The sequence below is a fragment of the Impatiens glandulifera genome, chromosome 1, assembly GCF_907164915.1.
Source record: "Impatiens glandulifera chromosome 1, dImpGla2.1, whole genome shotgun sequence".
Classification (NCBI taxonomy): domain Eukaryota; kingdom Viridiplantae; phylum Streptophyta; class Magnoliopsida; order Ericales; family Balsaminaceae; genus Impatiens; species Impatiens glandulifera.
In genome coordinates this window covers 69,657,709-69,729,797 of record NC_061862.1, presented here as the reverse complement: position 1 = coordinate 69,729,797, position 72,089 = coordinate 69,657,709, and the positions used below count along the sequence as shown (strand labels likewise).

Here is a 72,089-nt window from a genome sequence, read left to right as displayed (position 1 = left end):
TCTTTGGAAGTCGGTAATGGTAAGTGTTAATATCTTATTTTATTAACTTTCAATCTCTAATACATAATAATAATTAATCTCGTGTCTTTACAGAATCGTTTTGAAGTAGTGTCGGAACCTATTAAATATTATCAGAAATAGATAATGGAACATGTTAAGGTGGTTTGGGATATGTACCGATGTGATATCAACCGGAATCATGTTAAAGCTCATGATGAGAATATAGCAGCTATTAGAGCACACAAACCGAATGAATATACGGAAGATGATTGGAATTACATTTTGAATCGTCACTTTCTCCGAGACAATTTCCGGGTGAATCTTTAAATTCTAAACTTTATACATACTTATTTATAATGTAAGTATTAATTGGTGTTTTCAAAAATAGGTAAGAAGTGAGCAGAATTCACAAAATAGGAAGAATCTTCGAATGACACATCATGCGGAGAGTGTGTCATTCTCTTAGGTGGCAGCAAAAATGGTAAGTGTATTTCTTCAAGAGTAATTATAATATGTTAACTATATTTTGATAATTAACAATATTAACATTTAATCTTCATAGGAGAGGACAACGGGTATAGTGCCATCACACGTTGACCTTTTTTACGAGACACATTGTAAAAAAGGAACAGGTGATGACTCTACTCGTGTGGTGGATCCCCATATACAAGAAAAAATTGTAAGTGTACTTCAAATTTCACTTTTACTGATGTTATAATTAACTTATCAACTTTTGTTTTCTTTTTGTAAGATGCGATGTGTCAGACGCTCGAAAGAATTCCCGATATGACCGATTATGAGTTGACAGATAACGTTTTTGGATAACAAGGACACATGATGGTTATTAGAATGGTATCTGATGTGAGGTCCACCTAGTTTAGAGGAGTTTTGTAGTGGAAGTCAATTTCAATAGAGGGAGCAAGAGTTTGAGAAGTTGCGCACTGAATTATAAGAGGAGACTTTGAAAAGAGAACAACTGGATGTTGTAGTTCTTGAGTTAAAAAGAGATGCACTTGAGACAAAAAGAGAAACACTTTAGACAAAAAGATAAGCACAAGAGACAAACAGACAAGCTTTTGAGGCACAAAGACAAATGGAAATACAAATGGAAAGACAAAGAGAAGAATTTCAGAATTAGTTGGCGACATTTATGGCGAGATATCATCCACTTCCACCTCCGGATCAATCTGGTATATGATGCTTTTATCTTTTTATACTTTGACCGGCATTTGGGATAATTGAGATTTTGGTTTATTAGATGATTGTATTTTTGAGTGAATTGAGATAGATTTATTGGATAATTGTATTTTTTGATTATTGGTATTTTGGTATATGAAATTCAGTATTTCTAATTTGTGTATGATTTATGTCTAAAATTGTTTACTTTAAAATAGGTAATATTCGGTTTATAATCGTTTTATTTTAAAAAAAACTTATTATAGCCGAGAGTAATATGCTTACCGCTTATGCTCTTGGTAAATAATTAAAGTTAGCTTCGAGAGCATTATAAAGGCTCTCGTTAATATGTTAAATTCATCTCTGAGAGCATTAACGCTGCTCTCGGTAACAGTTTAAAGTTATCGCCGAGAGCCGTTCATTGCTCTCGGTTATAATTTATCTCCGAAAACTTTATATGTTTTCGTAAATGTTCTTTTTTTTCACCGATAGTTTTATCACCGAGATGTTGCGAGAGCATTAATCACTATTGGTGAATTATTTCACCGAAGGCAAATTACCTTTTTTCGAAAGTTTTTGTCCTCCTTAAAAAAAACAATTTTTTTACTAGTGTATTATTTGTCATTTTTTTAAAATTTAAAGATATGTAATTGTTATTTGAGATATTAGTTTTGAGATTTTTTTTTTACATTTCCAAAACTATAAATACAACTTGTTTTGATTTTTTTTTTAAATTGTGAAGAAAAATTATAAAATATAATTGAATGTTCTTAAATAAAATAAGTTCTTATAGTTGATTTATAATTATTTATTCCATTGTCTCCAATTTTGTAACTCTAACTCTATAATAAAAAAAAAACACATCTACTTGAGGAGTTTAAATCAAATTATGTTGTTTTATACATGCAAATTGAGTTTGCAACATATTCTATTACAAAATAAGTTACATATTATCAATAATAATTTTATTAGAAATTTAGTTGCACTTTAAAATAAAGAATATAATTTTCCAATTTTATGATAAGTTATCATTTATTTTTATTACAATTAAAATTTTATAAAAGTTAGTAAAAACGTTTTAATATATATATATATATATATATATTATTTAAAATAACAACATTATTATTTTGGCCCAATCACCATATGACTCCAACTTGAGTCAATTTTACCATATTTGGACTTCTAACATGTCAGAGGGGGAAATTTGAGCAAATAACCCTAAAAAGAGGCCTAAATGCGTTTGTTGAGAGTGACTAATTTAAATAGCGCTGGTGACCCTCTTTTTTTTCTGACGAAAATGCCCCTATTGCGTCACGCATCCTCCAGTTGCGTGACGCACCCGAGTGCATTGTGAAAAGTCCACAATGCCCTTACTATATAATTAGAAAATTTCAGTTCTTCCCATTTTTTTTCATTTCTTTCTTCCCTGTTCTCTCTCTTCACCTCCTCTTCTCCCCTTCTCCTCCTTCTCTCTAAAAAGACCATGACCCCCGATGTCGGAATCCCAACGAAGGAAGGATGTCCGCTGCTACTGGTATGCTTACTTCTTCCTTTATTTCTTTCTTTGAACGCATTGTTTGTTAGGGTTTAGGGTTTAGGGATTGATTAGGTAAATGTCACCGACGGGGAAATCCGGGTGCGTCACGCAGGTGCGACGCACCTGAGTGACGCACCCCAAACCATTTATAGTTAATACTTGCATTTCATTGTTACGGTGTCTCTCGATTGTTAGTAGCAACCATCTGAATATGTTATTTCTTTTTTGTGTTAACAGTTCAAATATGCTGGGTTGATGAAATGCCCTGTTGAAATACCCAATTTATTCTTTGAAGAAATGAGGGTAACTGATTTTAGAGTGTTGAAGGCTTGAAGCATGTTAGTTTATTCTTGAATATGAAATCTTCCTTAAATTGGATCTATATAGCTATCTGGTATCAATCCAAGCTGTGTGGCCCATAAAAGCCAGATTTTGTAGTTTAGGATTGTAAAGAATGGTTATTTTAGCACATAAAGTAAAGTTGGCCATGTGATAATATACACTAGTAAAAAATGTGTTATTAGTGGCGAAATTTAACGGCGGTATATAAAACCGTAGTTAATGCCTTACATGTAACTGTGGTATATAAAACCGCAGTTAATATCTTACTTTTAACTGCGGTATATAAAACCGTAGTTAATAGTCTTATATTTAACTACGGTATATAAAAACCGCAGTTAAAAGTCTTAACTTTAACTGCGGTATATAAAACCGCAGTTAAAAGTTTTACTTTTAACTGCAGTATATAAAACTGTAGTTAAAAGTCTTACATTTAACTACGATATATAAAATCGCAGTTAATAGTTTTATTTTTAACTACGGTATATAAAAACTGTAGTTAAAAATCTTAAATTTAACTGCGGTATATAAAACCGCAGTTAAAAGTCTTACCTTTAACTGCGTTATTATATACCGTAATTAAAAGTTTTACATTGTATATAAAATCATGGTTAAACGTTTTATTAAGATTATCAAATATAAAAAAAATTATTAATAAATTTTAATTTGTATTATTTTAGAAATTAATTGGAATACAAGAGACTTCTTAATTTTTATTATTTTAAAAATTAATTAGGATATAGGTAGGTAAAATTTGTGTAGATAAAATTATAAAAATTAAATAATAAAGTATTTATCATCAATCAAATAATGTATAATAAATATTATTATTAATATTATATATATGGAATTTTTATTAAGTTATTAAAAATATATATTACTAATATTATTTATAAATATTTTATATTATTAAAAATGTATATAAGTTATTTATTAGTGTGAGTAAATTATTTTAATGATTATATAAATATAAAATTAATATAATTGAGTTAAATCTTGAATAAAGAATTTGTTATAGAGTTGTTCAATTTTTTTTTTATAATTGTATTGGTACGTTTTATTTTTTTAGAATATGTATTATATATAATACGAATTAAGTAAATATACTAAAATCTTAAAATTTGGAGATACTTTATGTATATATAATTTATTTACTAATAATTATTCTAAAATCAAATTTTAAAATAACCTTTCAAATAAAATATATTTATAATATATATATATATAAACATATTATTTGTGCTTAATAATATATATAAATTATTTACTATTATATATAAAATCGTAATCATACGTGTATAAATTATATAAAGTATAAGGTGTATAAAAATATAAATTATAATTAAGTATAAATAATATAGGTTTTGATAAGTTGTACAAATTATATAGAGTATAAGGTGTATAAAAATATAAATTATAATTAAGTATAAATAATATAGGGTAGTATAAATTATATAGGTTAATGATGTTTGTAGGCTATGATAATTACATCGGCCCACATTCTTCGGGCCCCAAATTTTTAATTTTTAGTATATATAATATTATTAATTATATATTATTATCTATTTTACCGTATAATAATATATTCTTTTATATTTATTTTCTTATAATAGGGTTAACTTTTTCTCTATATATTATATATAATAATAATGCACGTTTTTTCTCTTCATATTATATAATAATATTTTATTTATTAATCTTTTTATATTATATATAATATAATAATATATTAATTTTTTCCCTCTCCATATTATATTTAATATAATAATATCTTAATTTTTTCTCTCTCTAATTTGTAAACCATTTTTTATTTTCTTTATCCTTAATATTAGTAGGCCCCATTTTCTATTTACTTCGATATTTTTATTTTATTTATTGTACCTCTTTTATATCATTAATCCTAAATATATTGTTTATATTAAAGTTGTTTTTTCATATTTAATATTTTTTAATTTATTTTATCATAAATTCAACCATAACTTAAAACTAAGTTTTGAGGTTACATTTTAATATTCTTAAATTTATTTATTTGTTCTTATTCTTATGTTTATCCTTATAATCTCTTCTCATTTTAAAATATTTATCAAAAAATTTCATTATAGAAATAACATACATAATATTATTAAATGAGATTTTGAAATCACCAAAAACACCTCAATACTTACTTAGATTTTTTTTTCATGTTTTGAAATCAATGATCTAGTTATATATATATATAGTTGTATATTTAATATGTTTTTGATAAAATATACAACTATTATATTTATTTTAATTTTAGGGTCAAAACAAAAATATAATTTTCATTATTATTATAATTATATATTTATTTATATTATAAATAATATTATTTATTATTATAAATTACTGTACAGTTATTATTTAATTTTAATTTTAATTAAAATCTAAAATTTTAATTATAATATAAATGGTAAATTATATTTATTTAATTGAAATATTATTAATAATTGTAATAAAATAAACTTAAAATAAAATTTATATATAAAATAAAAAATATATTCTTTATAATATAAGTAAATATAGAAAATAATAATTAATAAAATTATCGTTATAAAATAAATAAACATTTTCTAATTAAAATATTAAATTATTTAAAAATATATATTGAAAATGATTATATATAATAATAACAGTAAAACTAAATAAAATATATATTATATATTATATAATAATAAGTTATATATAAAAGTAGTTGAAAATAAATTTTAACTTATAATATACATGATTTTAAAATGATTTTATAATTATAATAATGTATTTTTAAATAATAATAAAATATTATATTTGTATAGTTGATATTAATGTAACAAATCACCTTATAGGATATTTGTTATATATAAATATTAACTTATAAATAAGACTTTTATTATTAATTAAATTCTTATTTTATAAATTAATTAGTGATAAATTAGTCTTTTAATTATTATGAGTTAAAAAACGATTTTTGTATTTAATTATTAGAGAAAATTATGATAAAAAACAACTCTTTATATTATTGATAATTATATATCTAATAAATGAATATAAAATAGTAATATAATAAAACTTATATATTAAGGAGGTAATTTATTTATTTTATTCTTTTTGGAAATAAATCCACTTTTGAAGTATAAAATATAAATAATTTTATAAAAGTAAGTTAAAAATAAATTTTATCAACTAAGTAAATGTAGATTTTTGTATGAACTTATTTTTATAAATTAATTAGTTATTTATTAAACTACTATTTTATTATTGACATATTTATTTAGTATGAAATTTTATTTAAAATAATTTTTTTAGTATTATTTATAAATTTTTTTATTAAAATATATCAAACTAACTTAACTTAATATTTGATACACTCATATAAAGAGTTTATCTAAATCTAACAAATATAATATGTTCATATTTAAATATAATACATGATAATTCCTAAATTGGACAAATATTAATATTTTATATTTTATAAAAATAATATTATGAATTTAATAATTTAAAGTTAACTAGATTTACAAAATTTTAAATTATAACTCGATAATGTATTTATAATTCTTTTATCATGCATGATTTATTAAAACAATTACTAATGTCTAATGCCTTAAGTTAGAAATTTATTGTTAGATTTGTAAATGTATATAAAATTTGTAACTATATATCAATTTTAATATTATATATTATTTTATAAAAATTATAGTTATACATGGATAAAATAAAATTATATCTCTAAATTTTAATATTAAATTAAAAAAATTAAATACAGTACAATTTATTAATTTATTTAAAGTAATAAAAAACTAATTATTATTATAATAAATATATTGATCTAATATATATATATATATATATTAATATTTATATATATATATATATAATTTTATAAAATTCAAATATCAATTTTAATTTCATAATATACATGATTTTAAGAATATAATCAATAGATAAATAATGACTTTTTAGTTTGCATGATATAAATTAAAACTTGTATACAAAATTATAAAGGTTTAAACAAAATGATAAAGACTTTGATAAGTAATAAAGAATCTAAAAATTAATCATGATAATTTTTAAGAAATGTATTATATATAAATATGACCTAAAAAATGTAATATTTTAATATGAATTAACTTTTTTTAATTAATTAGTAATGAATTAATATATTCATTATTTTTTTAATATTAACTAATTTTTTAAATTAATTATTAAATGAATTAGTCTACTCATATTAAAAGATGCAACTAATTTATTTAAAGTTAAATAATATATATAATAAAATAAAATATATTTGTATATTTAAGTTATATATAATGAAGTGTGAGTTAAAGAAATAATATATTAAAAAAGTGTGAATAATTATTAATAAATTTAACTAATACATCAAAAAAATATTTATAAATATATATATATATATATATATATATAAATATTTATAAATATATTATATATATATATATATATATATATATATATATATATATATATATATATATATATATATATATATATATATAACGTGTATATATAAATCTTAATTAGAAAAAATGAATTATTAGATAATTATTAATAAATTTGTGAAATAAAATTAAAATAATTGAGATTTCTTTAAATGAAATATATATATATATATATATAATCAAAATTTTAATTATATATTTAAAATGTATAGTTATATGTTATATCGACTCATTTTTAATATTTAGTCAAAAAAAAGTTAAATATATATTTTTTTATTAATTTAATTAAAACAAATCAAATGATATAAAATTTATAATTATTTATTTTTATGGTTAAAGAAAGAGGTTTTCTCTCTCTATTTCCATGTTCTCCATTACTTATTCATCTTACCTCCCTCACCTTCCATTACTTATTCATCTTACCTCCCTCACCTTTCATCCTTCCATTACATCGTCACCTTACCTCCCTAACCTCCTCATTCTATTACTTCTTCACCCTCCTCATTCCATTACTTCTTCATTCCATTACTTCTTCACTGTAACTTCCTCCCCCCTCACATCCTTCTACTATGCTTATTTTCAAACCTCTCATACTTGCATATTTTGAAAGATTAGATTAAATAATTATATATACTCAATTTGATAAAAATGTTGATTCAAATTGGGATTATATATACTCAATTTCAAATATGTGAGATGAAAAAGATGTTGAATCAAATTGTCAAGGCCAAGAACTCCAAATCAATAAGGTATGATTTCTTTTATGATGATTCTTTAATTTTTTTATTAATATAATAATTGAAGTAAAATAAATGAATGTTCTTTTATGATGGATCACATAATGAGAAGATATATTGAGATTTTATGTATAAAATAATAATTTATTTCAAGTTTAAAATGATGTTTATTTTATGATGTAATGTTCTTAATATTTAGAATGTGTATAAACTTAAAAACTTATGCGCATTATTAGAAATTTGATATTATTTGGTTGTGAAATTATAATAATTTGATATTATTTGGTTGTAAAATTATCTATATCTATTATGTTTATGAAATGATTAAATTTATTAAAAATTTATGTTTATATATAGATTGAATGATTATTTTTTTTATAAAACTTATTTAAACTAGTTATAATTGTTAAATTATAATTAGTTATTAATTTATAAAATTTTATATGAATGCTTCACAGGTTTGATAAGGTTGATTTTGAAGAGTTAAAGATTTGAGAAGGTTGATTTTGAAGAATTGAGCTTAAAGATTTGAAGATTTGAAGATTTGAGAATGTTGATTTTGAAGAGTTGAGCAGCTGTTCAACCCAACCCAAAAAAAGGACCAAAAAGAAGGAAGATAAATTGTTATAAAGTTTAGAAATAATAATTTTATTGTAATAATATTTTGATGTAATTATACTTTTCCACTCATATAAATTATTTTGTGTTATTTATATAATATAAATATTTTGTAGAATGGTTTTATTTGTTTTTCAAAATTATAAGTTTTAATGTTTGTTTTCTAGATTATTGCACTAATTACAACAATTAAAAGTTTTAGTTTTTCTGTTAAAATCATTAATTAATAAAGACGGGAAAAATACCAGTTAATAATTTTTAACTGCGGTTTTATAAACCGCAGTTAAAAACTATTAACTAAGAGCGGTAAAGTTACCGTAGTTAATAGTACTTTAACTACGGTTTATAAAACTGCAGTTAAAGACTATTTACTACGGTAATTTTACCGCAGTCAACCGTAGTTAAAAGTTCCGTCGTTAAAAAAATGTTAGTTAATAAGGGCGGTAAAATTATCGCAGTTGGAGATTATTAACTACGGTAAGTTTACCGCCCTTATTGACAAACATATCTTTAACTACGGTTTTTAAAACCGTAGTTAGAAATTATTAACTACAGTTTATTAAACCGCCGTTGTAAACTATTAACTGCGGTATTTTTCCCGCCCTTATTAATTATTATGTTTTTAACGGCGGAACTTTTAACGGCGGTTGACTACGGTATTTAAACCGTAGTTAATAGGCTTTAACTACGGGAAATTATCTTTTAACGGCGGTTAAAACCGCCTTTAAATATTACTTTTTTACTAGTGATATAGAGAAGTGAACGACTCATCTGGAGGTTGCAGTCGTTCATAATAGGATGAATTAGACAATGTAGTAGATTGATTAGCTTCTATTTTTAATTTGATGACATAGTTTGTCACATATTTCTCCATTGTCGGTTGAAAACTCAGGATAGAGAGATTGATGGGTTAAATGAGCAATTGGAAGAGGGTGCAAAATGTGTTGAACACTTGCAAGTTCATCTATTGGAGGAGAGAAATAAAAGGTCTCATGTAGAAAGAGAGAACGTGAGATTGCAGAGCCAGATCGACATGTTAATCATCTTGGTGCAGGAAAATGACGATGAAGAACCCTAGTTTCTGGATCTGATCGATCTCTTTTATGATCAACAAAGATCAGATGATATGTGTCTTTATACTGTCTTTTATAAATTGTTTCTTATTTGTTTGTAAATCAAATATGTTGGGAACTTTATATGTAATTACATTGGTTTGTAAATTAGACATTACTCAATAATTGTCACCCTATGTTGGGAACTTTATAAATATTTGAAATTTGATTTATACTGAATTTTCGAAATTTTCGCGGACTGAACCATGAAAAAATCAAGTCGAGTTTGGTTTGAAATAGGTAAAATCGAGTCAGGTTAGAATCGTTAACCCTGCCATATATTGTTGATGATCCCCCTCTGCCTATTAAGGTTGATTGTTTCAATTCTGCTACTCATTATTGTACTGAATTCTGCTTATATCAGTTTTAGTGTTTGTGCCTTTTATGTTGAAATGAGATATTCTACTATAGATTTTAACTTCAAATAATAACAATCTTGGAACTCTGTTACAATTTATTTGTAAAGCATTACATTACCTCAAATCACAACTTCTGGTTCACAAATCACAATTTATTTGTAACTATCCAGACTTGTTTAACCCTCTATAACTTGAAACTAAACCATTGAATTATTTTGTTCAAAATTCAAAGATTTACCTCAATCACACTTCTCTTATCAAATAACAAATAAAAAAAAAGATAAATAAATTAATGCTTGAACCAACTTAAATGAAGAATAATCTATAACAAAGGTGTTGTATATATACACAGTATAGAGTTTACAGCAAAACTCAAATTGGCACAAAAGAAGATATCCTTCCAACACAACTTCGCAGAAGCACTTCAGATTTTTCTCAACCTCTTCTTCCAACAAGCTAGCTTTGCGGTTTCTTTTGTGTTTTTTTCCAGAATGCGAGCTTTGAGTTGAGTCTACTTCCAAGACCACATCTGGTAGGATAATATTCACTAAGACAGGCTATATACTATGAACACGAGGCTGACAGAAAGTAGACTCCTACAAGTTAGGCCATACAAAGAAGATTAAGACTAGTTTTGCATAAAAGGAAGAATAAAGAGAAATCTAATTACGAGCATCACCTTCAAGCAGTTAGAAATAGAGGACAAATGTTCAACTGTAAAAAAGTTTCCAGCTGTATATGGATGAGGAAGAAGTTTCCCAAAGACATTGCTTTCAACCAAGGTTGCAGTAATCGGTAATCGGACATTAATCGACACACACGGATAAATGATTAATTGGATTAATCGGGATTAATCGAAATTAATCGAATTAATCGTTTTTAGCCTAAACTCATTATTTTTTAAGAATAATACTAAATTAGTAAATTTCATTCATAAAATCACACCCAAATTCATACAGAGTCACGTTGGAAGCCGTTGATGATGCTTCGACACCAGTATTATCCATGAAAACTGAAAATTAATGAAAAATCTATTAAACAAACACCAATTATCCATATACAAACACCAATTATCCATTAAACAACTTAATAAGCACACACATGAAGAACTTCCAAGAAGCAAGTCTCTTAGGTAACAACTAACATATATGGTAAGACAGACGTATATGGTATATTCCACTAATTTCTTAAATGTAAATCACAGACACATCAAAATAAGGAAGAATGAACAAATTGGTATATTCCACCAAATCAAAAGATCACTCCATGTCAGTTAATCAAGTGCATCAAAGTCTCACATATAATAAAATAGCATTTGTTTTCTTACATATTTTGGCTATTCAAATCACAAATGTCAAGATGAAAAATGGGGCACCTGTGACTAGGAAAGCAACATATTATTTCTTGGCGGTCGAGCTGAATGCACACGCTAGTGCAAATAAGAAAACAAAACTGTTTCAGGAACTTTCAGATGCAACAAAGCAAAATTCAACCATGAAAATGGAAGAGGCTAAGTTGCTAGAGTAGAATTCTACTATAGGTTTACCGTTTACCAGTTGATGTCTTTGAGGAAAATATTCAGGTAACCCATTATCTAAATCAGCTCGACTCCTTCGGAAAACAAAACTCACCTGCGATTGATCTCGGTTTCCAGTTGATGCTTTTGAAGCAGAACCTAGTTGATTCAGGTTTACCAGTTGATGCCTTTGAAGCAGATCCCTCACCTGCGATTGATCTCGGTTGCAAGCGGAAATTGATGCGGCGGAGATGAATCTGTCCGATTAGATCAGCCGGATAAGATGGTGGCGGCGAGGCGGAGAAATGGCTGAGCCGAGAGAATGAAGGTGACGGTTAGTGGATTCCTCTCAGTCGGCGAGTCGCAGACGCTGCGGTGAAATGGTAGAGTAACCTAAAGAGTGGGTTTTCAAGAGATTGATGATTTGAAATAAGCCCTTCAAGTAAGGGATTATTTTGAAATAAGCCCTTAAACTATCGGGTCAAACCCAATTTAATCGGGTTGACCGTTGACCAGACCGTTGACCGATTTTTAGAAAAAACGAAACGTTTTTTTCGATTTCCGATTAATCGCGGATTAATCGTGGATTAATCCCGTTTTTTGCATCCTTGCTTTCAACTGATATTTTCTCTCTCATTTTAAGAGCTAGAAGCAATGCATCGGGATTTCCAGCTTCAATTGCACCATTAAACCAATCACCAAGACCTGGTGCTTCAAGAATCTCATTAAAGACAGACTCTACAGGTACCTGTAAACACCACCCAATTAACATATCATATAAATGAGTGAACACCTCAGATAAATAAGTGTACTCATGTCGAAGAAATTTACCTTGTTAATTAGTTCCAGAATTATTGAGACAGCAGGCTCTTGAAGGTACCTCTTCTTGGATGCAAGGCCAACTAGAGAACCAATGAATCTAACAATTTGCGTTGAGTTCTGGTCAGTTCTCCAATCTTCAGATAACCTTTTGGATCGTGCAATAGCACCATAAGCAAATAATCGACCCAAAAGATTATCTCACATGTCCTATATTGGCCACCATCATCCAGTTAAATATTCAATGAAAATGAACATTATTCCATTTGGCAAAAAAATATAAAAAAATTGAGGCTTTCATTTGTAACCTGTTCTTTCATTGAAGAAGTGGTCAGTAGGGTATCTACTATAAGATTCAGCAATGCATCAATTTTGATGTTTGGGATAGAACCAACTAGGACAGATAAACCCAATGCAAAACCTTGCATAGGACACTGTAAACGGGATAGATTAGTTAAAGAAACATCATTAACATGAAAGCACCAATAATACAGAATTTGAAGTCAGCAAATGTAAGGTAATATACCTCCGTTTGAACATCCTGCAACTCTCGTACAATCGATTCAACAGCAGTTTTCCTTAAACTTGCATCAGATGAACTCAAGTCATTAATAACCCTAACATGAAAGTCTGGAAGACCATTGCTAGTGGGGAGAGTGTTATTAGATCTTTCGGTATCGTCAACTTTGTTAACCAATTGATTCTTCGTCAACTTTCATTTGTAATCCTGCGTGACGCATCCAACCAACCAACCTGCATTCAACGAATCAGGGCGAATAAATGACGTTCTGTAAAGGAAATCAAAACAAATAATCATATGTATAGGAAATCAACACAAACAATCATATGTAAACGAAATAAACACAATATATAAACGAATATAGTGGAAATTTTTGTTTCGGCCGTCGTCGTTCGCCGTTGGAGCCGCAGTTCGCCATTGGAAGTTCTTCACAGCTCTAGGCCATTGAATATAGTGGAATGGTCGACGGTGCCTCTTCGATTGGTTCTTCGGCGATGAAAAAGAAGAGAAAGTCTTCTCTGCCACCATTAGGGTTCACGACGGAGAAGACATGGATGAGAGAGAAAATGAATCGAAAATGAAAAAAAAATTATGATTTTATAGGGTTTATGGTGCGTCACGCAACTGGAGGATACGTGACGCAGAGGTATAAATGTCATTAAAAAAAATGGGGGTCACCAGCGCTATTTAAATTAGTGACTCTCACCAAACGCATTTAGACCTCTTTTTAGGGTCATTTGCTCAAATTTCCTGTCATATGAGATTCAAACTTACATTTATTTAATCATAATCAAATGAAGTTTTTCACTTAACTGAATCAAACTTGTTTGTTTGTTGGATCTACGTGGCATTTATTTTATATATTGTTAAACATTCTTTCTTTTTAACACATAATATTAATAATATAAAAAAAAAATACATTCTTTCTACCTTCTTCTAAGTTCTAAACCAGCCTAATTGTATTAAGAAAAGACTAAAGACATTTAATAATTTATTTATATTTTGTTTAACAAATTTAATACCAAATGATCATAATTTTTAGAGCATCTCCATCGGTAGGTACAAATCTGATGTGGACAAAATTTGTTCTTGGGTACACTAATGGGGAAATGGGTACAAATCAGGAGAGAGAAAATTTAGTAGCAAAGTTTTGCTACTGGGTACAAATGAGAAAAAGTCAAAAAAAAAAAAAAAAAAAAAAGTGGTCCCCATTCCCACTTTTTTATAAAAAAAAAAATAAACATTTAAAAATTTTAAAAAATAAAGCGTTTTATTTAATTTTTTATTTAACAAAATATGATTTAGTAGTCTATTTTTTTCAAGTATTATTGTGATGATAATTTCCTAAATTATTTTTAAAAATTATTAATTTTTTTTTAATTTTTTAATATAATTTATAAATATTAGTTTGATTAATTTAAACAAATTAATATAATAAAAAATAAAACAAGATTACTTGAATTATTGAATTAAAAAATATTGTATGAATTAGATGATGTGGATGATGGTACACAATTGTACCTATGGTAAAAAGATGGGATGCTCTTACACCATTATCCATTACCTTCTTGGCCGTCGCGCTGTCTTCCATGTCTTCCATTTCCATTGGTGGCGTTCCATCCACCGACCGGTGCCTACAACTGCGTTTGTTTTCTTCCATCATAAATTCTCCGAAACTGCCTTTGAATCTCGCATATTCCTCGTCTCGTTTCCTCTCCGTTAGGAGGGAGGGAGAAAACTGGACAAGGGGACGTTCTGAAGCTCCTCGTTTTCTCCCCCTCTAAATAAATATGGCCCTCACCCTGAATGTATCCAACAACAATCCAATCCTCTTGTTCAATCCCGACCCTAATCCATAATTTCTCTTACGATCTCATTTATAAGCTTCAACTCTATCTATGTCCGAGGTTCTATACATGATGGGTCGGACAGCGACTCTCGCACCCATAGCTTCCATATGATTGAACTTATATATTATATTTTGCAGGTTAATTAATTGTAGATGCTAAACTAGGAAGAGAGTTTAAACTGAATGAATCCCTAATGCCAGCAAGTTGCAACAGACAGACAGGATAATGGGAAATCATCAGTTAAAAATCAATAGGTCTGTCTCTCTCTTACCCATTTCTTCTCGGCCACAATTCTCTCCTCTTCCATTCACATTTCTCAGCAACAAAAACAATAAGCAAAAAATATATGTAATGAAACTCTCAATTGATCAAAAGAAAACACAAGAAGAATACTAAATTGCAAACATGAATTACTTGAGCAGAAGTGTAGTGAAAAAGCCTGTTTAGTCAAATAAATGTAAGTTCACATTTATAAGTATGATAAAAATGACCAAGTTCGAATATCATATAGGATAATTGGGCCATATTATTTTTATTCTCTTCATAATAATAATAACAATGGTGTTACTTTAAAATTGTAATATTAATATTTTATAAAATGTTGCACTATATTGAACAATAAAACATTATTTTTAGTGACTATTTCAGTGATAATCCATTTGAAGTGTTTGAATACATTTTATCAATATTAATAAGTGAAAAAAGATGTTATAATGTTTTTACTATTTATTAGCTTGTATTTTAAGCTAAATATTTTTAAATTTTTATTACTTCTATTTAAGTTGCAAGTTGCCTTTTGTTTGTAGTGTATATTTATGATTTTTTTTTTCTAATATTTTGTTTGGTCTGTATTATCTAAAAAATATATAATTAATTATATTATTTTAAATAATAAATATAAATAAGATATATATATTTAAGTTTCTGTTTTTATTTTTAGATAAATGCGTTTATGTATAAGAAGGAAAATGATATATATAAATTTATTTATTATTATTATTATAAACTCTTATACAAATTATTAATTTAATATTAAATGAAATTATATTAATTTTTTTTTAAAAAAATTAGAAAAACAAAATAAAAAATGGAAGAAAATGAAAAAAATATTTGATTAGAGAAAAAAATTGAGAGTATAACATAAGTAAGTGTTTAAACTCAAAATGTGTTTTTTATGAGTTAATTTATTAGTTAGAGAGTAATCAAATTTTGGTGGGTAATTGGCCCTTTTTCATTTACTAGTGAATAGTGATACAATTCATAACATCAAACTGAAAAGAGAAAGAGAAAATAAAGAGTTATAAAACCTTCTAAAGGTGAATACAAACAAGCCCTTAACTTACTCTTGGCCTCAATCACATTCTTAATAAGATCAAAGGCTGAATCTTTAGCAAAATCTCATTTCAAAAAGCATCATCTTCTGGATGGGAAGACTAACTAAGAAGAATAATAACCACCAATTGATTCCATATGAAGCTTTAAACCATCTTTCATAAACCATGGTTTGTCAAAAATAATACAAATCTATTTCCTTAACAATGACAAAGACAGACCTTGCAGAGAACTATGTGATGGTGGGTATATATCACTTGAGAATTCCAAGCATCTTATCAACTCTTTCAGTTGTTGACACATCATAAACACTTCATCTGCTTCATTTTTCTTCACCCATTCTTCCATCAACCTTCAAAAATTGAAATGATTAACTAAAATCATATTATACAAGACTTCATTTTATTTCAATATTTAAATTTCACATGTCATGCATCAATGTATATAGCTTATTAACTGGAAATGACAAGAATTGAAGAAGAACACAATGAAGAAGGAGCAGGCCTTATAAGAATAAGACTCCAACCCACGGTCAGACCTTTGATCTCTTACTCTTAGACAAGACTATTTCTCTAGGGAGATTATCGATTTATAAGAGCCTATTTTTTAGTGGATCTAAATCAAATTACATTTGAGCTAGTTTCTGATTCAGCTTTACACCTTTTTACCATATAAAAATGTATATGTTTCACCGAAATTTGTGATCATAATCCAACCACAATATTATTTGCCAAATGAATTGTGATCCCATTCAATCACATATCCTATACCACTTGAGAAAAAAACTTTCAACTTCAACTATTGCAATTTTTCAATGGGATCGCAATCTTGACAAAAATACCATTTTCCAAATAGTCTAGTCATGTTCTTTAACAAAAATTAATATCATGCAGTTGCAAAATCATTCTTAGCAGGATAAATATTGAAAATCATCATATGATGGTACCTACTTCAGATCAAAACAAAACACAATTTTCACCAACCTTAGCTGGGATTCAGAACCACCGCTATAGTCTTGAAAAAGCACCTTAATTGCAGGCATCATATCAAGTTTTCCAATTGATTCACAATAACTCCCGAAATCCGTGCAATCACCAGTAGCATACCATATATTAGGATTAAATAGAATCAATTGCAGTACTATGGGCATTGTTTGCAGATTCCTGATCACAGTTCGAAATGATAATTCATCCTTAGCACTTTCGAGCAACTGGTTTGTAAACATTCTTTGTAATGTATACTTCCTGTCCAACAAATGAAAAATATTAGTTTAATCATAAAGCAACTTTCAATAAATAAACCATGACTCACTTACCCAAACAAATCTTTTGATCTATTGACAGACTGACAAGTTGATACGGAACACTTGAACAACCGAATACCACCATCAATTGATACTTGGCGATAATCGTCACTACATGGGAATGCTCCGAGAAATGAAGAACAGTTAGGGCAAGAAAATTCTTTCCATTGTACGTTCTTTGTGATGTTGGATGATCTAAGCATGAAAATATTTCCAATAAAACCGTTTAGGAAAGATTTCTGATCAACTAGGAGGTTAACTGTTTCTTTACTTTTTTGTACAATTGAAATGTTTGTCATTTCAGAATGACAACAGGATGTTGAACACAACTCTAATCCACTTTCACTAAAACCATTTACATGTCCTGTCAAATCTTCATTTACATGATTAATGTGGTTCACAAGATCAGGATCTTGTGTTTCTTCTTGGCTCTCATCATCATCCCCGGTAGGAAATGTGCAGCCAACAAAGTCGTGAACATTGAGAACCACAAATGCGGAATGACATAGGCATTTGCCTTCAGTGCAACTATATGAACTTGCATATTTAGTAATCAGTTTCTCACCAATTCCTCCAAATGAACAACAACAGCCTCCAAACCAATTGTCTGCAACTTCACTCCAGTCGCTCGATGGCATCTCAACAAAGAATCTGATTTGGGAAAACTGGGTTAGTTCAGAAGGATTCATGAGTATAAATATTTAAGATTATTTTCTATAGTAACACACCAAAGTGTAATGCATTCAAAATTTCAAATAGACTTTTCCTAACAGTTTTCAGCTTTGGAACTCGATATTAACAGAAAACAACACTAGATACTGTTAATTCTTAAGCTCAGGTTTGTGAAGGCTCATTTGTAGTTTCGGTATATTCTTAGTTATTCTATGGACAGAACCATTTAGAAAACTCATTGAGTAGAACTTATCCTGCTTGAGCTGATAAAATTGACGATAATATTGCATAAACAAGAAACAGATCTTGAATTGATCATTAACATAAAAATAAAAAAGAGTGGTAAGACGATTTCTTACTTGATGGACTTCGTCAAAACAGTTGAGCAATTTCTGCAGTGAAATGTCACTCCTCCTTCGACAGAAGATAAATCTTTAAAGTCAGAACCCATCAACAATTGACCAAAACAATCCGATGGAACATTTTCGCGAGGAGACTCGCCATCCTCTAACGTCAATCCATACTCGAATTTGGTAAGAATTGGGTCATCAACGGGAAGGAGCAGAACAAGCCTAACCTCAATGTGGTCGTCCATTGCCTTGACATGAAACGGATATTCGGTGTCAATAAGAACTTTAGGAATGGGAACTGAATACTTAATCGAAACTTCATCGCCTTCGAACCAGCACACTGTCAGTAGGGATTGTTCAAGTAACAAGTCGACCTTCAAGTTCTTGAACTGAAGACAGGATTCGCCTTCAAGATTGAAGAGGAAAAGCTTGAGTGATGGGACATGAGATTGAGCTTCCCAAGTGAATCGCCATGTTCTAGGGTTTTTACCGGTGTCGAGCTCCGACGCCATTTTCTCCCTCCCTCTCTCTATCTCTCTGTTTTGGCGGCAATATTAGAAGGTTGACTGGGCCGGGCCGTTATGGGCCAAGTATTATTCTTAAAATCCTGAGGCGCAGTGAATAAGAGCAATTTGTTTAACCAATATGTTCAAATATTTGGCATCTTAAGCCCATACTGAACACGGGCTAAGGCAGCTCATCCCATGGCAAACTCTATATAATAAAAAAATATAAATTATTTAGTTAAATTTATTAATTATTTTAATATAAAAATATATATTATAATAGTTTAGGATAAAAAATAAGTTTTTTTTATTTAGTTAAAGGTTCAAATTTCACTAAAAATAATTTTTTTGTCAGTCAAATTCTTTTAGGTGTGTTTGATGAGAGAATTGGAATTGGAATTGACATTTAAATCCCAATTTTAATTTTACGAGAATTGGCATTGAATTAAAATTCAATTTCTATCTTTGGAAAAATTATAAAATTATAATTTAATTCCAATTCTTATGTTTGAAAAAAATGATAGAATTTTAATTCAATTCCAATTCCTATGTTTGTAAAATAAAATATCGGTTCAAAATGTTAACTTCTTAAATATGTTTTTACGTTTTTTTTGTATGTTTAATACGTTTTTGACATATTTAACACATTTAACACGTTTAACGCGCTTTTTTATATGTTTAACACGTTTTTGACATGTTTAACACGTTTTTAGTACGTTTAAACACGTTTTCACACTTAAAACACATTTTCACACGTTTAACATGTTTTCACATTTTTTATATGTTTAACACGTTTTTGACATTTTTAATACGTTTAACACGTTTTGACAAGTTTAACACGTTTTTGGCACGTTTAACATGTTTAACACGTTTTTCACACGTTTAACATGTTTTTCACGTTTTTAGCACGTTAAACACGTTTTTCACACGTTTTACATATTTTTGACATGTTTAACACATTTTTTTTCACATTTATGACATGTTTAACAAGTTTTTCATTTTTTGACCCGTTTAACATGTTTTCCACACGTTTAACACGTTTCATGTTTTTGGCACATTTAACACGTTTCATGTTTTTGGCACATTTAACACGTTTCATGTTTTTGGCACATTTAACACGTTCTTCACACGTTTTTCATGTTTAACACATTTTCACACGTTTTTCACATTTTGGGCACATTCAACACGTTTTTTACATTTTAAATATTTTTAACAGGTTTTTCACATGTTTTGATAAGATTAACACGTTTTTGGCACATTTAGTACGTTTTGACATGTTTTTCACATGTTTGACATGTTTAACACATTTTTGGCACGTTTTACATATTTTTGGCATGTTTAACAATTTTTAATATGTTTAACACGTTTTTCGTACGTTTAACACGTTTTTGATACATCTAATACATTTTAAAAAGTTTAACACATTTTGGCACGTTTTTCATGTTTTTGACATGTTTAACACATTTTTGGCATATTTAACACATTTTAAACATGTCACAAATGTGTTAAACATGCCAAAACATATTAAACATGTCAAAATGTGGTAAATGTGCCAAAATTTATCAAACGTGTTAAACGTGCCAAAAATGTGTTAAACATACCAAAATGTGTTAAACGTCCAAAAACGTGAAAACGTGTCAAAACGTGTTTAACATGCCGAAAATATGATAAACGTGTTTAATATGTTAAAAATGTGTTAAACATGTAAAAACGTAAAAACATGTTAAACATATCAAAAAAGTGTTAAACGTGCCAAATAAGTGAAAAAATTGTTAAACGTGTCAAAAACGTGTTAAACGTGTTAAAATTGTGTCAAACGTGTCAAAAACGTAAAAAAAACATGTGAAACGTGTCAACAACGTGTTTAATGTGTTAAAAACGTTTTAAACGTGTTAAAAACATGAAAACGTGTCAAAAACGTGTTAAACGTGCTAAATATGTGAAAAACTTGTTAATCATGCCAAAACGTGTTAAACGTGTCAAATATGAGTTAAACGTGTCAAAAACGTAAAAAATGTGTCAAACATGTTAAAAACGTGTTAAACGTGCCAAAAACATGATAAACGTGTTTAATGTGTTACAAACGTATTAAATGTGTCAAAACGTGAAACGTGTTAAATGTGTCAAAACGTGAAACGTGTTAAATGTGTCAAAACGTGAAAACGTGTTAAACGTGTCAAATATGTGAAAACTTGTTAAACGTGCTAAAACGTGCAAAATGTGCCAAAATGTGAAAAACATGTTAAACATGTGAAAAACGTGTTAAACATGTTTAAAATGTGAAAATCGTGTTAAATGTGTGAAAAAACGTGTTAAATGTGTCAAGGACGTGTTAAAACGTGTTAAGTATGTCAACAACGTGTTAAACGTGCCAAAAACGTGTTAAACATGCCAAAAACGTGTTAAACGTGCCAAAAATGTAAAAACATGTTAAACGTGTGAAAAACGTGTTAAATGTGTTAAACATGTTTAATGTGTGAAAAACGTGTTAAAAATGTCAAAAACGTGAAAAACATGTTAATTTGAAATTACAATTCCGACCTAAAAAAAATGGAATTGATAACTATAAAATTACGCTATAATGAATTTCATTGGAATTCTAATTCCAATTCTTAATAACAAAGAAAACTGGGAAATAGTGGGTAAAGATGTAAGCGAAGGGGTTTTGGAATTCTTCCAAAATAGGAAAATGTTGAAGCAATGGAACGTCACAATGTTGAATTTGATTCCTAAGAATTTAATTCCGGAAAAAATTCAGGACTTTCGTCCTATTTCATGTTGCAATGTTATTTATAAAATTATTTCAAAAATTATTTCGCAACGTTTAAAAACAGTTATTGATAAACTTGTAGGATTAGGGCAATCAACATTTATTCTCAAACGCTCTATTTCCCATAACATCCTACTCATACAGAGCTTATTGAATGGATATGGAAAAAAAAACATATCGCCACGTGTGGCTTTCAAAATTGACATTAAAAAAGCTTTTGACTCGATCAGATGGGGATCAATCCACGAATTCCTCCTTGCTGCAGGTTTTCCAATTATTTTCATTGATTGGATTATGCAATGTGTTTCCACTCCTCACTTTGTTGTGAGCGTGAATGGTATTCATGGAGGCTTTTTCAAGGGTGAAAGGGGAGTAAGGCAAGGAGACCATATATCTCCTTACTTATTCGTCTTAATAATGGAAATTCTTGACTGCATTTTAAAAATGCTTCTAAGAAGTCATCATTTCAAATTTCACCCGTACTGCAAAGAAGAAGCAATAACCCATATATGTTTTGCAGATGATCTATTTTTTGTGGCTTATGCGGATGTTGAATCTGTTAGTATAATCAAAGAAGCTCTAACAATCTTTTCGAGTATTACAGGTCTATACATCAATGAGGACAAAAGTCAGGCTTTCTATGGAGGGGTTAATGAAGAAAGGAAAGAAAACATTTTCAATATTATGGGAATCAAGGAAGGTGAACTACTAGTGAAATACCTTGGAGTACCCCTGTCATCAAAACAACTCCGATACAATCACTTTAGACAACTGGTAGAAAAGGTTAGAAATTCTGTTTTGGGTTGGGCTACGAAAAAACTGTCTTATGCAGGTAGAATCGAGCTCGTTAAAAGAGTCATTTTTGGAATTATTGGCTACTGGGCACAACAGATAGTCATCCTAAAGAAAGTAATGGCTGAACTCGATAGAATCATGAGAGACTACATATGGGGAAAATAAGGCAGAGGAGGAAAAAAAGTCAAATGGGAGGATGTTTGCACTCCCATAGAAGAAGGAGGACTAGGAATAAAAAGTTGTGTTGAATGGAACAAAGCCCTCACCATCAAGAGCTTATGGGAGTTGGAGCAAAAAGCGGACTCCCTATGGGTCAAATGGGTGCATACAAGATTTATGAAAGAAGAGCAGAGTATCTGGACACTAAGCATCAACGAAAGAATGGCATGGTCATTGAAGAAAATCCTAAAAACAAGAAAAGATGCCTTTCAAATGGTGAAAACCACAATTGGAAATGGAAGAGGGGTACTATTCTGGCATGATCCTTGGCTGGATAATATTCCCATTATATTCAAAGAAGAAATGCAAGGAAACAGAGTTAAAAGAGAATACATCAAGTACTCATTTAAAGACGTATATGAAGGTAGATGTGATTCACTTTTGAGGCGTATTCCAGAAGGTGATAGAATCCTAAACCTAATGAGGCAGAAGCAACTCAATGAAAATAATGATGAAATAAGCTGGAAAACAGAAAGCAATGAGAAGTTTATTACATGAAAGGCATGGGAAATTGTTAGAACAAGAGGACAGGAGGTAGATTGGCATAATGTGGTATGGTCTCCAAAGATTATTCCTCGTCACCAATTTATTCTCTGGCTGGTATATAGGAAAATGTTGACAACAAAAGACAGAATTCGAAAATATATAAACATTCCTGATATCAACTGTGTCCTATGTTCGGGAGTTGAGGAAAGCATAAACCATTTATTTGGGGAATGCTCTTTTGTAATACAAATCTGGAGGATGTATGCTGCAAACATGAACATCATCAACTTTCCAAGAATATGGGAAGAAATCCAAGAGTGGATGAAGAATAAAGCAAAAGGAAGATCCTTCTATGTAAGTATGTTGAAATGCTACTTTGGAGCAGTAATCTACAATATCTGGAAAGAAAGAAATTCAAGAACTCACAGTGGAAGAAGTAGAACCGCTGAAGATATTTGGAGAGATATAACTTCAGATGGAAATGCACTCATTCAATCCTGGAGAGGAATCGAAAGGAATGAAGAGAATAGAAAGCTCTGTCATATATGTGATATTTCGTTTGAGAAGGTCACAAGTAGAATAAAAGTAAAAACGCTGTAGGCGCTAATTGATTGTTGTTATTGTCTGTAATTCAATTATTGTTTCATTGTCAAATCTAGAAATTGTCTAGATCTGATTTTAAACTTTTGTATTTTTTTTTCTCTCTTTTGGGTTTTTTTTAATGAAATGGCACTAAGCTGTTTCCCCCCCTCAAAAAAAAAAAAAAAAAAAAAAATTATTAACGTTATTAACATAAACATAATCTTATTAGAAGGCATATGAATTATACTCTCACACCTTCTGGCTTATTATGAAGATGGAAGAAAAATGTAAAGTAACAACAACTTAGAAAAAATTATAGCAATGTAAATTATTCTCGAAAAGGTCATTTAGAAGGGGCAGATAAGGAAATCGTTATTGCTTGAATCAGAATGACGTGAATTTGGGTGTTGAATAAGAATTGGTCTGGTTGTGAGTTTGATTTTATTTTATCACAATTGTTTTTATTATTATTATTATAATATTTTTTTAAATTATTTTCGGATAACTTATAACGTTATAACTTGTACTAAACTGTTTTTTTTACAAGATTTACAATTTGGTTGCTAACATCGTAATAATATAAATTAATGAAATATGCTTGATCATGGTTTAACTGTAATAAAAGTTTAAATTATACATCATGATTTTGAATGTTACATATATTTTATTTTGAAGTTATTTTATTAATTTGCTTTAAAATGAAAATATCTATATAAAAAAATGTAACTACAATAAAATAAATTGAAGTGTCCCATATATCTTTTCATGTCCCCTCTTTTAGAAAATAGTGTATTTTCAATGTTTTTATAATATATTATATTTATGATTGAAATATGAAACTCCGTAATAATAATAATAGTTTGTGTGATGTACTACTAAGTTATGAGGCTTCACATATTTTTTATTATAACAATCATAATAAAAATATAAATATAAAGGAAATGAATTGTTGATGTGCCTAAAAAAAATCTCATTTTACAATTAATTAAATATTAATATCTTTTTAATCATTTCTTCAATAACCCAATCTTTTATAATCTCAAAACAAACAATAATTAATAAGATTTGATAAACATGTGATCAAATAGTAGTCAAATTATCCAATTATTAGTCAAAGAGTGGGTAACACTAACACCAAAGTTTACAAGTTGTAATTAAATACTAAATTCAATAATGGCCCATCAATTTTTTCCCTTAATGTCTACATCACAAAGTGTGTTGTACACAAGTTCACGCAGAAATGGTTAATCTAACTAATAATAATAATATATCTTGTATAGTAATGCAACACTTATATATATAAAATGAAGATTGAGAGAATGCAATATCTTAAAAAAAATTCATAATGGTCTAAACTTTGATAAAAAGAGGGGCACTAGACCTAATGGGGGATGCCCTCAACTAAGCATATTAAGATTTGTGTTGATTTGGAGTAAAATATTATGATGATGGAGAAGAATTTGTTACTTTTCTTCTTGGAAAAAGAAAAATATAATTAATAGAGTAAAACCACAAATTTATTTAGTTGAGTTAGTTGGATTATATACTCTGTCATCATATTTATACAAACAATTTTAATTCTTTTACTTGGTATAAAATGTTTAAATTGTGGCAAATCAATTTATTTATTTTATTTTAAATAACAAATAAAATTTGAGTTGGACACCCACCAAAATCTTGAACCTACAAAAGGGCCCATATATTTATTTAATTGTATTTTATGTGACCTAATTCATTGTATCACAATTGACAAACCTAAAAAAAGTAGGTTAAAACCTAAAGACCAGCTTATTTTGACCTACATTACATCATCTTTTATTATTTTGGAATCCTTTGTAACACAATAATGTTTGTATGTCATTGCAAAGGATGGTTGCAAACTTTAAATATTTGTTTGTATAGTTTTGTTTGACATTCCATACAAACACCCTCGACTCCTCTCCAATTGCTTTTCGTTGGGCCGCCCTCAGAGATAATATTGAGGAAATTGAGATGCATGTGGTCACTGAATATATGCAAGTAAACGAGTGATGACGAGTAAGAAGTTGTCAAAAAAAGAGGCTAAACATGATAAAACTTGACTAACTCGGTGATAAAGTGTACAATTTATGTCTGTTATAAGTTTGACCCTTCATGATCATTTAAACAAAATAAGATCAGGTTCAAGATGATGACGATGCCAGGCTAAACGGGTCAAAGTCATTCCTCATTAAACCCTCCATGGAAAAACACTTACAAATTAAAACAGGGAGTGATGTCTTTCAGCTCGACTAGGATGTCCTTGTCTTTTTTTTTTTTACAGAAACGCAAACAAACCAACAAAGACGACTTCGGACATTGAGAAAATAATATAAGATCAAAAACAAAACACAACTTAAAAAAAGATGCAAGAGGTCCCAAACCCGATCCTTATACCCCTAATTTACTTTTTTAAGAAAATAAAAAGATATGTGGAGAAAAGCAAAATCTCAACCGACACAAAAAAAATGAAAAATACAAAACTACATCAGTTATGATAACTAGCAAATTAAAAAGGTGTTCAAAACTGAATCATAATAAGTACATCTTAAACTTTTTTTATTAGGGTTTAAATGATCTTAATGCTTTTAAAATAAGTTTGGTTATTGATAACTGAAACCTATCAAACTTAATTTTTGTTATTATTTTGTTTCTACGTATTTTTATAAAATATAATTGTTTTGAATATAAAGAATGAAACCCGTCGCTAGAGGAGAATATTATATAAAGTATTGTCCCTAAAAGAGTATGTTATATAAAATACCGTCGCTAAATAAATAATATTTTGTAGACGCCGCTAAAACGTTAGTTAATAAGTGTTTACAAATATAATTCCGGCACTTAATTATGCGTCGATAATATGGCCGATAATAGTAACATATAAATGGCATTTGGTAAATCCCTTGCGCCGGGAAAGTTATATATTTTCTGAGTTCATTTGACTTACTATACATTAACGATTATAATATACAGACAAATTACTTAGCCAAATGTCTACCTAGTTTAATTAAATGTGTTGTTTTTGTTAATTAATGGGGTTCATTGTTTTAACTTTTAAGTGCTGACCGAGATCTTTTAGACTGACTAATGACAATTAAAACATAATTAATTAGCATTTAATCTAATCTCAGATCCAAATGTTACGTCATTTCCCAATTCACTTTATGCTCATCACTACTATACCCTTTTTTTACTAACTTTTTTCATTAGGATCCATGATCGAAAGCAATAAAGAGTATTTAAGTCTATAAATACTTTGTTTTAGTTTGAAGTATATCGGTTAGAGAACCCGCCTATAGGCTGATTATATGATCATAAATGTTAGTGATTCTTCTTTTCTTTATCTTATTATGAAATGTTATCGGATTAACTTAGACAAATTGTGCTAACATATTTTGTATTGGTTCTTGTATGTTTTTCTTAAAAGGGTAAGGATCATTTAATTAATTAGGGAAATGTGAAAGTCTATTTAAACTTACATTATAACCCTAAATCACTAAACACTGTCAATCCTTAACCCTAAACCCTGTCGAAAGAAATAAACTACTCAATCCATCAAGGAAATGCATGAACATTACAATAAACTAAGAAGAGTTCCCTTGACAACAATATTGTGAGCTTGTGTGTTTGTGGTGTCTCTCCTTTTGCTTTTATCCAAATAAAGAACATGATTTTTGGACAAGTGAAGTTACTGGTCATGTTATAGTTAATATATGACCCGGTTATGAAAACTATTTGGGTCACGATGTGCTTGACCCGTTTTAAAGTGAAACTTAATTCGAACCGGGTTAGGAACTTGGGACCATTGGGTCCTAGAAACCCGATCGATCAATATATACCATCATTAACTAATTTCTGACATCGGGATCGGGTGGTGGTCAAATGAGTGTACATATAGAATAAATCATGTCCTTAAACACATAATTAATTAGTTAAACGCGTACTTAGGAATCTTAAAAGCATGATCATGCAACATTACAACGTGTGTTGTCAGGCCCTTTGTGCTGACTTTTAGAACAAGATTTCTATTCTTTAATTATTGAATCTATTTATTAATGCTTAATTAAACACAATCTAGTTGGGAACATGTGATTGTTGATGTAAGTGATAAAATTATAATTAGTTTATATATGTGTGATTTTGTTTCTTAGTTACATTTAATTATCATGAGATTCATTAATGTATTTTTCTTATAACAACCAAACCATATCAGTCCGTGATTAATGATATATTTTGTTTTTAGTTATTTCATTTGGACTTTTTGTACCGGAGAATTAGGATTTGCCATTTATTCTTACATTTTTAGGCTTGTCTCCATTATTTTAATGCTCATTCTAAATTAATATTATTTCACTTATTGTTCACTAGGCTAATCATTGAAATAGAATAGGACCACTAAAACATTATATCAATTAAATATGAAAAAATATATTTGATAGATTAGGCATGGTTCGGATTTAGGTTTTTTAAAATCTAGAGGGAGAAAAAAATAATGATTGTTGATTATTATTTTTTGTTAAAAAACTTAAAAGTATTGATATATATAAATAAATAATAATTTAAAATAGAGGGTATTTTAATATTTTGGTTAATGAAATGAGTGATGTGATTGTTGAGAATTGATTAATTAGAAAATTAATTTTGTTTTAGTTTTTTAAAAATCCAGAGTGAACAAAACGTCGACGCAATTAATACCCGGTCAAAATAGACCCTTAGATATAAAGAGTTCAAATAATACAAATTTATATATTATATTATTCAAATATATAGTTGTATCAAGTTGATTTTCACTCCAAATATATTTATTAAAGTTGCTATATATGGATAAATTTGACAGATATATCAATTTGATATTTTCGTCATTCATTTAATATGAAAATTTGTTTGAAATTATTAATATGTTGTTTTTTTTATAATTAATTTTTGTTTGATTAATAATAAATATATTAAAATTAATTAGTTCACAAAAATGTTGATGTATATAATTCAAATATTTAAAAAATATTAAACCGATCCAATATCTGATATATTTAATCCATTGGAAATATAAGATCTTGATAAAATATAATCGACAAATCAGGTAGCTCAGTGGTAAAAGTCGAATTAAGATACCAAAATATCACGGGTGTATGACTACGAGGTATCTTGTTAGTTCTTCTTAATTAAAAATAATAATAATTTAAAAAAACAAAATGAAAATGAGTGGAATGAAAAAACACGTTACTAGCTAGCTAGGTGATGCATACATATGACAAACTCTACAATCAACATTGAGTTCAATAATTGAATTAGGTGTATACTATTTATTATAAAATTGAATTCTAGAAAATATTAATGTTGAGTTCATGACCATGTCGTTTTCATGAGATGATTGGTCATGGATTTCACATTACATTACATCATATATATGATAAGATAACCACAAATATATATCTATCTATATCTATAATAAAAGATAAACATCAATATTAAGATATTATATTACAAACAAAATAATTCTCTTTACAATGTTTAATATAATTAATAATTTTTTTTGCATACTAAAATTATATTATTAAAAAAATCTTAATATCTCCTGTACATTATTAAATTTATAGAAATAAAAGAAAATATATCAAAAGTTAGAAAAAAAATTTAATCTAAAATTTTTTCATGGTTATAATATTTATGCAACTACTGTTTTATTTGATTAATTTGAACTTTTTAATGTTACTCTAGTTTTTTATTTGAGAATCGGGATAAATGTATGAAAAACACAAATTAAGTTTTTTTATCTCGTGTTTTCGATGTACTAATATCGTTGTAATACTAAGCTTTTAATAGTTTGACCAATTTATGTTTATCTTCCAATATTCTTATGATGATTAAATTTGAAAGCCAAGGTTGTGTTATGTTTCTAGTAGGGTATGGTTTAGGGTTGTTTTCTTTGTATAGTAGATTGGTGGGGGACAAATGATGTTTGAGGTTTTATTATTCTTAGACTAAGAGGATTAATTATGTTTTTGGTGGGTATAGTTAGATCATTTGATTTTTTTTTTCTTGCTATCATAATTTATTTCCTCTATGACTAGTACATGTATGGCTTTGACCTTTATTTTTCTTCTTCTAAGGAATGCATTATGAATAATGAATAATCTCAAAAACACAATTAAAAGAGTTGATCTACATTAGTGGTTTTACTTTTGAATGATGACAATTGTCTTATATATGGACGAATAATATATTATACTTTTCTAAAAATAATAATGTTTTCAAATAATGTATATATATTTTTTTATAATATTTTCGGCTCAATAATTATTTGTAACTTAAACTTGGATCACTTTTGTTATCTATGGCTCAAATTTTGAACTGAGATAATCTCTTAACTTTAAATTTTTTAATTTTTTTCCTAACAAACATTTTATCTACATATATTCCAATGTCACATATTTTTGTCACTTAACTATTTAATGCCAAATTTTTTGTTAATTAAAAAAAATCACTAAACCTTTTTTTCTTTCTTTCTTCCTTTACCAACAATAGTACTCTTCAGAAAAATGTCTACATGATAAAAAATAAATATTAAATTTCTCAAATTACACTATTCAAATGACCCAAGATTCAACCCTAATTAGTAATTGGGTCTAACCTTTTTCGGAGTGAATTATGAAAACAGTTATAAAAGTTGATTAGTTTAAGTGGTAATAGTTTTAGTGAAGAAGTTAAAGATTTCGAGTTTAATTTTTATTAATGTCTTAAATAATTAAGTGAACATACTAATTTACTTAAATTAAAAAATAATAACAATCACAATTATAATTATTATTATTATTATTATTTCACATTTGTCCTGTTTTTGACTCTTATTGTTTGTCATGACTTTTCAAGTTTTGTTAAACGGCCTTTAATAAAAATGACTCTTTAGGAACAAATTAATTAATTAAAAAAGAAAAAGAACATAAAAAATATACCACACAACATATAAATATAAAATTATTAATAATAATCATGCATGATAGTAGTACATTGAATCTCTCCCTCCTTTCACTAATACATATTAATCTTAATTATTATAATAATATAATAAAGGCTTAATTAAAGCCCCACTTATTTTGATTAACATGATTAACTAAAACCAACCAATTAATTATTAACTATGGTTTAATTAATTACTCGATCCACATTAATCCTGCATCTAGGGCAAAACCCTAATATGATATGTTCACGTAAATCAATTCCACATATTAAAGAAATCATCACCGTTCATCATCATCATCATCTGCTCATCTAAATCAACCATATCATTATTACTATTTCCAATAATCCGTTTTAGCGAGATCAACCAGTGAGTCAACTCGGTAACTTGGGCTTGTAAAACCGAGTTCTCCGCCTCCACCTTCAAACACATCTGCCTCGTAACGTTCAAGTTCGTTAGCACGCAAGCATTCTCCTTGTTGAGTCGACTCACTTGATCCATTAACTCGTCCAGATGTTGTTGTTTCCTCATCCTTGATCTCTTCGCTGATTCACGATTTGAGATCTTCCTCTTTTTCTGCCTTAGTTGATCCTCGTCCGAACCGGAGACAGATATGTGTGCCGAAGATCCAGAAGAAGCCATATTCGATGTATATATATATTATATATGCGTAAATATTAAATATATATGTATTACGGAGCTAGGAGAGATACGACCTTACTTGAACAGAATTTGAGTTCACGAGAAATTGTAGAACCAATAAAGAAAGACGACGGAGAGGGATTGGACAAGATGAGTTCTTCGACGGAGCGTGGAGTTGATGATGAACCCCGACAAGAGGACTTCACTTAAAACTAGATACATGAATTAGTATGACGATTGATCAAGAACAAAATACATAGCAAGAAGCAATAATAGTGTAAGAGGAGAGAAGAGGGGAGGTGAATAGATGTTGGTTGATGGGAATATATAGGAGATTTGAAGCATATGGTGGGAATATAAAAATTGGAGGAAAATAGTGTAAGAGATGATAAAGTTGAAGGGCTTATTTGAATAATAAAGAAGGTGGGGTGCATGGGAGCTGATCTAGAGATTGGTTAGTGCACTGTGCACAATAGTGTAATTGTACAAATATAATAATAATTCATGCAAAAAAAAGGATATTGGAATATAATTTTATTATTTTTACTTTATTTTTATTATTAAAATATTTGATTGTTTGGTTGTGAATTTGGAAAAGTATGAAAAGATTGATTTAATGAATTTAATTATTTGATTATATGCTCAGTTTTTGTCATGAATAATCAATCATGTGTGTGTGTTTGTTTTTGATCAATTTTATGTTGGGCAACTCTCTCAATAGTCTTGTTCCATTTTTTTAAATATTTTTTTTAATAAATATTTAAAGGTAGTTAATATATAATATAAAAATTATTTAAAAATAAATAAATTATAAATTAAATGGTTTGATTGAGAAGAAGATAAATGAAATTTTGTTGGGGGTATTTCTGGAGTTTAAATAAACTATTGGTGAGATGAATGATTTTCATATATATTATATATATGCATGATTGAGTTGAGTGATTTTTTTTTTTTTTTTAATTTGGTCCTTGTTTGGAATTATTAGGAGATTTTTCTTTATTTACTGTATTTGTATGTTTTTATTGTTTAGTATTATTTTTTTTAGTGTGAAATTATTTTATACAAGTTTAAGATTCTTTCTTTTTAAATTTAATTAACTTTTTACAACTTATATTATAATTTGAATATTATTGATTTTTTTGGGTTTGAAGGCAACTATATATATATATATATTATAAAATTAGTTTATTTAAATGTAAAAAATGGCTCATTTAAATATCGTGTTATTTTTTACAGCTTATAATTAACTAAACTATGTAAATCTAAAAAAGTAAAAATTAAACAAACAAATCCTAACCCCTGATTACTCTTTTTTTTTTCCTTTTTATTTATTACTTTCTCTTCCTCATAATTATCATTCCATAATGTATATATATATTTTTTCCTTGTCTTCGTCTTTTTCACAACTAAAAAAAGTTCAAGTGGATGAGATTGGTCAAAATTCTATCATGACAATTTCTCTTTTTAAATGTTAAGGTCCAATCTATACAAGAAAGTTAATACTTTAGCATGTAACCCGGGAATTAAATAGACGATAATTTCAAATCTTCGTAACTAAGAAATATAATGAAAATCTAAAATAAGAAGTTAAACCGTTGTTCTTCTAATTGCTCACATTATCGAAATATAACCATGATTGCCCATGAATCTTTCTTCTCGGGCTCATTTGTTAAAATTTAATTTTTTAGATTTAGATAAATGTAAAAAAAAAACATTTAACAATAAATGAAGTAAAAGTTAAATGAGTTAAATTCTTATAATACAACATTTAAATGAATTATTTATTAAAGTACATATATTTAAATGATTTTTTCTCATAATAATTTTATTTTTAATATTTAAATAAATAAAATTGAATATAAACCTAATTTTCTCTATGAATACCAAAGTTTCATAAGATAAGTAGGGTACTTCTCCAACAATTATTGTGCTAGCTAAATGTGAGGATTATATATCTTAATTTATATCTCCTTCATTTTTCATATTTTCAGTTTAGTACAGTATTTTTTCTTTAAAGAGTGGAGACTTGTAAACTTATATCCTCTTTGTCTTTACACCTGAACTATTTATAAAAAAAAAATCCAATTTATAAATTAGCGACACTTACCTACTGGCGCCTATCTTGCGCCGGTAAGTAGATATAACTAATAATAACAGCAGATTTGTTCTGGAAAATTAAATTATTTTTTTCGCCGTAAAATTCGAACGACACTTAATATAATTCCTTTATCATATTTATGTGTCGGTAAATCATTGCGGCGCATATATATATATATGACGGAAAATCACTTTTTAAACGTCAGAAAAAATAATTTTTGGTGTAGGGTTTTCTACTTTTTAAACAAAACAAATGACAATAATAATACTAAAGATAGATCGAGGCCAAGAACCGATGAGAATTGCACACCCAAGTCGTGGTAGTCGATTTATTTGAAAATCACTTTGGAGTAAACTGGTGCAATTTAAGAAATTATTTCTTATTCTGGTGCGACGCAACTAAGCGTCTCCAATATTGTCAAAGACTTTCTTTTTCATTCGTTTCAATGTGGCCTCTTCGTTCTAACAATCTAACTCTAGACTCCATCTTTTCTTTACATTGCCTCTTTGGTAAAATGACATGGTTTTCGTTTTCTTGGTCATAATCTGTTATGAAAATTTTATAATTAGTTTGTGCATTTCTCAGAATTATTTGAAAAATCTTACCCACTATCAGTAACATCCAAATGAATTTCCTTGTAGTAAGATCTAAAAAAAAGCCCAACATAACAAAATCAAATGAAAATTCAACCCAAGAGTCTAAACTTTATTGAAAGCATATTCTATTTCTAGATTCTAGATGCCTTTTGGCTCACGCTTAATTAGGATATATACATATAAATATTAATTAGTGCTCAACTTTTATGAATTATGGATGCAATTAAGACCAAAATAGCACAACCCATTTCGATTTTATTTATTTTTTCTAAGCTAGGAATAAATGCCTGATCATAGGTGCATATATGTTTGTCATCTTGTCACACAATCACATCCCTTTCTCAAATAAACTTGTATTCTTTTTTTGGAAGGTGGGATTTGAACTTACAGATAAAAAGATTGATGGCTTGACCAATATCTTAATGGCACATTTCAATTTCAAATAATTAACTAAAAGTTTAACACAAAAATGTATTTTTTATTTATATATTTATTTCTGTAACATTGTGTTACGGTCCGCTCATCAAAAACCTCGGTCCTAAAATATTTTATGCACCCGTCTCTCGGCCCAAGTGTGCATATGGGCCAATTTATGTTTTTTATGGAATAATTCTGTTTTGTTTCCTTTCTCTCTTATTTCTCTTGAAACCGAATTTTGTTATGTTAGAAGTAGTTGTAACCGAATACTTTTGGGTAAACCCCACTTATTTCTCTTTAAATGCTAATGCCCACCCCACTTTTTGGGGCTATGATTTGAATATTTTGGAACTTGGTGCTCTAAGTTATCTCTCGGCCCTCATCCCCCTTCTTGGACTACTAGGTGTAATCTAGTGGTATTTCTCTTCTCACCTTCGGCTCTTCTCTCCTTAACGTCGAATTCTCTTCTCATTCTATGTCCGCTGCGCTTGAGTATTGAATTCCACCATCGGTCCCGATCATCAAGAACCCGTTTCTTGAATTAAAAAACTTGAAAAGCTCGGTTATAGTTTAAAGCTTAACACATTGTTAGAAGATGCCGCCATGTTTGGCAAGGAGAAATCCGATTTTCCTCCTATTCTTCCTTTGAAGCAGATGTAGGACTTTCGTAATTACGATTTTTTTCAATATGTTATTTAAATTAGAAAAAAAAATCAAAGAAAAAGTTTTGATAAAACATATTAAGCAAAAATTTAAAAAATGACATCATTCCAATCCACACCATGGGCTTCCTTTGTCTCCTAAAATCCAAAGCTATAAAGGTGTTCCATTTAAATGTTCTCATGTCCTATATATTATATATGTTTCTCTCATTTTCATTCTTTATTAGTATTATGTAAGACTCAACTCATAACTAGTTATTATTATTACTTACTAGCAAAACAACAAGTTATTAAATTATCTAAATAAAAGCAATCAAAGTCCCCTTTATAAATCCATTCCTAAATAAACTACAATTAAATAAGCAAGTCCAATAACATAGGGTTAGTTTGATTCCGCTTATAATTTATGATTTCTGTAATAAGTTGTTACAAGAGTTTTAACGAATAAGTTAAATATGAAGAAAGAACTCATATATGGACTTCATTGCTAGTTGAAATCTCCATCGGATCATGAATTCATGTAAAACAACCTATGACTCGGATAAAAAGAGAAAATGATGAAGGCCGACTACAAAGAAATGAAAAGGTTCAAAATGAACAAAATTTGTGCACTATTCATAGAGAGGATGAATTGGTTACCAAGAGAAATGTATATATACAATAATAATAGGACGAGCCAATGCGATTGATAATTGTTATCAATAGCGCAAGACTTTTCAGAAATACCACTTTAACAAGACCATACACCAAACCAATGAGTTACAAAGATGGATTGGCGTCGAGATCTAGAACAATAAATTATTATTATAGATGATATGCTATGCTACCTCCCACCGAAAACTTGCTTGAAAATTGTTTGTCGACAAAATAAGCATCAATCGGTCACCTAAGAAACCCAAATCAAACTTGTTCATCGTCTTCGTCTTCTTCACCAGTTGAACTGCATTCCAAAATCAGTATTGCATTAAAATTATGAATTCTAAGTCATAATGAGGATGGATGAATGAAATAAAGAATAAATAAATACAAACCAGCTTCTTCTTCTTTTTCTTTTTATCAAGATAGGCTACTAGCTCCTGTTGATGTACAAGTGCATCCTCCAATGCCTATAATGCAAACAATTTTAATGTAAACTTTCTTTCAAAAAGGTCATTTGCATAAAATAGTCAGCCAGAACTTATTCCATAGAGTAAGCTAGCACGACCCATCACCCCACCTCATACAGGGCGTTCCTATTGGGAAACGAACCTGAGACAGTGGGGATCCAGGGAATAAACCCTAGTTTTCCAAAGAAACAAAACTTTCTTGATTTTGATATCAAGAAAGAAAAGATGAAGTTTATGTATGTAGTAGGTGTACCTTCTTGGTGGCTACAAGTTCGTGCTCCAACACATCAACGCGGTCCAGAGCAGCATTGAGAATCTCTTCCTTCTCGGGTGGCATGACCGTTGGTTTGGCAGTCAAAACCGAAACTTTCTCTTCCAGTTCAGTCATTCGTCTGATGGCAGCCACATACTCCGCGGGTGAGATTGCAGGTTCCTGAATCTTCTGAGACTGCTGCTGTGTAAATGTAGTTTCGATGGGAACCTCGTCTGTACAACGGAGGGAATTGGAATAGAGGGTTGAATCAGTTAGCTTTTTCGGCATATTACGCGTCAGTCTGACCATGGTGGCGATTCCCGTCACCACAGTCATAACGCCTGTGAAGATCTGAGTGCTGAAACCTTCATCAGGCGCCTTATAACCAGAATGCATTGCGAAAACATCCGCTCCTCCTACATTATATCCAAAACTTTATTTTTATCACCTTTTTTTTTTGGTTGTGAACTAAATCAAGGCCTTATTTTTTTACCGGAGTTTATTCCCCGGGGAGACTAGCACGGCACCCCCACTGCCATGCCTCCCTATTTAAATCAGAGCTTTCTTGGTAAGAAATTAAGGCCTTAGATTGTTTTTTTGGATAACCACTGGGTTATTTCAGCTGTAGGTTACTAGAAAAATTGAGTTATTTGGGGGGTTATTTTGAGTAAAAGATATTTTGGTCTATGATTTGAATGATAATGAGATTAACACGAATCGAACAAGGCCAGAAAGAATTCAAATAAATACCTTGTGAAAGAGTGTTGAATTTCTCGTGTTCAACCATCTGCATCCAAGGATTATCAACTTTTTTTTCTGTCCTTTGCATCAAAGGATCATACTTGAACGACTGTTGCTGAGGATTTTTTGTAGCAACTGCCTGCCATTTGTTATTGATATGGAAATCATTTACTTACCAAGAAATGGGATTAGAAAGATATATTATTTTTTTAGATGCTTACGAGAGAAAGATTTTGTGGCTCTTGATCCTTTGCCGGTTTCGTTGAGATTGAAGGCACTTTTTCCATCACTAGGGCTACCTCCTTGCCACTAGGTGAGCTGACTTCCTACAAAAAGGTAGAACACAAAGCTGAAAAATTTTAGCAAATCAATTAAGACATAGAGTAATGTGACTTCATTTGGAACTCTATTTCAATATCTGGGTGTGGATCAGAATCAGGTTTCTTTAGGGAATCAGGTCAAAATAGAATAGAAGAATTGCTCCTGTCCGGAGGCTGTCTGATTCGTGATGAAAACAAACAATACAAATTTCATGGTAATAGAACAGTAGGATCATCGATGAGAGGCTATTGAAGGTTAGCAGATTTTTAGGTGTATCCCAACCAGCCACGCCTTCTAGATGAAGCCACTAAGTGAACTTTATTCAGACAAAATCAAACCACAAAAAACATGCTCTCACATAAAAAGTAGAGTTTTCTTAACCTTTTGAACTGGTGTTTCATCCTCAGTCTCGGGTACAGTCTTCTCCTCCTCTTCTTGGTTGCCGGTTTGCTTTTTACAACGAGCACCCCCATTTTGAACCAACTACAAATCCCGAAAAAAAGTCAATAAAAACCTAAGTGACCTCATGGTTGAGCATTCATGTCACGTGTTCAACAAATTGTGAATTTGGTTGTCAAAAGACAACCTTAAGGATTTCAGGGTCCTTCCATGGTCCTTTATCAGAACGCATACAGCCTCCTTGATCAGCACAAGTGCATTTACCTCCTAGAAATTCTGGCAACTCACTGTACATACAAATCTTAATATTGAAATTCAAAAGAACAATTGTAACAAAAACCAAAAAAAAAAAGAACTTAGGAGAAGCCAAACCTGGCATCAATTATTTCAAGCAATTTGCTCTGATACTTGTTACCTAGAACCTAGAATCAAATTACATTAACTAAATGTTTAGTTTAATGGTTTTGACCAAACAAAGCAAAAAAATAAATCCTAAGTCTACTAACTCACATGGATCTTAGCTGTTGTCTTTGGATCAAGGAAAGTTTTGATAGTGTTCCACAGCAATCTAAATCCAGAACCAGCATTGATGATGAACATGCGGTTCAAGGTCTTGTGGATGGTGGGAAGTCAGCTAAAAAAATGAAAAATCGAATTTATTCAATATAATAAGATTAAATTACCTCTGGATAGTTATCACCATCAATTTTCTGAAGAACCTGGATAAGATCTCTTGCAGCTTTCGTAAGACTTTTAAGTCCCTACAAAGCCGAAGTGAAAAATGATAATAAAATTGTCGTAAAAATTGAAGAATTTCAAATCCAACCGAGTTTTACATACCACTCCCTGCACATCAAGAATGGTTGTGCTTTGATCAATATGTCTTTTTGCTGCAATTGTGCAAGCTGGAAATTTTACATTGAAAGTCCTCTCGAATTCGCGTACATGGTACCTCACATAACGGTCCATAGTTGTTACTTGCAAAAGCTTTCCAGCGTCTACTAACCCTAGTCTTTCCATGTAAATGGGACGGCCCTCTTTATCAACTCCGTGATGTCCTTGTGGATAGTTTTCCAAAACTTCACTCACTTCATTGAATTCAAAATCCTATTAAAAAAATATTTAAACAAATGTTTTCCTATGAGTTCCTTTATTCTAAAAAAGTTTTCACAAAAAGTCGTTTGAGCAAAACAGATAACCCAGATAGACTAAAGGTGAAAGAAAAACCAACAGCACAATTCGAGGGCCATGACCAAGCAGACTAACTAGCCCTAAGCTCCTCAAGCAGATCATCAATATAGAGCTCAGAACCAGATGAGTTAGCTTCAACTTATTCGTTTTTTCTATGAATTTCTACCATATTGAATTCACCCATTGACAAAATACCTCCATGACTCTGTCAGCATCGAAATCCTTCCTCCAATTAAGCATATCCGACCACATTTGCTTTGATTTCTCAATATCAAATTTCCTCGCCTTCAAAAATCTAAAATATCAACAACAAAAACCAGAAAATTTAGACCTGAAATGTTTGTAATTGTAATTGCAACAAAACCAAAATCATTTTACTTCATATGGAAAAAACCATTTCATTTGATTTTCTCATGTAGGTATGAATTTAGATGAGATTCTATTTGTTAAACAGCGTGTATCACTACTTTAGTTCGAACCATATCTAGATCCAGATACGCGTAGTAAAAGGAGTGAAAGATTTAAGTGTTTTTTCGGCTCAAGACAATATCCGATTGCACGATCTCCAGTATATGTAAATCCAGACACACATCCCTCACCAAATTCAGCTAGGGGTCTAGATTCAGATACAAAAATGAAATGCAATTTGACTATTTAGAAGGGCAAACAAAAAAGGGAAACCTGAGAAGCATATGATAATCATCGTGCTTTGCAGGAAGTAACTCCTCTGCTATAAGGGCTTGACGGAGCGTCTCAACAGATTTTATCTCCTCTTCTTCATGAACATCCTCAATTTCCACAGACATAACTTTACTGCTTCTTCTACCCTTTCTTGAAAAAGAACGTCTGAATTTAGCTGATGCACTTAATGCTGCCTTCTTGAAAGATCCCATTTTTGTTTCATTGTCCACAGCTATAATAAATCAAGAAATAAGACAAGGGAGTTTAACATCTTCTTCACAAGGTAGTTGTTCTAAACTCTAATTTAAACAAATTTGTAACTGAATAAACCTATTACCTGGATGAATTCCAGACATGGTGTATCCACCAAGTCAATGGATCAATCCTTCTATCCAGATGCCAACAAAACCCTAGGTACAAAGACATCATTGCAATAATGAAATTGTAAGCATTCTACAAATTAGTAGCTATGAACTCATTAACAATCTCCTGGCGATCGTCCTTGTAACAAACAATTGATGCATCTAGAAATGTGAGAAAAAAAAAATCAAAAGGAAATCGAGGAATTCCAGGAAAAGAGGAAATGTGGACATTACCTTTGGACGAACGGTGGAGATGTGAGAGGAAGGAGAAACATACAATAAGCCCGAATAGATAGCGGAAGGAGAGAGAAAGAGAAAATGGGTTTGTTTGAGTGTTGTATTGACAGAGTCTCCCGTCCATTGTTTGTTTGTCTGAGATAAGCTGAAGCTTCAGCTTCATAACTGTGATAGAGGGAAAGAGAATGGAAGAAGCGAGATGCAAGCCAACCCACTCCTTCACTTTTTCTCCAAATCTCTCACCTTCAATTTATAGGTTACCTTGTCATTTTTTTTAAATACTTTGATTTTGTTTTTCTGTTATAAGGAATTCATTTTTATTTTTATAGTTACTTACACTAACTCATTATATAAGTTTGTTTGATATATTACCTTAATTAGGGTTGTGGAGTATATCTCCGAACCCGATTTTCATTATATTACTCGATCTCGATCCCGGAATTAATGGGTATCTATACTTTTATCCTCATCCCCGATTCATCGGGTACCCGATCCCCGACGGGCACCTATTGCCCGATTAAAAAACTTATACGATTATAAAGATTGAAGAAAAAAAACATAATTTTAATAATTTTAAAATTAGTAATATAGAAATATTAAAAATACAAATAAAACCAATACTTTAAAGGTGGTGTGGAGTGTATTTATGATAATGTTTAGAATGGATTGTGGATAAGACCAAATTAAATAATGTATATTTAATGATATTTGTAATGATGACGAATTTAGAAAGTTACAAATTAAACTAATAAAAAAAATTAATATTAATATAGTCGGGTTTCGGGTATCGGATTTGGGTTTCGTACACTCTTCATCCCCGACCGGGTACCTTCTTCCCCTCCCCATGCTCGACCCCGACCCCGAATCCGATTTAAATTACCTAAATCCGATAATTTGGTACCCACGAGTATTGGGCATACAAGTATCCATTGCCATCTCTAAGCTTAATCCATATTTTTATTGTTTTTTAAAATTAATTTTAATGAAAAATAAGTCAGTTGAGTTTTTAATCAATTAAAAATATATATGACAAAAAATAATTGAATAAAGGAGAACTAACATGACACTCACAGCTATGTCCCCTGCTTCAACACAAAGCGTTTTCAGATGAAATTAAATTCGTGACATTTTGGTCTCTTAAGTCGAAAACAAGTACATGTGTACAACCTTTTAACCAACTAGGCTAATAAGACTTTAAAACTAAATATGACAATTATATCATGATGTTTTTCATTTGAATTGTCTCATTTTGTACAATTTTTTCTCAATTTGACCGATAATTAATAATACAAAGTAAATAGGATATTTGTGTCTCCACCACAAATATTCCACTTTGATATTAATAAATACAATAAAAATATGATATCACCCTTACATTTATTTATTTTTAATATTTAATTAAAATATTTTTTATATAATTTTATTATAGATAATTTTTACTTTTCTTTTTTAATAAAATATAATATAAACGGTGTCTGGCGGAAATTCCGAAAACGAACATGGCGGGGATAATATTAAAAAAATCTAGAAGTATAAAAGAGTAAGAATTGAGAAAATAGATATGGGTTACCATCCTTTATTTTTTTTTAATAATGATACATGAGGGAAACATTTACAGTTATTGAGTTGTCTTGAATTGTTTGTTACAAGGAAAGAGAATATTGAATAAAAAAACTACATATTTGGTATATAATCTTGATATAAGAAAATAAGATTAACACAGATAGAAATCTAATATTTTGTTATGGTAATGCAACTAGGTAGATAATGTCATCATCAAGGTATTAAGAGGGTATAATAAAATATCTAGACATTTTAGAATATTCAAGTCCAGAGGCAGATCAAAATCTAAGGGAAGACAGTGTTATCACTGTGTAAAAAAGGTCACATGAAGAAAAATTGTAGAGCCTGGAAAAGACTACAGAATGAAGACAAAAATCAGAAGAAAGATGATGAGATCAGAAATACCACAACCATAGTAACTGTAGATGATGTAGTGATTCTTTCTTGTAAAAAAGAACAAATCTACATGTAAAAAGTCACCAAGGAGTTGAGTGGATAGTTGATACAGGTGCTTTCTATCATGCTACACCAAATAGATAGTTCTTCATGACTTACAAGGCTGGAGATCTTGGTACAGTGAAGATGGGTAATACTAGTCACTCGAGCATTGTGAGTATTGGTAATATTTGTTTGCAGAAAGAGCTGGGACATCATTTAACACTGAAAGATGTGCGGCATATTCCTGATTTGCGTCTAAACTTGATATCATGTGATGCATTGGACAAAGATGGATTCAAGCATTACCTTGGTAGTGGAGAATGGAAGAATTTTTCTTCATGTGACCTTCTTTACCACAGTGATAACATTGTCTTCCCTTAGATTTTGATCTGCCTCTGGACTTGCTATGACCTCTTGATTGTTGTCGGTATTCAGCTCTTCCCCTGTTCTCTATGACAAGGGCCTGTGCACTATTTGTATTAGTTGACTTCCTTCTTGTCTCCTCATTGAACAAGCTGCTAGTAACTATACTCATAGTAAGAACACCATTCGGAGCTGCATTACTGACTGTCACAACCAATGTCTCCCAATTGTCGGGCAATGATCCCCAAAAGCAATAAGGCTTGCAGCTCATCTTCTAAGGTCATCTCTATCACTGACAATTGATTAATCAAGCTCTGAAACTCATTTAAATGCTCAACAACACCTGCACCTTCTCTGAATTTTATATTTACTAACTTTCGAATCAGAAACGCTTTGTTACCTGATGTTTTCTGCTCATACAATGACTCCAGCTTCTTCCACAACTCATGTGCACTATTCTCACTTTCTACATGGTGGTACACGCTATCATCAAGCCACTGTCTGATAGTGCCGTCTGCTTTTCGATTCAATTTTGTCCAATCACTGTTAGACATATCTTTTGGCTTCTCACTATCTCCTTCAACCGGCTCAAACAAGTCTTTACAATAAAGGATATCCTCCATCTTGGATTTCCAAATCTTCTAGTTATTATTTGTCAACCTGATCATTGTGCTATTGCCTTCTATCTCAGCCAACAAAAGCACTCTTCAAAAATAAACCTAATAGCTCTGATACCTCTTGTTGGGAATTTTGAAACGAAGATTACTTTTATACTGTAATCTAGCAATGTGAGATGGGTAAATGCACATGTTATCCAAGTCTAAAACAGAAGATCAAGCACAGAACAAAACAACACCAAATTTACGTGGAAAACCCTTTCAACCTGAAGGGTAAAAAACTACGGGGCTAACCAGCAAATTTTACTATAAACAAGAAACGGATAAAAATGTTCTTCTCAACTTTAAACCAAAAGTTGAGGTATACAAACATAGAAAAATTAATTTCATTCAGACTCAAGCTAGTCTAGATATAAGACAACAAAAAATTGGAACCTGAAGGTGAAAAAGTAAGAGATTTACTGTCTCCTTCTCTTCTTCTTCCTCTGTTTCTTCTCCTCTATTTCTTCTCTTCTTTACAGAAGTGATAAAATGAGCAACAATCTTAGGTTTTGCTTGTTTAATTGAATGCTTGATTGGGCTGGACCCAAAGGCCCAACAGTACTGGTGTAAAGGACAGAGCTTCCTTCAAATTATTGAATGCTTCATCTACTTCACTTGTCCAATGAAATCCCCTTTTTTTAACAATAAGGATTTACTGATGACGCCAAAATTACAAACAAACCTTCTGTAGTAACCAGCTAACCCAAGAAAGCCTCTTAAAACTTTTACTGACTTCGGAATAAGCCATTTTGAAATGCATTCTATCTTTCTAGGATCAACTTCCACTCATTCTCCACAAACAAAATGACCAAGATATTCCAATTTTCGTAAACCAAATTGCATTTTGATAGTTTAACTAATAACTAATTCTTCAATAATATTTATTTTCTCAACCAAGGACGAAAAATATCGTTCATTAATGCTTGAAACGTAGCTAAAGCGTTTGATAATCCAAAAGGAATTACTTTAAATTTGTAGAGTCCCAAATGTGTGCGACATGCCATTTTATGAACATCTTCGTTAACTCTATTTTGGTGATAACCAGATCTTAAATCCAGTTTAGAAAATATCGAGGCTCCATCTAATTCATCCAACATTTCATCTGCATTCGGTTTGAGTACTCAAATTTCCTTCTCATGGTGGTTTTGGTTGAGATGGCCCAACTGAATTAGTTAGTGTCATATAACCCATATGCATTCGTCAATGCCCATATGCATTCGTCAATGCCCATATACATTTGTTAATGCTAGAGATGACTCAGATGTATTAGTAAATGCTAGAGGTGGTTCAGAGTCAATGCTAGATGTGACTCAGATGCATTATGCATTAGTCAATGTCGGATGATAACCTAAATCCATTAGTCAATGTCAGATGACCTAGATATATTTGTGAATGTCAGATGACCTATATGCATTACTCAAGTCTATTCAACAAATTTCCACCTTGACTTGAATATTCTAAAATGTCTAGATATTTTATTATACCCTCTTAATACCTCGATGATGACATTATCTACCTAGTTGCATTACCATAACAAAATATTAGATTTCTATCTGTGTTAATCTTATTTTCTTATATCAAGATTATATACCAAATATGTAGTTTTTTTTATTCAATATTCTCTTTCCTTGTAACAAACAATTCAAGACAACTCAATAACTGTAAATGTTTCCCTCATGTATCATTATTAAAAAAAATAAAGGATGGTAACCCATATCTATTTTCTCAATTCTTACTCTTTTATACTTCTAGATTTTTTTAATATTATCCCCGCCATGTTCGTTTTCGGAATTTCCGCCAGACACCGTTTATATTATATTTTCTTAAAAAAGAAAAGTAAAAACTATCTATAATAAAATTATATAAAAATATTTTAATTAAATATTAAAAATAAATAAATGTAAGGGTGATATCATATTTTTATTGTGTTTATTAATATCAAAGTGGAATATTTGTGGTGGAGACACAAATATCCTATTTACTTCGTATTATTAATTATCGGTCAAATTGAGAAAAAATTGTACAAAATGAGACAATTCAAATGAAAAACATCATGACAGTTTATAATTGTCATATTTAGTTTTAAAGTCAGCTGGGACATCATTTAACACTGAAAGATGTGCGACATATTCCTGATTTGCGTCTAAACTTGATATCAGGTGATGCATTGGACAAAGATGAATTCAAGCATTACCTTGGTAGTGGAGAATGGAAGCTCAACAAATAATCAATGATTATAGCAAAAGGGAAGTCGTGGAACTCCTTATACAGAACCCATGTGAAGATACTCAAGAATGGGTTGAATGCAGTACAAGCTGAAAGCTCTTTAAATATGTGGCATCAACGTCTCAGCCACATGAGTGAGAAAGGGTTACAAATTCTGGTGAGTAAACTTCACATCCCCTCAACCAAAGATGAGGTTTTTGATCTATGCGACTACTGCCCTTTTGGTAAGCAACACAGGGTCTCTTTTAGTCAAACATCGGAAAGGAAACAAAATGTGTTGGACTTGGTTTATTCTGATGTGTGTGGTCCTTTTGAGGAGGAGTCATTGGGTGACAATCAATACTTTCTAACATTTATTGATGATGCATCTAGAAAGGTGTGGGTTTATTTCATGAGAACGAATGATCAGATATTTAATTACTTTCAAGAGTTTCATGTCATGGTAGAAAGAGAGACAGACAATAAGCTGAAATGTCTTCGCTCTGATAATGGGGAAGAGTATACCTCCAAGGAGATTAAAGCATATTGTGTAAAATATGGAATTCGACATGTGAAAACAGTGTCTGGAACTCCACAACACAATGGTGTGGCTGAAAGAATGAATCGCACCATTGTAGAAAAGGTGAGATGCATGCTGAAGATGACAAAGTTGCCAAAACAGTTTTGGGCAGAAGTAGTTCACACAACTTGCTATCTCATAAACAGGTCACCCTCTGTTCCTTTGAAGTTTGAAATACCAGAAAGAGTATGGTCTAAGAAGAATATTTCATAATCGCATCTAAGGGTGTTTGGATGCAAAGCATATGTGCATATTTTAAAGGAGAAAAGATCCAAGTTGGATGATAAAGCAATTCCATGTATTTTCCTTGGGTATGGAAATGAGGAATTTGGGTACAGATTATGGAACCTATAAAAGAAGAGAATTGTTAGATACAGAGATGTTGTGTTCTTCGAGGGTCAGAATGGGATAAATCCAAAAATCATTGAGAAGTCAAAGAGAGTTGATGAGTCCATAAAACTCATACCAATTCCTTCACATGTACAGTCCACATTAACATATAAAGATGAACATAATGAACAAGCCACTAAGGAAACCTCTGACATGAATGGTAGTAATGATGATGAGACTGTTTATGATGTTTCTGAGCAGGGGGAGCAACATCATCAAGAGGAGCCAAAAGAGCCCCCATTAAGAAGGTCTGAAAGAGAGCACCAACCTTCTAAAATGTACCCTTCTTCAGAGTATATTTTATTGACAGAATAAGGAGAGTCAAAATGTTTTCAGGAGGCACAAGTTCATAAAGATAAAGTTAAGTGGCAGAATGCAATGAAAGATGAGATGAAGTCATTGCAAGAAATGGGCATATATGAGCTGGTGGAACTTCCTAAGGGCCGAAAGACATTGAGAAACAAATGGGTGTTCAAGCTAAAGAAAGATGAAAATGGAGAAATTATGAAGTACAAAGCTCGACTTGTTGTAAAGGGTTTTGGACAGAAAAAGGGCATCGACTTTGAAGAGATTTTCTCACCAGTGGTAAAGATGACTTCCATTCGTACAGTGTTAGGTCTAGTAGCTAACTTAGACCTTGAGCTTGAGCAACTTGATGTAAAAACTGCATTTTTTCATGGTAACTTGGAAGAAGAGTTCTACATGGTGCAACCAGAGGGATTTGAAGTAAAAGAAAAGGAGAACATGGTTTGCAAATTAAAGAAGAGTCTATACAGTTTGAAACAAGCTCCGAGACAGTGGTACAAGAAATTTGACTCTTTTATGATGAGTCATGGGTACCAGAGAACCAAGGCAGATCCGTGTGTTTACTTTAACAGATTTTCTAATGGAAAGTTTCTAATCCTTTTACTTTATGTTAATGATATGTTGATTGTAGGACATGATGCTCAGATAATAGCCATGTTGAAGAAGGAGATGTCCAAGACATTTGACATGAAAGACATGAGCCACGCACGTTAGATATTGGGAATGCAGATTACTCGTGATAGAAAGGCTAAGAGACTTTGGTTGTCACAAGAGAAGTACATTGAAAGGGTGCTTGAAAGATTCAACATGCAAGGAGCAAAGGAAGTAAGTTGTCCACTTCCTAGCCATTTTTAATTGAGTAAGATGTGTCCATCAATAGAGAAAGAAAATGATGAAATGTCAAGTGTTCTATACTCCTCAGCTGTAGGGAGTTTGATGTATGCAATGGTTTGCAATATGCCAGATATAGCGCATGCAGTCGGTGTGGTAAGTAGGTTCCTCTCTAATCCAGGAAAACAACATTGGGAAGTAGTGAAGTGGATTCTTAGATATCTAATAGGCACTTCCAATTTGTGTTTGAGTTTTGGAAATTGTGAAATTGTGTTAGAAGGTTACACAGATGCTGATATGGCTAGAGATCTAGATCACAGAAAATCCACTTTGGGTTATGTGTTTACTTTTGTAGGGGGAGCCGTGTCATGGAAATCCAAGTTGCAGAAATGTGTGGCTTTATCAACAACAGAAGCAGGTAAGGAGTTATTGTGGATGATTAAATTTCTCATAGAGCTTGGTATGCAACAAGAAGATGCAATTGTTTTCTGTGATAGCAGAGTGCCATAGATTTGAGCAAGAATGCTACATATCATTCCAGAACTAAGCATATCTATGTGAGGTTTCATTGGTTAAGAGATGTAATAGAAAACCAACAGATGAAGCTGAAGAAAATCCACACGGATAAGAACCCATCAGACATGTTTACGAAGATTGTTCCAAAAGACAAGCTCGAGCTCGGTTGTCGGCTTGTCGGCATGAATACCAAGTGATGACTTGAAAATCGATGTGCCTCTCTCCGTGGGCTAGAGGGAGAGATTGTTGGGCCTTTGGGTCCAGCCCAATCAAGCATTTAATTAAACAAGCAAAACCTAAGAATGTTGCTCATTCTATCACTTCTAGAGAGAACATTCTGTAAAGAAAAGAAGAAACAGAGGAAAAAAAAGAGAATGAGGCAGTAGATCTCTTACTTTTTCACCTTCAAGTTCTAATTTCTTGTTGTCTTATATCTAGACTAACTTGAGTCTAAATTAAATTGGTTTTTCTCTGTTTGTGTACCTCAACTTTGGGTTTAAAGTTGAGAAGAACATTTGTATCTATTTCTTGTTTATAGTGAAATTTGCTGGTTGGCCCCGTGGTTTTTTACCCTCCAGGTTGAGAGAGTTTCCACGTAAATCTGATGTTGTTTTGTTCTGTGCTTGATCTTCTGTTTTAGATTTGGATAACTTGTGCATTTACCCATCTCACATTGGTAGATTACAGTATAAAACTAATATTCGTTTCAAAATTCCCAACAAGTACTAGCTTTGTCGGATTTTACTCAATAATTGAAATTAGAGATAGATGCTAGTTATGTAGGTATCGGGGTTCTTCTAATGCAAAAGGGTCGTCCAATTGCGTATCTAAGAAATGCATTAACTAACCCTCATCTTGGGATGTCAACATGCGAGAAATAATTATTAGTCGTACTAATGGTAGTTACGAAGTGACGACATTATTTGTATGAGAGACCTTTCATTTGACAGACAAAAATAGTTAAAATTACTACTGTATTGTAGCAAAAATGGTTGAAAAAGTTACTTGATTTTGAATATATTAATGTTTACAAGAATGCAAATACTAATATGGTTGCTGATGTGTTATCTAAAATGGAGTATCCTTCACTCATTAGTGTTTACGGTGAAATTAGAATGGAAGAACGTAATCGAGGAATCTTACATTGGAGATGACTATGCTCAGAAGATGGTAATTTTAATGGTGTTTAACCCATATGACTATTCAACATTCTTGAATGAAATCAATTTTATCAAGAATAGAGGACGCATATATGTGGGACAACATGGGTTGTTACAAAAAATTATTCTTAGGACAATGCATAATTCAAGTGTGAGTGGTCACTCAGGTATGCAAGCGGTATTTAAAACAATAAATTCATTATTCTAGTGGTGCAAACTAATGAAAGATGTTCAAATGATGATTTGTGATTGTGATACTTGTTAGCATTTCAAACTAGAGAAAACAAATTAGGGCTGTTTCAACCATACCAATTCACCAATTCCTAAACGACCATGACTTAATATTTCAATGGATTTTGTAAAAGGTCTACCGGTATCTGAAAGATGTACTACTATTTTTGTTGTTGTTGATCGTTTTCTAAATATAGTCATTTTATGGGGTTGCGACATTCTTTTACTACTTTATAGTTTGCGGCAATATTTTTAAATATGGTTTATAAACTGCATGGTCTAACTAAATCTACAAGGATACAATTTTCTTAAGTCATTTCTAGCAAAAATTATTGAAGGTGGTTGGTGTGAAATCCCTATTATCATCCAAAAACGGATAACCACGTGTTGTGTCCTGATAGTGCACGTTTTTCAAAAGTGCACGTTATCAATAAATATGTAACTCAAACTAGAATTATTTTGGTGAACATGTAGAGAAGAAGAAGACAGAGAAATAGATAGTCTTGGTAAAAAAGAACAAGAAGAAGAAGAAAAACAAGATCAGTTACTCAAGGTATTCTATTATCAAAAGAAATGTATTATGATTTACATCCAAAATTTCACATCCCAACCGTTAGTAATTTATCTATTTATACTAAGGAGTTCCAACTGACTAACTAAAATATACTAATTGTCTAACCGAAATGTTCTAAGTAAAATTGGTTTTAAGGGACATGACAATCCTCATTCCTTAAAAGTCGGCTTGTAGGCTGAGCTTACTTTTTTATTGTTTCACCAATGCTTTGGCCTCAATGTGATCTTTACTTACCTCATTCTTAACATCATATAAACGAATCTTCCGACCATCAAGTCTTGCCTTCATACATCTTTTCTGATAGTCTAGGCTCACTAGACCGAATCTCTTCATCCAATACACGCCCAATACCATGTCACAACCTCTCAATTTAATTGTTCAAACAGTGAGCACAAATTCATAGTTTTGCATTCTCCATGCTAGATTAGGGATACTACATAGACTATATAATACTCCTCCACCTACAATAGTTACCAATATAGACATAGTTTCCCTTACATTGCAACCTACTTGTCGAGCGGTTCCTTCATCAATGAACGAATGTGTACTACCACTATCAATTAGTATAATAACTTTTTCTTTATTAAGTTCTCCCAATATTTTTAATGTTGAATTGCTAGCAGTGTCATTGAGTGTCTGTATTGAGAGTTCTCCTCCATCTATTGTTACTTCTTCTTCATTGTCCCCAAGCTTCAACTATTCCTCTAATTCGTCATCAAGTTCGATATTAAATAGTTGTCAATTAGCACATATGTGATATGGGGTATATTTCTCATCACGTTTGAAACAAAAGCCTTATTGTTTCTTTTCTCGTATCAATGCCTAGTTTACGTTTCTTGTTGATTGTTCCAAATTAGAGTGACCTCATGTATTATCTGTCCAGGTTGATTTTGGATGATTTATTCTAATCGAATATCCAATCGTCTATCCGGTGGTTCTAATATTCGGTAATGGAGCTAGAAACTCATTCTTCTTCATCGTTAATCTTATTGCTTTATCCAAGGTTTCAGGTTCCAACAATTTTAATGTCTCTTTTAGTTCATCACGCAGACCTTCCAAGAAACATTACACGTAGTAATTTTCACCATTGGTCAATGTATTTTGTTAATGATCATGTCTGCGTAAGTTGATGAAATTCATTAATGTGTTCTGATAACTTGCTTCTTGAAAAGCTATTAAAATTTCATTAGTAAATTCGTCTCATGAAGCTATAGTATAACCTACCAAATAATTTGTAATTCATATATCCGCTCGTCCTTTAAAGAAATAAATCGCATAATTCACTTTGTCAATATTATCAAGTATGAAATTTCCAAAAAACTGGTTTGTCTTTCTAACCCAACCCTTTGGATTTGTTCCATCAAACATTTTCCATATCAATCCTAGGATTCTTTAGTGATAAATTTCCTACTGATTGTAGTCCCATGAGTTTCGTAGGTCGTGAGCTTCCAATTTTTGAGATTTATTGTCGGTTGTCAAGTTTGTACATGGTCGTCTCACTTTTTTCTCTCCTTTTGTATTTGAAGAAAATACCCTTATAACTTCTTTCTCATTACTTTGGTAAGGTATGTTTCTTGCTTCAAATTTGGCTTCCAAATATGTTAAGAATTTCGACTACATCAGTTCGAGACGTTTGTCGCATCTTGTTGGAATCTTGCGGTTTCTTAGTGTATGAGTTTGAATTGTTTAGTATTTTCCTGTTGTAACTCAATGAATTGGGATACCAACTTTGTTTCTATACCAACTTTGAATTGGGATACCAACTAAAATAAAAATAAAACACTCAAATTTCACATTTTATTCACTTCGATAAAAAGACTTATTTTCTCACATATCTCATCACATATTTTTTCCGAATGAACCTTTAGTCTCGTGACCTTACGTTTTCACTTTGCTCAATCAAATATTTAATTCATATTTTTTAACATTTAGTATTGTGACCTCACACTTTGGTTAATCAAATATTTGATTCATATTTTTAATCATTTTCAATTTATATCGGCCGACCTATTATCCATCAGCAAATTATATCTTATTCACACTTGATTAAATGATTATATACTTGTATTGTTAGGTTGCAAATTCGAAACACACATATAATATTTTTAATTTTAATTTTAACCGTTTTAAATTTGTGAGTTGGTCAATCTATAATCCGATTCAAATATTCATTTACTCTCATATATATATATATATATCCAAATTAATTACAACTTTCGACCCGACAATTTAGACCCTTTAAAATTATATATATATATATATATATATATTAGTTTGTAATAGAATAAAAGATTTGTAAAACATTGAAAAGGAGACCATTGCAATTGATGTAAAACACTTTCTCTCTCTAAAATGAGCATTTTTTCATTTATCTAAGTTTTTCTCTATAAATTCTTTCTTTTTATTTGTAATCTCTTTCTACTCTTATTCAATCTATGATTCATTGATAGCATCGCGATTCATTAGGAAACAACACATTCATAGAAGTAGGAGAGCCAATGCGATATAATTTGGGTTTGATAGAGAAAAAGAGAAAAGAAAAGAAAAGAAAAAAAGAATGAAATTTAAGGGAGATGAATAATAATGAATTAGCTATAAAGAAAATTTCCGCTTAAGGGATAATAACCATTTGATATAAAAAAAAAACTGCGCCAAAGCCCTTAGACTATCCTTATGCATGACCCTAAAATGGGTCATAATGCTGGTTATGGTTGATTTTGTCATTTTATAATGACCAAATGTTTGGTCATTCTATGACCAAAACCAAAATCATGTTATTGAGTTTTGGTTTTTGTTAAGTTATGACAAAAATCACAACCAATGTCATCCAATCAAATGCTGCCATTTGTCAGCATTTGAATGGTTGTCCAGATTTTCTTTATCTCTTATATTTAAAATCTGATTTTAATATTATTTATAATTTTAAAAATATATATATATATATATATATATATATATATATATATTAAAATTTATAATTTTTCGAGATCTATAAATAGACACCACTCTTACTATATTTTGGAGCAAAAAAAATCACAATTTTCTCCATTTTTACTAACTATCCTCCATTTATAGAAATTAAATATTATTATTATATTTAAAAATTATTTATTATTTTTTTAATTTAAAAATAAAAATAATATTTTTTAATTCATGATTAAGATTTTATTGGTCATGGATAAGCACAATGACCAAAATCTTGGTCATAAAACTCTTTTCATGATCATGACCATGAACAAAAAATGGGTCATGGATAAGGATAATCTTACGGGATTGTTGGTCACGTTTGTGGTTCAAGAACCCGACAATTGCATTCTTTTAGATATTTTTTTATTTAATTTAAAATAATTTTTACTGTTTTAAATTTTAGATTTTTATAACTTTTATTATTTTAATTTATTTTATTAAAATTTAATTTAATTATATATCTTAAAGGGGAGCCTCAAAATATAATGTTAATTATTTTGTTTTAATGTTTCAAAAAATATATATATTATATTTTATTAATTTATACATTTATAAGAATAATTAATAGTTTTAAAATCATTTAGAAAAATTATTTTTTTTAAGCATTTCTTAAATTGGATGTGTAATATAATGTGACAACTCTCAAATTTAAGTTCTACTCCACATTGACATTTTATATCAAATGATGTAATAGCTTAAAAATAAAGTGTGAGTTAAAACTACATTATACCTTGTAACTTTTTGTTCGTGATTAAGTTGTGCTCCCTTATCCATTAGATAAATATATATATGAACCATAAATATTTTATCACCGTTTTTTTATGTATTTCTTTTGGACAATAACCTTAATTTAAAATAATGCTTTAATTAAGTGAATGCAATTGTAATTAAAAGATAACATTAGGTATTTTATAAATTCCATATGATTCAATAAGTTGACAAATCAATAAAATTGTTAAAAATAATATGTTTTTAGAGCTCAATCGTTAACACCGAACTTGTTGAAAAATCACTAAGAATCTTAAGACATGGATTCAAACATCAAAGTTTTATACTAAGACTATGTTTAAATGATTTATTAAACTTAAAATAAAATTATAAATTTCTCTTTTATATTCATTTCTCTCTCATATTTATAATATATCTTTCCTAATTAATTTTTGTTTTGTAACATTAATAATTTATTTATTTTTTATTTTCTTTTTCCTTATATATATATATATTTTCTTACACATAATTTTTATATTTTTTTAATAAAATAAAAATTTTAATTTATTTAAAAATTAATATTAAGCTTTCTCACTCCTAAAATTTATATACAGTATATTTTATCATTAATTTTATATAAAAATATATATATATTTTTTCATATTATCCTTCTATACATATTTATTATTTATATAATTAATTAATTAATTAATTTTCTTTTATTCATTATATATTTTATCTATTATTAATTAACAATGATTAAATATTTATACATACATAAAATTTTAAATTAAATTCAAAAAATACAAGTGGTCTAATGATTAAAATGTTCACATCTCATATTAGAGACCATAATTCGAGTCTCAATTTATAAATATGTGATTGTGCATGTGGGTATGAGTGGGTTAATTTGTGGTCGATGTGGGGTAATATATACAAATTCCTCGAACGGAGATAATATATATAATGATGTTTAAAACAAAAAATTTAAGGTGATATCTACCAAATTCTTACAAATTTTATATGAATTTATCAACAAATTCTCGCGATACAATCGTCTCTCTTTTCTCCTTAGGTATAGTTAACACGAGAATAGGAGGTGGGCGTCGACAACAAAAGAGAGACCAGAGGAAAATAGTTGATCTTGATTTGAAGAAAAATGGGAAGCGAATGAATACGAGGACTCGAAATTAAAAGGAAGCCGATGATTCTCTACCTTTATGGATTTTGAATTTTTTTTTAAATTTTAAATTAATTAATTTTTTATTTTTACACATTTTATATGAATTTTTAATCAAATCTCGCGTTACATTCGTCTCTCCTTTCTCCTTAGGCTTAAGTCTTTCTTAAATCGACACTCCTTTCTCTTTAGGTATAGGTAGCACGAGAAGAGAAGGAGGGCGACACCGACTTGACGGAGGAGGGCGACGACGACGCAATGGAGGAGGGCGACGACGACGCAATGGAGGAGGGCGACGACGACGCAAGAGAGACATAGATGAAAATATTCGATATTGATTTGAAAAAATGGGAAGCGAATCAAGACGAGAATTCGAAATCAAGAGAAAGACGAGTATTCCCTGTCTCCGTAGATTAAGAAAAGAAAATATTTTATTTTTATTTTTACACATTTTATATGATTTTCTCATTAAATTCGTCTCTCATTTCTTCTTAGGTCTAGGTCATTTTTACGCAATGGAGGAGGGCGACGACGACGCAAGAGAGACATAGATAAAAATATTCGATCTTGACTTGAAAAAAATGGGAAGCGAATGAAGACGAGAATTCGAAATCAAGAGAAAGACGAGTATTCCCTGTCTTCGTAGATTTAGAAAAGAAAATATTTTATTTTTATTTTTACACATTTTATATGATTTTTTCATTAAATTCGTCTCTCATTTCTTCTTAGGTTTAGGTCGTTTTTAAATTAACTCTCATTTATCTTTAGGTATAAGTAGTACGAGAAGAGGAGGTGGGCGACGACGACACGACGAAGGAGGACGACGACGACGTAAGAGAGACCTAGAGGGGAAAAATCGATATTGATTTGAAAAAAATGAAAAGCAAAAGAAGAGAATTTGAAATTAAGAGAACCCAATAATTCTCTGCCTCCAAGGATTTAAAATTATTATTATTATTATTATTTTATAACAAAACCTAATAAGATATTTTATAATAAAACTATAAAAAAATATATTAATATTAATATTAATATTTTGATTATATATATATATATATATATAAATATATATATATAATACAAAAATATAATAAATAGATTATATTTATAAATAATACAAAAATATATTTAACTCTATATTTTGATATGTTTTAAATAATTGATAAATATTTATTAATTTAATTTATAATATTATTATAAATATATATTTTTTATATAAAATATTATAAAATTGAATTATTATTTTTTTAATAAAAATAATAATTAATGTTGTTGTTTAACCAAAATAAAATTATATATAATATATATAGTTTTGAAACAAGAGTTTTATGGTGTTGACATAAAAATATGGTTTAATATTATCTTTTAATAAATTTTTCACATATATTTTAATTAATATTTTTACTTTTTAATGTATAATAAACTGTTTTCAAAATTTTTGAAAGGATATAATAGAAGCTGAAATATTTATGTACAAAAAAGAGAAAAAAATATAAACATATTTTCCTCAAATGTTAATTTATACAATTTAAGATAGTGTGATAATTCACGTTAAAAAAAAAAAGAAATTTAAAATAAATTAATAGAACCAAAAAACTAAAATTTTGAATAAATAACCATATTTGTATTATTTTATTTTAGTTATATTTAAAAAAATATTCTGTAAAGAAAAATTATAATAAATTTGAGATTAGATAATTCACAAAATATTAATAAAAATAGAAATGTGAAAGAATATATACACAATATTAAAATTTCTCAAACTTATATATTTAATATATATAGTGTCTAACAACAATTATGGTACTATAAAATTAATGTTAATGGTAAAAGTTATGTAATAAAATTTAAATGATTATTAATTTATAATTCACGTGTAAAGATGTAAATAAAAAAAATGGAATTTAAATGTGTCAATTTTTATATAACAAAATTTAATTAAAGTGAAAATTTATGTTTATTTTATTTGATTAAATATTTATAAACTATTGAATATAGCAACCGTTCATATATTATATAGTGTGATTCAATTTTTTTTATACAGAAATTTTGATTTTTTTTTTATATATTTGTCTGTTTGAATCGCACAAAAATTATGATAGTTTGATATAAAATAGTAACTAGTCCCCTAGGTAGAACATTATTCTTATATCATTTAATTTTTAATTTCTCATTAAACTCTTTAGGAATAATATATATAACTTATTATTATTTAATATATTTTATTTAATTTTAATATTATTATTATTATATATAATCATTTTTAATATAGATATTTTTAAAATAGTTCAATATTTTAATTAAAAAATATTTATTTATTTTTATAACGATAATTTTATTAATTATTATTTTTTATATTTACTAATATTATAAATAATATTTTTATTTTAGTTTATCTTATTACAATTATTAATAATATTTAAATTAAATAAACATAATTTATCGTTTATATTATAATTATATTTTTATATTTTAATTAAAATTACATTAATTATTAAATAATAGCAATATAATAATTTATAATAATAATAATAATAATAATAATAACATTACTATTTATAATATAAATAAACATAAATAATAATAATAATAATTTTAAATTAATATTTATACAAGTTATGCTACATTTTTATACATATACCAAACACAAAATTATAAACCATATACAACCTATACCCAGGGGCGGAGCCAGGATGAAAATTTACCTGGGGCTGACTCTAACTTGCACCTCAGATTTAACTTTTTATGTTCCGTTTTTTTTTCATGTAATTGATACAATAAATTAATGATTTCAAACATATAAAATAAAAGATGTATGAACATTAATTTACTTTATGAAATTATGAAACAAAATAGTACATTCAAAACATTTAAAACACACATTATTGAAGTTGTGCCCTTCTATTCTTCTTAGAATAAAATTCTTTAATTATTGTATCATTATCAATGTTTTCAGACAACTCTCGTTCAATATAGACGATCATAGAATCTGTTAAAAACTCTTCTTCCATCTTGTTACGAAGAGTTGTTTTCACGAGCTTCATAGCTGAAAATGCTCGTTCCGTTGTTGCTGTAGAAACGGAAAGAGTTAAAACAAGACGAATCAACCTGTCAATTAAATAAATATATTAGTATAAGTAAACAATATAACTATATTTCATAGATTATAACAAATGATAAAATTACCTATCGATCAAATTGTAGGTTTTTGACTTATTTGTCTCAACTAATCTTCGACATAATTCAGAAATAGTTGATAAATTCTGAAATCTTTCATTGACGGGCATGTCAAACTCATAGTGAGCCAATTGTGTTCTCAAGTGGTGCAAATCTTGTGCATCAAAATCTAGATGATAGAATTTCTCAGCAAGTTGATAGATGTGATCAACATTAAGAAGTTTAAAGTTGTCTTTAGGTTCCAAAGCACCACTGAGCTTAAGAAGTTCGACTGCCTCGTCCTTGAATCTACTATTGTCTTTAGGTTTCAGCAAGTTGATAATATAACAATAACCGCCGGATGTTTTTTAATTTAATTGGGTGGAGCCCACCATAAACAAAAAAATATTTTAACCGGATGAGAAGTTTGATCATTCTTTAGAGGGGACTTTTATTCACTTTGTTTTTTTTTTAATTTTATTGGATGGAACCCACCATAATAAAAAAAATATTTTAATAACTTGGGTGGGGCTGGAGCCCACCCTAGCCCCCTTGGTGGCTCCGCCCCTGCCTATACCATTTCTTATAATTCATATCAAACATCAAATAACCTATACAATTTATACTACCCTATATTATTTATATCTCGTTATAATTTATACCCCTATACAATTTATACCCTATATAATTTGTACCACATACCAAACGCTACCTAAAAAAATGATGATCGAATAAAGTAGACATTTCAATGGATTAATAAATTTAAAAATTGTAAGTATTCTCGATTATACACGTGATACAATACATATTTATTATTCCCTAACACCAACAATTTTTCTCTAGGGAACATTAGTGTTTAAAAATTATATTGTCACAATTAATCTACCATCAAGATATAACCATTTAGATAAAATTTATTTACTTGACTGAATAAATGAGAAAAATATCAACAAAAATAAAATAACTTATTTTATTTGATTGCCATAATCGATTACATGTAAACAACTTCTTCCCAATAACTCTATATTATTTTACCAGCTCTAAACTACAAATTAACTTCCTTCCTTATTCCATATGATATGGGTTAATTGATTAGCCCTTTGGAATTATTGCTATATTTGGAGTTATTATTAATGTTGGAAGAATTACTATCCATTTGTCCTGAATTGGCAATAGTGCCTTGAATATGGAAGTCTTGATAATAGGTTTTATAAGGTCCTTTTGACCAATTCACATTCCCAGCCCATGATGCATTCCAAATGCTTGCCTCTGCATGCAATGGTTTTGTTATGTATTTCCTTCCATTGTTCTTGAACTCTCTTATTTGTCTGCCGTCTACTATAAACCTATCGATTCCAATCATAGTCGATTATACTCGATCCGACTTTTAGAATTGAATGTCAATATAATATGATATTTTATGCAACTTTTAGTTCTTTTAGAAGAAAACTTACAAAATTCTGTTCCAATTCAAATCAATTTCATAAGTGTGAAATTCCTTAGTGGGATCAAACCAAAGTTTAATTCTCTGTTCCCTGCGCCCTATATCATTGGTGAAGATATTTGTTTGTAACAATCCACTTATGCCAATAAACTCAAAGTCAAGCTCATCATGATTTCCAGTAGTTTTTTGAGATATCAACTGATAATCATATATAAGAACAAAAATTATAAGTTAGAGAAAGTCAAATTAAATCAATTCAAAGAAATGACATGATTAATTAATTGCTTCTTTGTTTAATAATAAGTACACAACAGAATTAATTAGTGAAATGTTTAAAATTTTATATAGGTTTATATTACTAATGAGAATATTTCGCAAAATTCTATTAATAAATATTTTAACAATGAAAAATGGATAAAAATGAGGTTTAATATAAAAATACTTACATAAAAAGAGGAAATAATTCCTCTTGTTTTGAATTGTGGTAACTTCATTCTCATTCTAAATATACCATTCCAATACTCATGTTTGGATCTAAACCCAGCACCTACAAACCAAAAACAATAAATTCAAAAAACTCCTTGAAATTTGATAAATTATAATTTATCATCTTCAAATAAATTTTTATCTACATTTAAACAATATTATTATAAAAAAAACATGATTTATCTATATGTAAATTTGGAATAATAGAATCATTTCTCCAATATGTATTTTTTATATTTAACTTTAATAGATAATATTATACCGGATGATTGATCCAAAAGAAGCTCTACGGTATTTCCTTGGTCAAGGACCGTTAAATGATTACCTCCCCATCCAGGTTCAAAGTTTACGTTAAAATTGTCACTTATGACAATTGTAACCCACAAACTTAGAAGAATCACAATTTCTCTAACAGGAATTGAGTATATAGACATTTTTACTGAAAAATATGAATCAAAATTTTAATACAATTAATTACTATTTATCAAATGTAGTACCTAGAATACAAATTAAATGAATTCATATGCCTATTCAATAGTAAATATTGGGTCCTTATAGAATATATAATATTTTTGTATGGAAACTCTCCATATTGGAGAATAAGACTTTAAAATACAATTTTATATATTTCAAAACAAATTTAAAAAAGTTGTAATATATGTTTCTTATATATTACTTATATTTAATTTTGAAACTCTCTCTCTATATAATATATTATTTGTTAAAATGTTAGTTGTTTTTGTTATAAACCAAACCAATGATATTGTTTGTTAGAAAAAAATGATCAAAATTATTTTTTCCTTAACTTTATACTTTAAAATATTGTATCTAATTTAAACACATATTTTATATCAAATAAAACAATATACATCACTCACTTTTTTTTGTGTTGACAATTAAAAAAAAAAAAAAAAGTATTATGATGGTAATAGTGACAAATACTAATTTTCAAATAAACTCATGGTATCTAACAAAGACATAAAAAAATCATAAGATTTTGATTATAACAGAAAATTAGTTAAATAAAAACAACCAAAAATGTATTTTAATTTAAAAAATATATTTAAACATAAATCCTACTATGTTAAAGAAAAACAATATGGTCTTTCATTGTTGAAGTGGAAGGATAGTCTTTTGACTATATATAAAATCATGATTCTTTCTTAAAATAATAAATAAATATTAATTTAAACCTGAATAGCTAGGTTATTTATATTACATCAAAACATTATAAACAAATATTAATTAATTGAATATTTAAGCAATCCGCTTACTAATAGATTGATTTAGGAACCTATAAACTTCTCTTATTTGGTTTGCATTGACACACCATATATATATATATATTATATATAGATGTTACTAGGAAATCTTTAGCTATATTTAATGAGTTATTGAAAACCATTGCATTCAATTGGACTTAAAATTAAGACATTTAATGAGCAATTGAAGACCATTACATTCAATTTTGTAAGTTGCTTATGTTTTAAAACGTAAATTATGTAAACGTCCATTGGGTATGGTTAAGACATATATATATATAACTTTTTATTTTGTTTTTTTTCACTTTTTAAAAATAATATAGAGATATTGGTATAATATTTTAACATAAAATTAATATAAAAAATATCTAATTAATTAGTTAATTGTTTTATAAATTAGTAAGATAAATTAATATTCAAATAAAGAGAAACTTATTTTCTATTTTATAAAAAAAAAAAGATTTAGGTGGCCTTCTACTAGGGTTGTAAACGAATCGAATCGAAGCGAATATTACTGTATTCGATTCGTATTCGTGAAACTATTCGAATATTCGTATTCGAAATTTTTTCGAATAATTAATGTGATTCGTATTCGATTTGAAATTGATATTCGTATTATTCGATTCGATTCGATTTTTTTTAAAACATATTTTATACAATTTATTCGAAAATTTGAAAATTAATATTTTTACATAATATATAACAATATTCAATAAAATTACCTAATAAAAATTAAATAATAATGTTCAAATTACGATTTTAATATTTAACTCCCAATACAATGCAAACCATTAATTAAAACTTCCGCGTAACATAACATAAAGAATAGTTATCAAAAGAACATTTCATTAAAGTTGATGTAAGTCAATATTCGAATCCTTCATGGCTTGCAAATCAAGTGGTTTGTAACATGACATTGATCGGTTGTTCTTGCTCCTAAACAAAAATAAAAATCAATTAAAAATTTATTTATTTATGAAAACATACTGTTAGGGTCTAAAATCAAGGCCTCGGTCCTAGAATAAATTCCAGCAACCTTTCTCGGCACCTGGTCTCGGTCCTATGGTGCACATGGGCCAGATTTCTGTTTTGTTGTTTTATTATTTTCTTTTGCTTTCCTTTTCTACTTTACAAACTGAATTCTGTTATTTTCTAGTTATTGTTGTAACCGAATATTTTGGGGCAAGACATTACCTATATAAGGCTGATCTTTCTTCCCCAAGGACCCATGAATAGAATGATGAAGATGTGATTTCGCCCCTATTCGTCTATTATTATTATTATGGACTGTTTGGTATAGACCAACAGTAATTCTCTTCGCACCATTGATTCTTCTATCCCTTCCCCCAAATTCTCTATCGAAAACCTTCCGCTGCCCTTTGATTGTAGAATTTCCACCGGTCTTATAGATCAAGAACGTGATTCTTGAACCTAAAACACATCTTACGAAACAAGTCGTAACACATACATATAACTCAAATAAATTATAAAATAAATAGAGAACTCACATATGTCATAAGGGGTTTCTTGATCCCATATATATATAATCGAATATTTAATCGAATATTAGAGAATACCGAATCAAATATCTTGATTTTGTATTCGTATTCGTTTATTAGTCGAATCGAATCGAATATTTTTATTCGAATTCGAATCACAAAATTACGAATACGAATATCAAAATTCTAATACGAATACCGAATCGAATCAAAAGTATTTGATTCATTTACAACCCTACCTCCTACAGCCCAAATGGTATGCATCCTACCTTTGAAATTGAATTTCAATTTTTATTTTTAATATTACTTTATTTATAATAATAATAATAATAATAGAGCATTTTACCTTAACAATAAGCACGAAAAAAACATATGATACCTAAAGAAATTTAAGTGGAATTGGTCAATAATAAATAATTGAGACATAATCATAAAATTATCACAAATTATACTTAAAATTTTTAAGTTATCATAAAATAAAAAGAGATGAAAGATATCATAAGAACTTTAAAATTTAAGAACAAGTTAACCTATAAGAAAAAGAAAATTCCCACAAAAACTTATAAATAAAAGCTTACACTTAGGTGTTGTTCATTTCAGGTTATTTAAATAAGCTGGAGAAAGAAAACAATGATTATGGGTGGTGATTTTGAAGAAATGGTGATGTATTTAGTAAAAAGACAGAAAAGATATTCATATATATAAATAAAATAAATAATAATAATTTAAAATAGAGAGTATTTTGGTTAATGAATTGATTGATTTGATGAATGAAAGAGGGAGTAATGTGATAATTGATTTTGTTGGGTTATTTGAAAAATTCAAATATGAACTAGGCCTTATAAATGTTTTGAATCAAATCATTGTTAACCTCTACACAAAAATTGATATCGTCACTCCAAACTTCATAATTTTGAATAACATGTTAATAGTTATTCTAATCATTAAATGAATTATTCTAGAAAAATGTCATAATATGTCCAACATTATAAAATGTATTGTAAATATTGTCGTCAATAAGAAAGGTATTGTATAAACAATGGTGAGGAGATCCAGATTGATAAAGATGTTGTCCAGTTTGCAGTGAACATCCCTAGAGGGGAATTGAAAAGTGTTGAGTCCTTTGGCAACGACTCAAAAGACACTACATAAAATAATTTCTTAATCCATTGCAGGAGTAGATGGGTCCTCAATAATAGTAAGGGAGGTCCTGAAACAAATTCGATGCCACGTCCAATATTAGAAAACAGAAGTGCAGACAACAATTTCAAAATTGACTTCGTTGTCTATGTTGTATCAAGTTTTCTTTGGACAACACAAAATACATAGTCCAGGTATACAGTCTTTTATTTATATATTCTCTTCTTTTTTATATTTGTATTCTTGAATATCTACTTTATTAATGCAGGTTCAAAATTCTGAAACCCTTCATGGATAATGCTAACATAAGGAACTTCAACTAGTGCAAGTTCACAATGAGAGGATTGATTGAGAGCAACAAAAAATGGCAAACAAACAATAATTCCTTCTTTCATGGACCTCTAATATTTCTATTGGTAAATCTTTTATTAACATATACGCACTCTCTTATTTATGTTTGATAGAATTTACTTACATGTTTCATATATTTTTCCAATTATGTTACGTACCTCGATGAGGTTGTTGTTGAAAACATGCTACAACCACACCAATGGTCGTTTCCTATAATCATATAGTGGAATGACATTAAAGTGTTTGAGAGAATCTTGGTAGAATCTCAAGGAGGTGGTGTTGACGTGGGAGAAATGTTGTACGTCTTCCACTTCTTGAAAGGGATCATCATGAGCATCATCACGAGCTTCTAGATAAGAATTTGGAAGAGGATCATCATCGTGAGATTCGAGATAAATAATTGAGAGAGGCTCCTCGTGAGATTCCAAAGCAGGATTTGGGAGAGGCTCCTCATGAGAATCAAGTGAGAGATTTGGGAGAGGATCAACATGAGAATCAAGTACAGATATTGACATCCAAAGTGGTTGATGCTTTCAAGCATATGGCACAACATCTGCTTGATCTATCAAGTGAGTTGGAGAAATATGACATTGATCTAACCCTATTTTTTTATGCTGGTATGCACAATTTTACCGAGTCCATTTTTTACCAAAAATATGTGGAGAGTTGGAGAAACAATGTCAATGAGACTGATAGTCTATATATTAAGGACCATCAAAAGGCTCAATGTCAAGATGGGGATAATAAAAATGATAACAATTGAAACAGAAGTCCCCCCTCCCATTGCTGATATCAATGAAAAGTCTAATGGTGTATATATTAAAGACCATCCAAATGATAATTGTCAAGAAGGGAACATTGAAAATAAAGACATTTCAAAAAGAATCCCCCTTGCTGATATCAATGAAGAGTTTGATGGTGTACAGATTGAGGACCATTCAAAGACTAAATGTGAAGATGGGTACATTGAAAAAAAGACATTTCAAATAGAATTTCTCCATGCTGATATCAATGAAGAGTCCGATGTTGTATAGATTAAAGATCATCCAAAATATCACTATCAAAAAGGGTCATTGAAAGAAAAAGACATTTAAGATAGAAGTCCCCCCAATTATTGATATCAATGAACAGTAAGATGGTGTACATATTGAAGAACATACAAAGTCTGAATATGAAGATGGGGACAATGAAAGTCTGAAGGACGAGATGAATGAAAACCATTCAATGGTCGAGAGTGACAATTATGAAGAGATGGGTTGTGTAAATATTAAAGACTATCCAAAGAGGAAGACTACCAAGCTTTCGTTAGTCCTTCGAATCCTTTATCGGGAAAACATCCTCAAGAAACTTGGTAAAGTTTTCAATCAACGTTGAATATAATCACTGAAATTTGAGGAATGTAGATTGGGTTTTGAGAAATGCGAATTGGGATTCTAAAGTAGAGTAAGAGTAGTCAAAGAGAAAACTCATAATAGAATCAAAATTTTAAAACTGTAGGTCTTGAATGCTTTTGTTATTTGTTACTGTAATCTTTGTTTGTTTATTTGTTTGTTTCTAATCAGATACTCTAGGGTTGTTATTTGTCATTCTTTAATCAAAACTATGGATTGTCTAGTTTTGATTTTGACAATTTCTCCCACGTTTGGGTTTTTTTAATGAAATGACGATAAGTTGTTTTCAAAAAAAAAAAAGTTTTCAATCAAAGAAAAGCTAATGGCGGATCATGTATATTGTGAAGAACTAAATACAAAGTAAAGTTTTCCTCAAAAACATATATTTATTAGAATTTTGTAATACCATGTAATATATATTCTTAATGTGCTTTGTAGGGAGTTGTTTTACGTCGGTCCAAACTCCAATTTATCACATCAAGTTCTTACAACAATGAAAGAAAATATGTATGTTGACATTGAAGTAATTGACGCTTGGGCCAGTATCTTGAACACTGGTTGCAAATTTGTATTGGTGTTTATACTAACTGTTTCAACATAATTTCCACTAAATCCAGATGTATTGCAGAAAATCTTTTTTTTTCTGAAACTGTAACTAACCATGATTAATATATATTTGCCATAGGATTTGCAATAGAAATTTCTTGCATCTATTTAACAATAAAAGTATAATCAACATAAACTGCAATAACGTATAAAATTATGAAATGCAATATATTTTGCAATAGCCAATATAACAAATATATGAATATAAAGTAATAAAAGTTGCATCTTTCTGTTAAAAGTATATTCAACAAATACTGCAATACCTACACTATTTATATAAAAATGCATATTCAACAAAAAACTATATTAACTTATAAAATTATGTTACGCAATACTCTTTGCAATAACATATTAAATGTCGTACTCCAATAATCTTCGCAATAAATATATTTATAATTTGCATAATCAATTACAAATATATATGCAATTCGATTTGCCTTATTTCGTTTGAAATTCTATTTATATTACTCAATTTATATTTTTGTATATTATAGTATTATCATTTGCATTATACTTATGTAATTGATCTGCAATTTTCTTCGCATTATCACAGCTACAATTATATTGATAAAACTACAAATATTCTTACAATTACCTTTTTCACAACTTTGCATTAATATTAACAATAGCCGATAAACTTCATTTGCATTATTTGTAATGCTCGATTTGCATAATTCTAAATAATATATTTTCAAATTTTGCATTAAATTTGAATAATATTTGCAACTTTTCAACGCATTATTTTAAAAAAACAAATATTGTAATTCAATTGAATTCAATGATTTCTGTATATAAATAATAACCAAAATAAGCTAATATTCATCAATTTGAAATGATTCATGTATCAATTCTTAGTAAACCAACATAAATTCATTACAAGTTTACAAATTAAATTTATCAACTACTTATGTTCCAGAAATATGACCAAAAATATTAACAAAAACATGCCAAATTTTACACAAAATGACATTTCCAAATATCTCCTAATTATGCTTCATTCCATCCATCTCCATTTTTGTAAACCTGTATAAATTCAACAAAATGAGCAATTAGATTTACTATGTAGTTTGTATAATGAACAATATACAATTCTAATATTCTTACAGTTTTTAAGCCCAAGACCCATCCCACCCATCATGGTGCATTCTCTAATAACATTTGACAATATTATACAACTCATATATTGATCTGTTAGGGTCTAAAATCAAAGTCTCGGTCCTAGAATAAATTCCAGCAACCTTTCTCGGCACCCGGTCTCGGTCCTATGGTGCACATGGGCCAGATTTCTGTTTTGTTGTATTATTATTTTGTTTTGCTTTCCTTTTCTACTTTACAAACTGAATTCTGTTATTTTCTAGTTATTGTTGTAACCGAATATTATGGGGCAAGACATCACCTATATAAGGCTGATCTTTCTTCCCCAAGGACCCATGAATGGAATAATGAAGATATGAACTTCTGCCCTATTCATCTATTATTATTTAGTATGGACTGTTTGGTATAGACCAACAGTATTTCTCTTCGCACCCTTGATTCTTCTATTCTCTCCCCCCAAATTCTCTATTGAAAACCTTCCGCTGCCCTTTGATTGTAGAATTTCACCGGTCTTATAGATCAAGAACGTGATTCTTGAACCCAAAACACACCTTACGAAACAAGTCGTAACATTCTTGGTATCAGAGCAAGACGATTCTCAAATGAAAGAAACCAGATAGCAGCAAAGATGGATGATCTTAAGACCCTACTCGAAGGGCTGACCCATCAATATGCCTCCATGAATGCTGCCCTGCGACAAAATATGACCGAACAAGCTGCCTTGCACAATGCTTTTCTGCCAAATATGAACAGAAGGTATGCTGCTGGAAAAAGTTTGACAGCCATTGAAAAAGGTGCGTTTAATAATGGCCAAAATCCCCGCACCCGACCCTATAATATTGCTTCTTGCTACCTTCCTCCAACCCGGCTCACAAATATTGATATTCCTGAATTTGATGGGACTGATTTGGAGGGTTGGCTCTTATTTGCCGAGCAAATCTTTAGGGAAAGCAAGACGAATGATGCCACAAAGCTGGACATTGTCCGCACTCACTTCTCAAAAGATGCAAGAACGTGGCATGAATCATATTTACGGAATCGCAACCATATGGAAGCATTGACGTGGCATAAATTCAAGAAAGATCTCTTTCTGCGATTCGGTCGCAGGCCCTTGTACAATGTCAAACCGCCGCTGCTGCCCAAACCATGCATTGATAACACGGTCTGGCCGAGCACAAAATGGGAGCTCAATCATAGGTGCAAATCCAGATTGTTCATGGCCCCGTTTAATCATCAAGAAGTCCAAGAAAGCGTTCAAGAACCCGTCCAAAAATCAGATTTTTATGATCCACCTTTGGTGCTTGAGACAAGGGACGAACGTGTCATTTTCTTGCACACTTTCTCGGTCCAGCAAGATGCCCCTCGGTCGCGGGTCAACATAATACAAGGCAGCCAGCTAAAAAAGGCCTTGGAAAATCATAATGTTGCTGCCACGGTACAAATAAAGAGCAAAAACGAATGCCAAAGTGTTTCACTTGTTTTGGAAGACGTTGCTGAAAATTTCCAAAAAATAATCAAAGGGCTAACCCAGCAACCCAACAACCGAACACCAGCTAGGAAGGTAGTCGGAAGACATGGCTATGTTGTTGCGCATGTGTTGCTGGTCTGGATAAAGGACTGGGCTTGGTTATTTGAAGACATTCTAGAGTATGCCCGAAAGAAAGATGGCCCTTTTGCTGCACTTGGCGTGCTGGGCCGAAGGAAGGACTGGTCGTGGAGCAGGAAGGCCGAAGGCTTCTAAGAAATGCGGTCCTAAGACTCCGACACTTGCTGGATTTGCTGAAGTCCGACCGAATTCTTTGAAATATTCAGCATGCGCATTAGAGGCTCGGTAGACTCGGCAGACCACGGTCTTTTTCGTCGAGGGCGACGAATTTCGAAGGGGGAGATAATGTTAGGGTCTAAAATCAAAGTCTCGGTCCTAGAATAAATTCCAGCAACCTTTCTCGGCACCCGGTCTCGGTCCTATGGTGCACATGGGCCAGATTTCTGTTTTGTTGTATTATTATTTTGTTTTGCTTTCCTTTTCTACTTTACAAACTGAATTCTGTTATTTTCTAGTTATTGTTGTAACCGAATATTATGGGGCAAGACATCACCTATATAAGGCTGATCTTTCTTCCCCAAGGACCCATGAATGGAATAATGAAGATATGAACTTCTGCCCTATTCATCTATTATTATTTAGTATGGACTGTTTGGTATAGACCAACAGTATTTCTCTTCGCACCCTTGATTCTTCTATTCTCTCCCCCCAAATTCTCTATTGAAAACCTTCCGCTGCCCTTTGATTGTAGAATTTCACCGGTCTTATAGATCAAGAACGTGATTCTTGAACCCAAAACACACCTTACGAAACAAGTCGTAACATGATCATAAAACTAAACCACTTTAAAACATAAAAATGAATTTAAATCACTTGACAATATTAAAAAAATCATATATTGAACATAAAACTTAATTACTTGACTTACTAAATAAATTTCATAAAACACTAACCTATTAATTAGGCAACATTAAAAAACTCATATATTGAATATAAAATTAAATTATTTGAAAACTTACTAAATAAATTTCATAAAACACTAACCTATTAATTAGACAATATTAAACATTAAACTAAACCACCACTGGTGAAAAAGTGGTCAAAACCGAGAGTTAAAACTCTCGGTTTTGACCATATAACTCTCGGTAAAGAGACCTTACCGAAGGTTTTAGTAACTCTCGCCATCCCTCGGTATTGACTCTCTCGGGATTTCCACAAAGAGAAAAACCGAGAGTTATATGAAAACTTTCGGATTTTTCTCTTTTGGAAAAACCGAGGGTTTTACAAAGAACTTTCGGTTTTTCTCTTTGTGGAAAAACCGAGGGTTGTACAAATAACTTTCGGTTTTTCTCTGTGTGGAAAAACCGAGGGTTTTGCAAACAACTTTCGGTTTTTCTCATTGTGGAAAAACCGAGAGTTTTCATATAACTTTCGGTTTTTCTCTGTGTGGAAAAACCGAGGGCTTTGCAAACAACTTTCGGTTTTTCTCTTTGTGGAAAAACCGAGGGTTTTACAAATAACTTTCGGGTTTTCTCTTTGTGGAAAAACCGAGAGATATTACAAAACTTTCGGTTTTCCCACAAACAGAAAAAACCGAAAGTTATATAAAAACTCTCGGTTTTTCCTCTTTTGGGTAAAAACCAAGGGTTTTTCATATAACTCTCGGTTTTCTCTTCGTCTAAAAACCGAGAGTTTTCTAATATCTCTCGGTTTTTCCACAAAGAGAAAACCCGAGAGATTTCATTTTTACTTTCGGTTTTTTGCTGTAAATTTTTAAAAATGTGCGGATTATTTTGTTCGCAACCAAAACCTGTCCAGCCAAACCAATATATCAATGATAAAAGAAATGCAACATACATTAAACGATCACATTAATTGATCATGAACATTACAAAATTCGACACCAAACTAATATTCCGAACAATCTGTTCTAAATTCAACCACTAATGAAAAAATGTTTTGAATCGAAACAACCTTAGCTTGTGGGGGGAGGAGGTGGTCCTTGCCTCATATACAATTCGATTCTCTCCATTCTTGCGTTCATCTCTGACTTCTCCCTCTCCATTCTTTCCACAATTTCTTCATTTTCCGCTTGCATTTCATCCATTCTGCGCCTTCTTTCTTCATCCCTCTTCTCCAATTCCTCCAGCTTGTGCTTAATCATTTGATTCTCTTCTAACAATCGCTCATTGTTTCGCTGTGAACTGTTTCCACTACGACGATCCTCACGAAAGTGTGTGGGCCGGACGCCTGATCCCATTCCGAAGACTACCCCGTGTTTTTGTTGTCCGAACACCCTCTCCGTCAATTCAAAATCTGATATTCCCGGTTCGTTACTAACAACCTCTTCCATCTCAGCCTGCACAATTCAAATAAAATATCATTTTTATAATAAAAAACTAGGCATATTCAATTCACTTACAATTTTCTCTTGCACGTGTTCGTCCGGGACGGGTGTTGGGTTTTCTTGTGTTGGTTTTGGTGTACGGGTCCTCTTGAATACTTCAATTACAGACGGTGGTCGTCCCATTTCAATCGCCTGTTGAAATAAATGATTTATATAATTAATAACAATTTTTATATTAAGTTATTACAAATAATGTACTTACCAACTCGTCTTCAATTTGTGCAAACGGTCTACTTCCCGTTCGATGCGGGAATTTCAGATTCTTCCGGTTCTTCATATTTGTAGAACTGTGTCTCTGTAT

At 29.8% G+C, this 72,089-nt stretch overlaps 3 protein-coding genes across 4 annotated transcripts; all 3 read right to left on the bottom strand.

Annotated features, from left to right (window-relative positions):
• Positions 1-16,286: 16,286 nt before the first annotated feature.
• On the bottom strand, positions 16,287-19,208 carry LOC124921364. Its single transcript, XM_047462014.1, has 4 exons — positions 18,704-19,208; positions 17,685-18,323; positions 17,353-17,613; positions 16,287-16,721 (listed from the first exon to the last, which is right to left on the bottom strand). Exons 1-4 carry the CDS (start codon positions 19,204-19,206, stop codon positions 16,562-16,564), a joined length of 1,563 nt encoding a protein of 520 aa, XP_047317970.1. The 5' UTR covers positions 19,207-19,208; the 3' UTR covers positions 16,287-16,561.
• Positions 19,209-31,268: 12,060 nt separating this feature from the next.
• On the bottom strand, positions 31,269-31,685 carry LOC124921903 (bZIP transcription factor 11-like). Its single transcript, XM_047462603.1, has one exon. The coding sequence runs from the start codon at positions 31,668-31,670 to the stop codon at positions 31,284-31,286; it is 387 nt and encodes a 128-aa protein (XP_047318559.1). The 5' UTR covers positions 31,671-31,685; the 3' UTR covers positions 31,269-31,283.
• Positions 31,686-36,037: 4,352 nt separating this feature from the next.
• On the bottom strand, positions 36,038-40,894 carry LOC124918836 (phosphatidylinositol/phosphatidylcholine transfer protein SFH12-like). Of its 2 annotated transcripts, none has more exons than XM_047458896.1 (15): positions 40,732-40,894; positions 40,473-40,545; positions 40,136-40,367; positions 39,650-39,749; positions 39,104-39,370; positions 38,947-39,024; positions 38,774-38,875; positions 38,636-38,685; positions 38,451-38,550; positions 38,246-38,347; positions 37,765-37,869; positions 37,553-37,682; positions 36,803-37,035; positions 36,475-36,549; positions 36,038-36,383 (listed from the first exon to the last, which is right to left on the bottom strand). In XM_047458896.1, the coding sequence occupies exons 2-15, from the start codon at positions 40,489-40,491 to the stop codon at positions 36,372-36,374; spliced, it is 1,605 nt and encodes a 534-aa protein (XP_047314852.1). In that variant the 5' UTR covers positions 40,492-40,545; positions 40,732-40,894; the 3' UTR covers positions 36,038-36,371. The 2 variants fall into 2 exon arrangements, with proteins under 2 accessions (XP_047314852.1, XP_047314851.1); XM_047458895.1 differs by having other exon boundaries at positions 36,803-37,218; positions 40,732-40,893.
• Between the last annotated feature and the right edge of the window lie 31,195 nt (positions 40,895-72,089).

Bases quoted from the DNA above. Each gene is read 5' to 3' on its own strand.
- LOC124921364 (XM_047462014.1), bottom strand. From the start codon at position 19,206: ATGGCGTCGGAGCTCGACACCGGTAAAAACCCTAGAACATGGCGATTC. The intron at 18,324-18,703 runs GTAAGAAATCGT...TTCCCAAATCAG, and splicing joins GTTTTGACGAAGTCCATCAA to ATTCTTTGTTGAGATGCCAT. The intron at 16,722-17,352 runs GTTGGTGAAAAT...CAATTTTTGAAG, and splicing joins GGTTCTGAATCCCAGCTAAG to GTTGATGGAAGAATGGGTGA.
- LOC124921903 (XM_047462603.1), bottom strand. From the start codon at position 31,670: ATGGCTTCTTCTGGATCTTCGGCACACATATCTGTCTCCGGTTCGGAC.
- LOC124918836 (XM_047458895.1), bottom strand. The intron at 38,551-38,635 runs GTTTGGCTTCTC...TTGTATGTACAG, and splicing joins CTTGAAATAATTGATGCCAG to TGAGTTGCCAGAATTTCTAG. The intron at 37,870-38,245 runs GTTAAGAAAACT...ACCTTTTTGTAG, and splicing joins ATGAAACACCAGTTCAAAAG to GAAGTCAGCTCACCTAGTGG.